Source organism: Oryctolagus cuniculus, chromosome 16 (assembly GCF_051225735.1).
Source record: "Oryctolagus cuniculus isolate XC-2025 breed Fujian yellow rabbit chromosome 16, ASM5122573v1, whole genome shotgun sequence".
Classification (NCBI taxonomy): Eukaryota; Metazoa; Chordata; class Mammalia; order Lagomorpha; family Leporidae; genus Oryctolagus; species Oryctolagus cuniculus.
This window is the reverse complement of record NC_142882.1, coordinates 15066554-15138642: the sequence shown is the minus strand read 5'-3', so window position 1 is coordinate 15138642 and position 72089 is coordinate 15066554. Positions and strand designations below refer to the sequence as shown.

The window sequence follows — 72089 nt, the reverse complement described above, 5'->3', positions numbered from 1 at the left end:
TTGTGTGAAAACAAAACATTCACACTCTTGGACAGGTAAAATTTGAGAGCCATTACTAAATCCCAAGAACTCATAATTTTGGTTAAGCTTTATAGAAACATGCAGAAAATATTAAAGAATAAAGAGTGAAATGGTGAAATGGAATTCAGAGCTTGAGGAAAATAAAGTGAACATTGTAAATATTCTGACAATTTGACGTTCTGAATGAAATGCTCTTTTTTAAAGCAACTATGTTTGAACAAAATTGCTTCTGTGAATGTTGGTATATTAAGTGGAAAATTACAGAAAGGGCTCATAAAAATGGCTTTGGTGAATAAATTAGAGATGCTTCCAAATGCTAAAATGACTGACAAGTCAGATGGTGTTCAATTATTTCAAAAGGTACTGAAAACAGTGATGCTTGCCTCTTGGGTTCCATCCTTAAGTAGAAGTGAAATCCCATGTTGGGACACATCAAGGCTTTCCTGAAGGGCTTGGGAAGGTGAGTGTGATCATGGGCACAGTTTGCTTCAGAGGAGTCCAATGGCCATTCCATGACCTTCTAGAGCCCTTGGAACCTCACTCACACCTCCTCCATGTGCCAGAGCCTCAGCTCATCACTGAATGGAAGCCTGAGTCTGACCATTGCTGCTTCAGGGCATGGCTGTGGTGTTGCTCTTAATTCCATACTCTCTCCCTTCTTTTTGATGCTGCCCCTCTCTTTAGGTGGCTGTGGAAGAACTACCAATATGTGCTGGCCTTCTTCTTTGCCATCCAGGAGATCAATAAGGACCCCCAGCTCCTCCCCAACCTGACCCTAGGTTTCCAACTCTACAATTCTGTAACCAGTGGTCACTTCACCCTGAGGAGCACTCTGCACTGGCTGACTGGAAAGCATCATCTCATCCCTAACTACACCTGCCAGACACAAGGCAAGACAGTTGCCATCATTGCTGGAACCACATCAGCATTTTTGGCTGAAATTGGAACGATGTTGGAGCTCTACAAAACCCCACAGGTAAATGGGTTGTGAAATCTGGTGAGAAATACTTCCATCTCCCACCAGATCTGTTACATCTGGGGCAAGGTCCTGTGGAAGCCAAGTGACATATTCCACTATTAGTTGAAAAAGATTTTGGGGAATTCCTTAGACTGAGAAAGGGAAGGAACAGTGGAAGCTGAGAGCCTCCACCAAGATACTCTTCTGGGGCCAATGTATCCATCCCCACCTCTTGGGAATATAGATTGTTGACTGTTCACAGGAAATACCCACAGCACAGAGATGTCCTAGGATGACTCCATGTTATACACAGATATATGAAGACCTGGGACAGTACTTTCCTTTGGATTCCACGGAACATAACAGCCCCAATGATCATTAAAGAGTGTTTGGGGCTGAGTTACAGTTGCATGAGATTTCACACCCTTCCAATCCTGACTTCTTCACATTCAGCAGATTCCTTCACAGCATTCCCAGTTCACTTTCCATGTGCAACAAAGAGATTTAAATCTTACTGTGTGTTTCATGAACTGAGAAACAATGAGACACACACAGTGTACACCCATTCACTAGTTTAGTCAACAAATAACCACTATGGTTCTGCTGCTGACTGTCCTTGAAAAACTGAGGGGCCTGGAACTCAATTCAAATCTCCCAATTAGGTGTCAGGAACCCAATTACATAATCCATTCAAGGGACCTCCAAGGGTCTGCATTCACATTCTTAGGATTCTTAAAGGAAACCCACTTCAAACAGGTGGCAATCTACACACATTACCAGCAAACTCACAGTAGAGTAGCATAGGAGGATTCTGGTCTGAAAAGCAAGTTTAAGAAAACTCAGAGATGGTAGGTGAGTGTTTTCTTCAAGGCAATTTAGGTTATGACAGAAAAATTAATGAAATTCAAGCTATCAAGAAATCAACACAGTAAAAGGTTGTTTGGCTCAGAGGAAACATTAACACCAGTTTCAATGGGGGCTATCTCCAGATGTAACATGGGGTGAAAAGTGGGAAAAACCAATGTCCTGGTCCAAAATCCATGCACTCTTCTTCCCTCAAATGAATATGAAGATTTACAGGTATCTTACACATTTTTGCATGCTGTGAATGAGGATATCCATTCTAATCCTGAAAGCAATAAGCATTGAAGCATGGATTTCTCTGAACCCAGATGATAGAACGTGGTCTTCTCTACCCACAAACCTCAGATCATCATGGTTTTCTTTCCATTCAGATCACAAACGGTCCTTTTGATCCCATGCTAAGTGAGAGAGACAAGTTTCCATCGCTCTATCAGATGGCCACTAGTGACAGCTCTCTGGCCTGTGGAATGCTCTCCTTGCTACTACATTTTGGCTGGATTTGGGTGGCGATCTTTGTATCTAATGACATGAAAGGAGAGCAGTTCCTACAGGATATTGAAGCTGAGATGGTAAAGAAAGGTGTCTGCTTGGCCTATTCAGTAAAGCTCCCTGACGCTAAGTCAAGGTATGAAGAAAGTGAAATCTCTTTCCTAGAGGGGATCCGAATTGCATCAGCAAATGTGCATATTCTATATGGTGATGTGAGGAGCCTCTATACCATGGAATTTCTAAGCAAATACTATTTAACCCTGGGGAAGGTGTGGATCATGGCTGCAAAGTGGGAGATTGTTGTGCATGAGACAGACCACATGCTGCACTCTTTTCATGGAGGCTTCTCATTTTCACACCACAAGGGAGTAATTCCTGGCCTCAACCACTTTGTCAAGACAGTGGACCCTTCCCACTACCCAGAAGATTTCTTCCTCAGTCAACTCTGGCTTCATGCTTTTCACTGCTTACCTCCTGGGTCACTTTGTGGAACAATTGGAGTCTGCCCACCAAATGCTTCCTTTGAGTTTTTCCCAGGACACATTGACATGCTGACCATATCTGACTCCAGCTATTTCATCTACAATGCTGTGTATGCAGTGGCCCATGCCCTCCATAAGATGCTTTCAGAGCAAATCGAAAAGGGATCTCCAGGAGATGCAGCTCAACCTAGGATTCTTCCATGGCAGGTAAACAACTCCCAGAACAGGACATGCACTGAACACCTGATAGCATTCTCAGGTATTTTTATTGCATTACCATATGACCGTGTTTTCATGTTGAGAATGGCATGATCAGGTATGATGAAAAGTGGGCTCTTTCATACTTCACTGTGTTTAGATACATCTGTAATAGTTATCTGAGTGTGGAGGATTTGTTATCTGCTATTGAACATTTTAAAAAACAATTTCTGCTATGGAACATGTTGAAAATATTTAAAAACAGTATAAATACTATGAAATGCACATAAGTCTACAGATAAATAGTTTTGGACATCTGATCACACTGATAACCAATGCCAAAAAATAGAACATAGCATTACTAATACCTAAATAGAGCTCTATATCCCCTACTCAATTTCTTTTTTTACATGTGATAGAGGAGCATATTGTCAATAACATGGTATGCTACAGGGAAACAATATTAAGATTACATAGACAGTGATCAGACAACCACACCATTTTATACTCTATATATTAACTAGCACAAATAAGAGAAAACAAGATGTTTTTGTAGGCCTGGCTTATGTAATTTACTGTAATGTCCTCCAGTTTTAAATGTCAAGATTTCATTTTTCTCATGGATAAGTAATATTCAAATATATATATATATATATATCACAAATATATATATGTATATATAGATAGATAGATAGATATCAGAATTCCATCACCCAGTCATCAGTTGATGAACATTTAGATGATTCCACATCTTAGGTATTGTGCATTGAGCTGCTATAGAATTGGGAGTGCAAGTGACTCTTTCATGTGCTTATTTTGTTTCCTTTGGATGCATTCACTAGAGTGAGAGAACTGGGCCATGTGGTAGAACTAGTATTGTTTTTTTGAGGAATTTCTCTACTATCTTCCATTATGGTTGTGCCAGCTTACAATCATTCCCATCAAATGTATTGGCGTATTTTTTTTTTTCAGATCCTCATCAGAATTTGTTATTTTTCAAATTTTGGATAATACTCATTCTTGGCGGAGTGGAGTGAAATCTCACTGTAGTTGTTATTGGCACTTCCCTAATGGTTAGCAGTCCTGATCATCTTTTCATATTTCTCTTGGCCATTTGTATTTCATCCTTTGAAAAATGCCTGTTATTATCCTTAGGTCATTTCTTAACTGGATTTTTGGTTATGTTGTTGTTAAGTTTCTTGAACTCCTTATACAATCTGGAGATTAATACTTTATTGGATCCATGTTTTGCAAATATTTTCCCCCATTCTGTAAGTAGTGTCTTCACTTGGATGAGTGTATCTTTTGCTGAGTTACTTAGCTTAATGTATTTTGTTGCCTTTATTGCCTTTATTTCTTGTATCTTATCCAAGAAATTGTTTCCTAGGTAAATGTCCTGCAGTGTTTCCCCAGTATTTGCCTCTTATAATTTGATGGTTTTGGATTTAGGCTTAGATCCTTGATAAAATATGAGTTGATATTTTTATAGGGTGTAAGGTAACAGTCTGAATTCAAATCTCTGCAAATAGAAATCCAAATTTCCCAACACTACTTGTTGAAGAGACTGTCTATTTCTAGGGAGTGAGTTTAGTTCCATGCAACATTTTCAACTCAGACTCTATAATGACAGATCATAGAAGAACAATGTTTCTCACTGTAGGATGAAATGCTATAAAGTATCTTTTTTTTGACAGGCAGAGTGGACAGTGAGAGAGAGAGACAGAGAGAAACGTCTTTCTTTGCCATTAGTTCACCCTCCAATGGCCGCCGCGGCCGGCGCGCCACGGCCAGCAGGCTGCGGCACCATGCTGATCCGATGGCAGGAGCCAGGTACTTATCCTGGTCTCCCATGGGGTGCAGGGCCCAAGTACTTGGGCCATCCTCCACTGCACTCCCTGGCCACAGCAGAGAGCTGGCCTGGAAGAAGGGCAACCGGGACAGAATCTGGCGCCCCGACCAGGACTAGAACCCGGTGTGTCGGCGCCGCAAGGTGGAGGATTAGCCAAGTGAGCTGCGGCGCCGGCCTATAAAGTATCTTAATACAGCTCATTACAAAGACTGGAAAGAAGATAATGATCAAAAACTACTCTTTTCTTTGGAATGATTGCAAAGCTAGGAAATATGGACTATGTTGTATCCCACAGCAGCTAAAAATCTTTCTGATTTTAAAATATCCCCTATCATCTCAAAAGGTAGCATTATATGCAATAAAAATGAGTCAAAGTGCAGAGAGAGAAATAAAAGTCATGACACCACGGCTCACTAGGCTAATCCTCTGCCTGCAGCACTGGTACTCCAGGTTCTAGTCCCGGTTGGGGCACCAGTTCTGTCCCAGTTGCTCATCTTCCAGTCCAGCTCTCTGCTGTGGCCTGGGATGGCAATGGAGGATGGCCCAATTGCTTTGGCCCAGCACCCACATGGGAGACCAGGAGGAAGCACCTGGCTCCTGGCTTCAGATCAGCACAGCACACCAGCCATAGCAGCCATTTGGGGGGTGAACCAATATAAAAGGTAGACCTTTCTCTGTCTCTCTCTCTCACTGTCTAACTCTGCCTGTAAAAAAAAAAAAAGTCATAGCACATTATTATTAAACTTTACTAAGGTGAAAATATTTTATAATAAATTACACATATACATCATACATAATTTTATAAGTTTAGAATTACCAAGGGCAGCCAGGGATGTACAAGCTGATTTGGGAAAATGTTTATTAAGAAAAATTATGCTTCAATTTTTAATTCATTTAATTAAATTCAACTGCACATTAGCAGGAAGCTGAATCAGTAGTAGAAAAGCTGGGATTTAAACTGGCACTCACAGGGGTTCTGGGCACAGTGGAAAGTGGCTTCACCTGCTGCACCACAAGACAGCACAAATTTGTTAAATGAAGAAATTTTTTCTAATATAAAAGAACAGATTTTATGTATTTCATTGATACAATTCTAAGAAGATAACCATCCTTTTTTTTCCTTTCTCAATCCCCACTACTTCCTTTCCTATTTTCCTTTTAATTTTTGCAATAACATCATTTCCATTTACTTTAAGTTGCAGGGTTAATACACTACTAATCATAAGTTCCACAAGTGAAAAGTAGAAAGACTACTACTCCACAGGAATTTACACAAGGGTGATAAACACAAACCAAATCCAGAGAAGACAGTTTCATTTTTATATATTGTGGGTTTTTCTTCCATTCTAAAAATGGTACCTGTCACCAAAAAAAATTATTTGATATTTTCTTTATGGAATGGCTATATTATGTTATGCATAATGGTATCCAGCTGAATCTATTTTTTTTAAAAAAGAGAGAATTTCATAATTTTGGGGGGGTAGGATTAAACTTTTAAAAGTGCACACAGTTGCACTCCCCTGTGGAACCATCACAATGATCAAGATATCTCACATACAAAGCCATGTTGTTCTCATGTGGAAGAACTAAGATGAGCTTTCCTAAATCTCTGACTAATCCTTCATGGTCAGCCACCTTGTGGGACACATTCTGTGATTTCTCTGTTTGGATTCAAATGCTCCCCATCATTTTAATTGGGGAGAGGCAGAATTCCCCACACTTGAACCCACAATATGGTGACCATTCAGACAAAACTCAGCCTTTACCAAATAGACTCTCTGAGGATAGAGAGGAGGGGAAAGCAGGATTTCTCATGTGCACCTCCCACCTCTCATCTGAATGTTCTCCCTCTTTCCAATTGTGCCTCCCTTCCAGCTTCATCCACTTCTGAGGAAAATCCAATTTACCAACAGTGCTGGGGAGGATGTTTCCTTCCATGAAATGAGACACCGTATGGCACACTATGATATCCACAACATTGTGAATTTTCCCGCTGGATTTCGTTTGCTGATTAAAATTGGGGAGTTTTCCTCTGAGAGTGCACACGGCCAAGAGTTGGTCCTCAATGAAGACATGATAGAATGGCCTGTTGCATTTAAGGAGGTGTGGATCCATGGGAATATTGGATACATATGGAGGTTCTGAATAGAATGTGAGAGGAGATTATGTGTGAGAATTTAAATAAGCATTCAACTCTCATTTCACATCTTGGCTTCCAAAGTTATGGTGTTCCTTACACATATAAGAACCAGTGTGTATTAGAAGTGCACATGTGTATTAGATATTGTTGTTTTTTACTTTTGGCATATTTATGCATCCTGAGGTTGAGTGACTAGAATGAGCAAGGTTAAGGAATGGAGACAGAGATCAATATACAGAAATAAATTACTAAATGCATGTATACACAGATTCTAAAATTTTATTTCAACTTTTTTTATTTATATAACTTGAAAAAATTTCATGTATTATATATATATATTTATAAGCATAGTGATATTTTAATCACTTGGTGAGAGTCATTATTATGTTTTGATGCAGTATGAACACAAGTAAATTATGAGTTGACTATTTGTAGAAACTATTCCCATTTTCCTTTGTCATTGTGCTTGTGAATCAGTTCAGTTTTTCTTCTGAATATCACCACACAGCTGTGATAAAAAATTTATCATCATTGTGCTGTTGATACACCCCAGGCAATTTTGTGGCTGATTTTTATGACTATTGTATGTTATGCCACAAATGCATTGGTAGAATCAGGAATTGATGCTCTCCCTGGGTCTAGACATTTAGAAGTAGATCAATGCGCAATCCATGGTTTGTAACATTTGCTCATCTTTTACTTGTAGGCTTGTCTTTTTTCTGAGTAGCTACTAATAGAAGTGTACTTAGTCATCATATTTTTTGGATATTTTTTTCTTGCATGTAAAATCTACTCAATAAAGGAAAGAGACATGTAAAATAGTCTCAGACATACACATTCTGAGAATGATTACCACATAAAAACTGAACTGAAAAGATTTCAGAGGAAGCAATTCAATCAAGAGACAAATGCCCAGAAGCATAGATCCAGTGATGAGCAAAATTAAACCCATCAGGTGCCCTCATAATATTTGGCAGTCAATTGACAAACCTGGAATGAGCATCTTAGAAACTCCAATGGGATGTATGAATAAAATCAACAAATACAGACTGGGGAGGACATAATGATGACCTTGGGATGAAAAGGCAGTTAGAGACATCCTATCACAGTGCTTAATGTCATGCAAAGCAATAACCATCACTTCTCTTTCCCCATCAGACTCCTCAGTCTTTGTGTAGCCAGAGGTGTGGTCCAGGATTCAGGAAAATACCACAGGAAGGAAAACATGTCTGCTGCTATACTTGCGTTGTTTGTCCAGAAAGAGACATTTCCAATCATACAGGTAGAAAACATATAACTTACCTGTGAGAACCCCAGGTTCTGAACTGTTTCTTGATAAAAAGTAAACCAAGAATATTTGCGATGAGATAATAGTCTTCACTCATTATTTCCATTCCCTTGTTGTATGCTCACTATTGCCATCTCATTAAGTGTAAGCTGTTGTCTAGTGGTGCTTATCCTCTCAAGCTCAATGCTGACAATAATTCTATCTGTCATCCTTCTTTCCCATCCAATGATGGACAAGACTCTCAAATTGAGATCTAAGGTCTAAACAAGAAATACAATATTTGTGTTTTTAAGGATATCTAGAAGGCTTGAAATCAAAACTTTTTAATAAACAACTGATAAGCAGGTAGCTACTTCACATGAATTGTGATGGGAATACTGTATTACTTTCTGTGCTGCCTCTTTGACATAGTGCATGGTGTGCAGTACACATAATGAATGCAACCACTTTTCCTTTATGTACAAACCAGTAGAAGAGGAAAAACAAGATTCAATATAGAGACACAGCATCCTAAAAATGATGCAACTTGCTAACTCAAAAAACATTTAAGGAATGTTAAGCATCAAATAAAATATCAAAGCCAAATGTTTTGAGAAATGTAAAAGTCTCATTGGTAAATAGTTCCACTGTTCAATGTAGAATAAATATGGTATTAATAATTTGAATTCTTCCAAAGGATGTTTTAATTCACATAATCTTTGCTCAAGAAATATTTTGATTTCAGTATCTTCAAACAAGCTATATATAGTTTCAAGTATAAAGAAGATAACAGAAAAATGACTTCAAGTTTCTGTGAAAACACTCAACATGCAGAAAGTTAGTGAAAGAAAGAAAACTAAAGTATCATGCATTAACCCATTGTACAATATACCCTTGCCTATGTATTCCTGGGGTATCTCTGAGACAGGTGCCAGAAGCACCTACATTCTATTAAAAGTAAACAGTATACATTGAAAAGAATTGAAAGAGAGAATTCCTCTAAATTTTTGCAAATGTTCATATTCCCTCTTTTTACAAAATATATTTATTTATTTGTTTCAATATTAGAGTTACAGATAGAGGGAGAGTGTAATAGAGAGGGAGAGAAGATACAGAGAAAATCTTCCATCAGGTAGATTCACTTTCCAGATAGCTGCAATAGCTGGTTATGGGCCAGGCCAAAGAAAGAAACCAGGAGTTTCTTCCAGGTCTTGCAGAGGCCCAAACATTTGAGCCTTGCTCTGCTGGTTTCCTAGGCACATTGGCATGGAGATGGTTTGGAAGTGAAGCAGCCAGGACATGAACAGGTGCCTGTATGAGATGCCATCATCGCAAACAGTGACTTTAACCACTACATCACAAGTCTTGTCCCAGAAGCTTGTATTTTTGCATGAGCACCAAGGATAAAAGCAAAGTAGGACTCTTACTGCAAGTGTAGCCCTACTAATAACATTTTTTATTTTTTAAAAAAAGATTTATCTATTTTATTTGAAAATCAGAGATTCAGAGAATGAGAAAGAGAGAGAGAGAGAGAGAGAGAGAGAGAGAGAGAGAGAATTTCAATCTAATTGTCAGGCCCCAGATGGAAACGTTGGCTCAGGTTGGGCCAGGCAGAAGCCAGGAGCCAAGAGCTTCCTTTGGGTCTCCCACATGGGTGTGGGGGTCCCAAGTACTTGGGCCATCTTCTGCTATTCTTCCTAGGCAATTAGCAGGGACCTGGATTGGAAACTGATCAACTGGGACACAAAACAATATCCATATGGGATGCTGGCATTGTAGGTGGTGGCTTTACCTACTATGCCACAACAATGACCCTATTTTTGTTTGTTTGACATTTGAAAGAGAGACATATTCACCAACTGGCCTATTCTTAATGACTTTTCTCATGCTGTAGCAGCAGAAGTGCATTATTTCAAGTGAGACAATGTGGTGTACAATTTGGTGTTCACGTGAGATAAAATGGTGAAAAAGTCATGCTTTCAGGTTAACAAGAGTACCTAGTTGTGTTTCGGTAACATGATGAAAATACTACTTACTTTCTTATAACCTCAGAAAGATAAACAGCTACAGTTCTCTTTTATTCAAGCACAGTATCACAACAGATATATGGAAATACTGACAAGATGAGTCCATGTAGGAATTAGAGTAGAGCAAAATGTACGGAGGTCTCAGGAATGACACATGATTTATATAAGTCATCTCCATTTGAGAATAAGTGAGAAAAACCTTAACACTGATGACCCCAGATAAATACTATAATCCATGTGAATAAAAGGATTCTTCTGAGAAAGTAACTGGGGGCTGTAGTGAAGAGGGCTTGCAAGAATCCATGCCCATATGAAATACAGGAAATTCATCATTTTATAGAAATTAAAACACTAAAATAAAATCTCTGAGCGATAAGATGAGTTCACAGAGCCCCATGTGCCTAGGTGCTTGTTTGAATGAATTTCTGCCAAATGGAAATGGGCATTCTCACTGGATTAGGAATGCAGGAATTTTCTCTAGTGTTTCTTGGTATCCATCACTACAGGCTGGACTCAATGTGACATTGCAAAGGTGACCATATTTCTTAACAGGGATAGAGGAGAAAATTATGAAATGGAAACAGAGTCTTCCTTTTTCCCACAGATGCAGAGCAGTGTATCCCGTGTGCAGATGATGAGTACCCAAACATGGAAAGAAACCACTGCCTCCCCAAGCTGGTGACATTCTTAGCCTTTGAGGAATCCCTGGGGATGGCTCTGGCCTGTGTGGCTCTGTGCTTCTCTGTCCTCACAGCTGCAGTCCTCTGGGTCTTTGTGAAGCACCGAGACACTCCCATCGTCAAGGCCAATAATAGGACCCTCAGCTACATCCTGCTCATCACCCTCCTCCTGTGCTTCCTCTGTTCCTTACTCTTCATTGGCCGTCCAAACACAGCCACCTGCCTCCTCCAGCAAATAGCATTTGGTCTTTTGTTCACAGTGGCTGTTTCTACTGTGCTGGCCAAGACCATCACTGTGATTTTGGCCTTCAAAGCACTGAAACCTGGAAGAACAATGAGGCGACTGCTGGTATCAGGAGCTTCTAACTCCCTCATTCCCATCTGCTTCCTGATCCAACTGGCTTTCTGTGGCATCTGGTTGGGAACCTATCCTCCCTTTATTGAGTTAGATGCACACTCTGAGCATGGCCACATCATCCTGGTTTGCAACAAGGGCTCAGTCACTGCCTTCTACTGTGTCCTGGGCTACCTGGGCTCCTTGGCCCTGGTGAGCTTCACTGTGGCTTTTCTAGCCAGGAATCTGCCTGACACGTTCAATGAAGCCAAGTTCCTGACGTTCAGCATGCTGGTGTTCTGCAGTGTCTGGGTGACCTTCCTGCCTGTCTACCACAGCACCAAGGGGAAGGTCATGGTGGCTGTGGAGGTCTTCTCCATCTTGGCATCCAGTGTAGGGCTCCTAGGCTGCATCTTTTTTCCCAAGTGCTACATTATACTCATAAAATCTGATAAAAATTCTTTGAAAGCTTTAAAGAACCAACACAGTTATGCAGGATCCTAAAGCATTTTTTCTTGAGTTTCTTCACATTTTCAAATTTTGTAAACAGAAACCAAAGGATAGTGGCATTCCAACACTGGAAAATAAGCAAAGCTAAAAACCATCATTGGTTAGACATTTGTCCTAGCAATTAAGATGGGTTTGTGTCACATGACAGTAGCTGAGATTCCCAGGAAAATAAACCTTTTGAGTGAGTGGTGACAACTCAGAGTTATTCAGTTCCTGTCAGGCAATTTTTTTCTTGGCTTCTGGCTCTGGCCTCATCCAGGCTCAGCCACTGTGGGCATTGAGAGGTGAAGCAGTGAAAGGTTGTTCTCTCAACAATCTCTCTCCTTCTCTCTGTTTCTCTTTCTGCCACTCAAAAAACACAATTCAGGATAGAAATATTTTCATATAACATAAAAGGAATCACTGTTTTAGTACTGAAACAGAACTGGCCATCAACTTATAAACAGCAATCACATTTTATATGATAGGGCTATCCCTAAAAATGTGCACACTAACTAACTTCCTTTTTGTTTATCAATTTAGATGCTATATATGTTCATATTTGACAACACATTTCAGTTATACATTCTTTATGTTGCTTCTCTGAAGGTCATGGGGAATTTGTCATTTTGTGCTTATAATTTAAGTGGAATTAATTTCCTAAATATAAAAGTCAACTAATCCTTGAACATTCTTTTCTTTGGATGCTGTATTGTTCATAAATCTCTTAGTAAATAATTACTGTCTGGCTAATTGGAAATGGTATATTTATCACTTATGTAGGTAGTTTTCAGGATTACATAGGAGTGATGCCATAATTGTCTGATCTGTTGCTTAGAGTTTTTATTCCAGGAGACAATGATGCTATTTTTGAAATTCACACACCCCACAAGATCCACTGAAGTAAATAGAGCAAATAGAAAAGGGATCTCTAAGAGATGCAGCTCAACCTAGGATTCTCCCATGGTAGGTAAACATCTCCCAGAACAGAACACGCATTGAACACCTGTTGGCATCCTCAGGTATTTTTATTGCAGTTCCAAGTGATCAGGCATGATGGAAAGTGGGCTCTCTTTCATACCTCACTGGGCATAGATATATCTGTAGTTGTTATCTGTGTGTGGAGGATTTATGATCTGCTATTGAGCATTTAAAAAAACATTTCTGCTATGGAACATGTTGAAAATATTTAAAAACTGTATACATACTAAGAAATGCACGAACGTCTACAGATAAATGAGTTTTCATCATTGCATCACACTCATAATCAACACCCAAATTCAGCACATAGCATTGCTAGTATCCCAAAGGAGCTCTGTATCCCAACTCAATTTTTTTAACATGTGAAAGAGGAGCATATTGTCATTAACATGATATGATTCAGTGAAACTATGTCACTATTAAATAGCCAGTGATCTGACAACCACACAATTTTATACTCTGTATATTAACTAGCAGAAGTAAGAGAAAACTCAATATTATTTTAGGTCTGGCTTATATAATTTACTGTAATGACCTCCAGTTTTAAATGCCATGTATACATTCTTTCTCATGGCTGAGTAATATTCCATTATATATATATATACATGTACATATATATTTTTATGTATGTATATGTGTATATATGTGTGTGTGTGTGTATATATGTCACATTTCCTTCATACAGTCATCAGTTGATGGACATCTAGATGATTCCACATCCTAGCTAATGTGCATTGAGCTGCTATAAACATGGGAGTATAGGTTATTCCTTCATGTGCTGATTTCATTTCCTTTGAATGCATTCCCAGGTGTGGACAGCTAGACCATATGATACAACTAGTATTGCATTTCTGAAGACTCATTCTGCTATCTTCCATTATGGTTGTATAAGCTTACAATCTTTCCCATCAACAATATATTTAGGGACTTCTTTTCCAGATCCTCACCAGACTTTGTAATTATCCACATTTTTCACATTCTAAGTGGGATGGAGTGAAATCTCACAGTAGTTTTTATTGGCACTTCCCTGATGATTAGCATCCAAGTGCTTGGGACCCTGTAGTCACATGGGAGACACAGTTGAAGCTGCTGCATCCTGGGTTGGCTTGGCCTAGTCCAAGTCCTTGCAGCCATTGTGGAGTGAATCAGCAGATGCAAGATCTGTCTCTTCTTTCCCTCTCTGTATCTCCCTCTCTCACAGTAACTCGGATTTTCATACTTTTTAAAAGTTTAACAAAATTGAATGAACTATCAGTTGATTTTGGTGTTATGAATCAGAAATTTAAGCATAATTTTTCTTAATAAACATTTTACAAAATCTGCTTGTACATCCCTGGCTGTACCTGGTAGTTCTAAACAAATAAAATCATTTATGCTGTGTATGTGCAGGTCTATTTGTATAGCATTTTCATCTCAGTAGAGTTTAACAGTAATATGCGTGAGTTTTATTTGTCTCTCTGCACTTTGACTCTTTTTTCTTGATAATACCGGTACCTTTTGAGATGATAGGGGAAATATTTTACAACCAAAAAAGATAATTATGAATGTCCTGATGGTAGTTAGGATCTGGACAGTATGTATTAGCCCTGACTTTCTGAGTCTCCTGACACCTTTGTGGGATGGCCAATTCTTTAAACAACTATCATCTTGTCTTCACTAATTTGAACCAAGGACTTCATAAATAACAATAATCTTTGGAAACATTCTTGGCCTATATACTTACTTTTCTAGTTATGAGGCTACCAAATCACAACTGGTGCGTCAACTATTATTGTACTTAAACACAGAAATTACATAATCAAGTAAACATGCTGATGTCCATTTACATATATGTATATGCAGATTAGATATATTTCTTCTGTGAGACATTAAATTTATTTGATTTACTCAAATAATTTGATCAGTATATTTTCCTGTACATAAATGGAGAAATTCCTAATTATGTTCTACAATGGGTATTAGATTTATGTAAGCTAGAGTTAAAATCAAGAAAAATCCATATATAATCCAATGGGTGTACCCTGTGCTTATGTGCATGCTTAGTGATCTTGTAAATAATAATAGGCTCACAACCCTTCCTTACTCTTTGTGGCAGGCTTTCTATATGACATCACTTCCTGTGTCAGAGTCATTTTATGATATAGCATTGACCCCACTTCTATTTTCCCCATCTGGGTCTCACAGAGAGCATGGGCTACAGTGTATAGCATTATAGAGGAGATAGCTCCTGTGGGATACACCATAGTCCATATTTCCTGGCTTTGCAATACTTTCAAAGTAAAGTGTGGTTTTGATCATTACCTTCTTCCTAGTCCTAGTAATGAGCTGCTGTATTAAGATATTTTATAGCATTTCATCCTACAGTGAGAAACAGTATTCTTCTATGATCTGTCATTATATAGTCTGAATTGAAAATGTTACATGGAGCTAAACTCACTCCCTAGAGAAGGAGTCTCTTCAATAAATGCACACATTTGGATTTCCACATGCAGAGATTTGAAATTGGACTGCTACCTTACAACCTATACAAATATCAACTCATCATTTATCAAGGATCTTAGCCAAAAACCTGAAACCATCAAATTACAAGAGGCCAACACTGGGGAAACACTGCAGGACATGTGCCTAGGCAATGATTTCTTGGATAAGACCCCAAAACTGGCCGGCACCATGGCTCACTAGGCTAAACCTTCGCTTGTGGCACTGGTACTCCAGGTTCTAGTCCCGGTTGGGGTGCTGGTTCTGTCCCAGTTGCTCATCTTCCAACCAGCTCTCTGCTGTGGCCCAGGAGGGCACTAGAGGATGGCCCAAGTGCTGGGCCCTGAACCCACATGGGAGACCAGGAGGAAGCACCTGGCTCCTGGCTTTGGATCCCCATAGTGGCCATTTTGGGGGGTGAACCAAATGAAGGAAGACCTTTCTCTCTGTCTCTCTCTCTCACTGTCTAACTCTGCCTGTCAAAAAAAAAAAAAAAGACCCCAAAAGTACAGGCAATAATGGCAACAATAGACACATGGGATTAAATCAAGCTAGGTAACTTTTGCTCAGCAAAAGATATATTCATCAAAGTGAAGATACAGCTAACAGAATGGGAGAAAATATTTGTAAAATATGCATTCAATAAACTATTAATACCAAGATCATATAAGGAATTCAAGAAACTTAACAACCACATAATCAGCATTCCAATTCAGAAATGAACTGGGGACAGTGCTGTGGTGCAGCAGATTAATGCCCTGGCCTGAAGCACCAGCATCCCATATGGGCACCGGTTTCAGACCCAGCTGCTCCACTTCAGATCCAGATCTCTGTTATGGCCTGGGAAAGCAATAGAAGATGACCCAAGTTCTTGGACCCCAGCACCCATGTGGGAAACTTGGAAGAAGCTCCTGGCTCCTGTATCCTTGCTTCAGAACTGCACAGCTCAGCCATTGTGGCCAACTGGGGAGTGAACCATCAGATCAAAGACCTCTCTCTCTCTCTCTCTCTCTCTCTCTCTCTCTGCATCTCCTCTCTCTGTGTAACTCTGACTTTCAAATAAATAAATAAATCTTAAAAAAAGAAATGAACTAAGGATATGAACAAGCATTTTTAAACGGATGAAAAATAAATGGCCAAGAGACACATGAAAAGATCTCCCCATCATTTTAATTGGGGAGAGGCAGAATTCCCCACACTTGAACCCACAATATGGTGACCATTCAGACAAAACTCAGCCTTTACCAAATAGACTCTCTGAGGATAGAGAGGAGGGAAAAGCAGGATTTCTCATGTGCACCTCCCACCTCTCATCTGAATGTTCTCCCTCTTTCCAATTGTGCCTCCCCTCCAGCTTCATCCACTTCTGAGGAAAATCCAATTAACCAACAGTGCTGGGGAGGATGTTTCCTTCCATGAAACAAGACATCGTATGTCACACTGTGATATCCACAACATTGTAAATTTTCCCGCTGGATTTCGTTTGCTGATTAAAATTGGGGAGTTTTCCTCTGAGAGTGCACACGGCCAAGAGTTGGTCCTCAATGAAGACATGATAGAATGGCCTGTTGCATTTAAGGAGGTGTGGATCCATGGGAATATTGGATACATATGGAGGTTCTGAATAGAATCTGAGAGGAGATTATGTGTGAGAATTTAAATAAGCATTCAACTCTCATTTCACATCTTGGCTTCCAAAGTTATGGTGTTCCTTACACATATAAGAACCAGTGTGTATTAGAAGTGCACGTGTGTATTAGATATTGTTGTTTTTTACTTTTGGCATATTTATGCATCCCGAGGTTGAGTGACTAGAATGAGCAAGGTTAAGGAATGGAGACAGAGATCAATATACAGAAATAAATTACTAAATGCATGTATACACAGATTCTAAAATTTTATTTCAACTTTTTTTATTTATATAACTTGAAAAAATTTCATGTATTTATATATATTTATAAGCATAGTGATATTTTAATCACTTGGTGAGAGTCATTATTATGTTTTGATGCAGTATGAACACAAGTAAATTATGAGTTGACTATTTGTAGAAACTATTCCCATTTTCCTTTGTCATTGTGCTGTGAATCAGTTCAGTTTTCATGTATTATGTGTATATATATATATATATATATATTATAAGCATAGTGATATTTTAATTACTTGGTGAGAGTCATGTTTTGATGCTGTATGCACACAAGTAAATTATGAGTGGACTTATCCATCACCTATTTGTAGAAAAAATTCCCATTCTCTATATTTTCATTGTGCTTTCCAACCAGTTCAGTTTTTCTTCTGAATTGTACCTCATAGCTGTGTTGAAATACCCTAGACAATTATATGGGTGATTTGTTTAACTGTTGTGCATGATTACTAACTTAAAACCTGAGTAGCACCCTTACTGCAAGTATGGCCCAAGTAATATCATTTCCTTTCTTTTTTAAAAAAGTATTTATTTTATTTGAAAGAGTTACAGAAAGAGAGAGAGAGAGAGAGAGAGAGAGAGAGAGAGAGAGAGAGTCCATCTACTTATTCATGCTCCAGACAGACACAATTGCCCAGGTTCAGCATGGCAGATGCCAGCAGCCAGGTTCACTTGGGTTCAGGGGACCCAAGCACTTGGGCCATCTTCTGCTGCTTTTTTCATTTCATTAGCAGGGAGCTGGATTGATATGGATCTACTAGAACACAAAACAATGTCCAAATGTGTTGCTGGTATTGCAGGTGGTGGCTTTACCTGCCATGCCACAGTACTGAAGATATTTTTGTTTTTTACATTGACATATGATTGAAAGAGAGACAAATTCACCAGCTAGCCTGTTCTTAATCTTTTAAATAGGTCTTCTCCATTTGAGTATAAGTAAGAAAAACCTTAAACCTGATGACCCCAGATAAATATTCTAACCCATGTGATTACAAGGCTTCTCCTGAGAAAGACCCTGGGGACAGTAGAGAAGAGGGTTTGGAAGACTCCATGCCCATATGAAATACAGGAAATTCATCACTTTCTAGAAATTAAAGCACTGAAAGAAATATCTCTGGGTGACAAGATGAGTCCACATAGCCCTATATGCTAAGGAGGTTGTTTGAATGAGTTTCTGCCAAATGGTGATAAACATCATACCTGGAACAGGACTGCTGAAACCTCCTCTATTGTTTCTTGGTATACATCAGAGCAGGCAGGACTCACCACAACATTGCAAAGGAATGTTTCCTTAACAAGGAAGAAAGAGCAAATTGTGAAATGGAAACACAGAGTCTTCCTTTTCCACACAGATGCAGAGCAGTGCATCCCATGTGCAGATCACGAGTACCCAAACCAGGAAAAAAGTCGCTGCCTCCCTAAACTGGTGACATTCTTAGCCTTTGAAGAATCCCTGGGGATGGCTCTGGCCTGCATGGCTCTGTGCTTTTCTATCCTTACAGCTGTGGTCCTCTGGATCTTTGTGAAGCACCAAGACACTCCCATCGTCAAGGCCAATAATAGGACCCTCAGCTACATCCTGCTCATCGCTCTCCTCCTGTGCTTCCTCTGTTCCTTACTCTTCATTGGCCATCCCAACACAGCCACCTGCATTCTATAGCAAATTACATTTGGCCTTAGGTTCACAGTGGCTGTTTCCACCATGCAAGCCAAAACCATCACTGTGATTCTGACCTTCAAAGCACTGAAACCTGGAAGAACCATCAATTTGTGGTATCAAGCACTTCTAACTTCATCATACCCATATACTCCTTGTTCCAACTGGCTCTTTGTGGCATCTGGTTGGGAATCTCTCCTCCCTTTATTAAGTTAGATGCACTCTCTTAGCATGGTCTTATTATCCTGGCATGCAAGAAATTTTCCTTCCCTGCCTTCTATTGTGTCCTGGGCTATTTGTTCTCCTTTGCCCTGGCCAGCTTAACTATGGCTTTCCTAGCCAGGAATCTGGCTGACACATTCAATGAAGCCAAGTTCAGCATGCTGGTGTTCTTTTTTTCTGACAAGCAGAGTGGACAGTGAGAGAGAGACAGAGAGAAAGGTCTTCCTTTTTCCTTTGGTTCCCCCCCTCCAATGGCATCTGTGGCTGGCACACTGCAGCCAGTGCACCACGCTCATCCGAAGCCAGAAGCCAGGTGCTTCTCCTGGTCTCCCATGTGGGTGCAGAGCCCAAGGACTTGGGCCATCCTCCACTGCTTCCTGGGCCACAGCAGAGAGCTGGACTGGAAGAGGAGCAACCGGGACAGAATCCGGCGCCCTGACCAGGACGAGAACCCAGGGTGCTGGCACCACAGGTGGAGGATTAGCCTATTGAGCCACAGTGCTGGCCTTTTTTTTTCATGCTGGTGTTCTGCAGTGTCTGGGTGACCTACCTGTCTGTCTACAAAGGGGAAAGCCATGGTGGCCATGGAGGTCTCCATCTTGGCCTCCAGTACAGGGCTCCTGAGCTGCATCTTTGCCCCCAAGTGTTATATTATTCTCATAAAACCTGATAAAAATACTTTGAAATGTTTAAAGAACCAACACAGTTCTAGCGGATCCTGAAAGTTTTTTCATAAGTTTCTTCACATTTTCCTACTTTAATCAAAAAACAAAGGGCAGCAGCATTTCAACCGTATCAAATAAGCAAAACTATAAACCATTGTTGGTTAGGAAGTTAGCCCAGCTATTAAGATGACCATGTCCCACATGACAGTAGTTGTGTCTGTAACTGGGCTATGACCCCTCACCCCACTCCAGATTCCCAGGAAAATAAACCCTTTGAGTCAGTGGTGACAACTCAGAGCTATTGGGCCCCTGTCAGTTTACATTTTTTCTGGCTCTTGGCTCTGGCCTCCATCCAGGCTCAGCCACTGCAGGCACTGAGAGGTGAATCAGTGAAATGTTGTTCTCCAACCATCTCTCTCTTTCTCTCTGTTTTTCTCTCTCTGCCTCTCAAAAAAATACAATGCATTCTAGAAGTATTTTAATATGAAATAAGAGTAATATTTAAAACTGAAACACAGGAGACCAAGTTTTAAATCAAGTTGTAAATAGCAATGTCATTTTATGATAGGGCTATGCCTGAACTTATAGACACTGTTTACTGCTTAGGAGATTTGTCATTCTATAAGACTGCTGTGTGAACTGCTTCCCATGTTCAAACATTCTCACCGTTTTAATTCTTTTTTTAAACTTTTATTTAGTAAATATAATTTTCCAAAGTACAGTTTATGGATTACAATGGCTTTCCCCCCCATAGCTTCCCTCCCACCTTCAACACTCCCATCTCCTGCTCCCTCTCCAATCCCATTCACATCAAGATTCATTTTCCATTATCTTTATGTACAGAAGATCAATTTAGTATATATTAAGTAAAGATTTCATCAGTTTGCACCCAGACAGAACATAAAGTGTAAAATACTGTTTCAGTACTAGTTATAGCATTAATTCACATTGCACAATACATTAAGGACAGAAATCCCACATGAGGAGTAAGTACATGGTGATTCTTGTTGACTTAACAATTTGACACACTTGTTTATGGCGTCAGAAATTTTCCTAGGCTCTAGTCATGAGTTTCCAAGGCTATGGAAGCCTCTTGTGTTGTCTGACTTCGATCTTATTCCAACAGGGTCATAGTCAAAGTGGAAGTTCTCTCCTCCCTTCAGAGAAAGGTACCTCCTTCTTCGATGGCCCGTCCTTTCCACTGGGATATCACTCACAGAGATCTTTCATTTAAGGATTTTTTTTGCCAGAGTGTCTTGGCTTTCCATGCCTAAAATACTCTCATGGGCTCTTCAGCCAGATCCCAATGCCTTAAGGGCTGATTCTGAGGCCAGAGTGCTGTTTAGGACATCTGCCATTCTATGCGTCTGCTGTGTATCCCCCTTCCCATGTTGGATCATTCTCTCCCTTTTTTATTCTATCAGTTAGTATTCACAGACACTAGTCTTGTTTGTGTGATCCTTTTGACTCTTAGACCTATCATTATGATCAATTGTGAACTGAAATTGATCACTTGGACTAGTGAGATGGCATTGGTATATGCAACCTTGATGGGATTGTATTGGAATCACCGGCACGTTTCTAACTCCACCATTTGGGGCAAGTCAGCTTGAGCATGTCCCAAATTGTACATCTCTTTCCTCTCTTATTCCCACTCTTATATTTAACAGGGATCACTTTTCAGTTAAATTTCAACACCTAAAAATAAATTTGTGCTATGTGTTCCATGTTAGATATTTAAGAGATGTTTCCAAATACATGCATTTTTAAAATTTATAGAAGGCAGTGAACCTTCTGGTAAATGTTTCCTAATGGTTGAAATTGCTTGCCAAGTTTTCCTTTGATATGGGTACTGTCAGTAAGCAATCTGAGACTTCCTTCCACATTTCTCTATTCTAAGCCTGGCTTTTTCCCTCATTTTTCTATTCTCTTCAAGGTGGAAACTGACTCTATGCTAAAAGATTATCCAAGATTCAAAATTTTTTATTTAGTTCTTGTAAAAGGGATGGCTAACATTTTCTGTAATAATAGTATAGCAAAGGGACAGCTTAAATTATGATTTCATAGCTAGATTTACTTTGCCATGGGCACAGTAAACAGACAAAACCTCCCCTTCAGACCAAACAAAGGGAGTGAAAGTTTTAAAGTGATGACATAGCTTTCCTCATGGGCATTCTCTACCTCAGAAAAACACTACTAGAACATGCCAGTGACTGTAGACTTCCAGTTTAGGCCACTGGAGACTAGGGATGGGACTTGAGCACTCCCTTGACTTGCATCCTCTGGTCTGTTTAAAAAAAAAAAAAACAAGGATCAGAAGAAAGCTAGGTATCAGACACAATGTAAAGATAGGTGGCAGGCCTATTAACAGCGGCTCTCTTCAGTGATCTGCCCTCAAAGAGACCCAACAGGCCAGTCCATTGCAGTGGCTTTCAATGTGGAAAGCTAGGGCTTCAGCAGAAAGTCAGCTTATGAAGAGCCTTGGCAGCTCTGCCAGCAAAGAGGTGGATCATCGGAAATGGAACTGTCCTGGAGTTGAAAGACACCCAGGTCAGAGCCACATATCTTTCTAGCTCTAAGCTGAAAATCCCTTCACTCAGCCCAGCTTCCAAAGTAACCACTGCTGCTGAGGGGTTGGCCAAGTACAGCCGGTAATAGTGCAGACAGAAATGTAAATTTCCTGTTAGAGTTGCCAACTGCCTTTGCCTGGCCAGCTCTCCTCCCATGCCAGGTAGGTAATAGAAATCAACATGGTGTTTTCCCCAAGGAGGTTCACGCCTCCCTTGGGATGTGCCCATTGGGCAGAGATAGATAGGCCTGGGCCACATAACTGACAAGGCATTAAAGCCCAACAGATTATTATCTGGCCCCTTCTGTCAGTTTATATTTTCCTCCCAATTGGGGGACTTATTTGTGGCTTTGAAAGCACCTTTCTTAGGTTCTCCAATAATGACTATGTCTTTTTTTCTAGACCCTATCTAGCTCATCTGGGGCCTTGTTCCTTTGTAATTATAGCCTCTACTCTAACATCAATGCCTCTACTCCCAACCTGTGTGTATTTATGGTGCTCTAGTCCAATTAATGTTGCATAATTGTTCAGAATTTCTCTACAGACAAACCCCTCTATCCGAAAAAAAAAATGATGAGTGGCTTTTCTCCTGGACTTGGCTGGGATCAGCTTTAAACCACATCTGTCAAACAGTCCTCACAAGGGTCTAGAGACCACTCTCATTTCCTCTTTTATATGAGATCCTCTCATTACTTGTTTAATGCCACTCTTAGGATCATTAGTTGCTTTTCTCACCCTGTCTTTTATATTACCGTGTCTGTTTAAGTGTTTACAGGAGGTGATAATGGAATTAACCAGGCCTTCAGCAACCAGGTGGTCAAACAAATGCTGCCACAAGGATATACTGGGCTCTCCACTGAGGAGAAGTGAAGTGGCTTGAGACATCACTCCATGCAGGCAGAGTGTACCTCATCACCCCATGTCAGTGGAAAGTAGCTCTAAACAGATAATCAGGGCCAGCGCTGCAGCAAAATGGGTTAATATCCTAGCCTTCAGTGCTGGCATCCCATATTGGCACCGATTCAAAACCCAGCTGCTCCACTTCTGATCCAGCTTCTGACATGGCCTGGAAAAGCAGTAAAAGATGGCCCAAGTCCTTGGGCCCCTGCACCCATATGGGAGACTTGGAAGAAGCTTCTGGATCCTGGATCCTGGCTTCAGATCAGCATAGCTCCAGCCATTGCAGCCATCTGGGGAGTGAACCAGCAGATGGAAGATTCTCTTTGCCTCTCCTTTTCTCTCTATGTAACTCCAACTTTTGATAGTTTATGAACTTAAATTAATCACTTTAACAAGTAAGATGGCATTGGTACATTCTACCTTGATGGGATTGAATTGAAATCCCCTGGGACGTTTCTAGCTCTACCATTAAGGGTAAGTCCGAATGAGCAGGTGCCAAATTGTACATCTCCTCCCTCTCTTATTCCCACTCTTACATTTAACAGGGATCATTTTTCATAAATCTAAATGCCTAAAAATAATTCTGTGTTAACTAAAGAGTTCAACCAATGGTATTCAGTAGAACAAAAAAAAATACTAAAAGGAATAAAATAGTAAGTTGTTCCTTGACAGCCAGGACAAGGGCTGAACAAGTCATTGTTCCTTTTAGTGTCCATTTTGCTTCAACAGGTTTCCTTTTAAGTGATCAGTTAGTTGTCACTGATCAGGGAGAACATATGATATTTGTCCCTTTCAGACTGGCTTATTTCACTCTGCATCCTATTGAATGGGGAAGAGTTGGAAGCATTTCCACTGAGATCTGGCACCAGATGGGAAGGCCCACTCTCACCACTGCTATTCAACATAGTATTGGAAGTTTTAGTCAGAGCCATCAGGCAAGACAAAGAAATTAAAGAGATACAAATTGGGAAGGAAGAAGTCAAATTATCCCTCTTTGCAGACAATATGATTATTTACTTAGGGGATCCAAAGAACTCTACTAAAAGACTATTGGAACTCATAGAAGAATTTGGCAAAGTAGCAGGGTATAAAATCAATGCACAAAAATCAACAGCCTTTGTATACACAGGCAATGTCATGGCTGAGAAAGAACTGCTAAGATCAATCCCATTCACAATAGCTACAAAAACCATCAAATACCTTGGAATAAACTTAACTAAGAATGTCAAAGATCTCTACAATGAGAATTACAAAATATTAAAGAAATAAATAGAAGAGGATACCAAAATATGGAAAAATCTTTCATGCTCATGGATTGAAAGAATCAATATCATCAAAATGTCCATTCTCCGAAAAGTAATTTATAGATTCAATGTGATACCAATAAAAATACCAAAGACATTCTTCACAGATCAGGAAAAAATGATGCTGAAATTCATATGGAGACACAGGAGACCTCGAATAGATAAAGAAATCTTGTACAATAAAAACAAATCCAGAGGCATCACAATACCAGATTTCAGGACATATTACAGGGCAGTTGTAATCAAAACAGCATGGTACTGGTATAGAAACAGATGGATAGACCAATGGAACAGAATAGAAACACCAGAAATCAATCCAAACATCTACAGTCAACTTATATTTGAAAAAAGATCTAAAGCCAATTCCTGGAGCAAGGACACCTATTCAACAAATGGTGCTGGGAAAACTGCATTTCCACATGCAGAAGCATGAAACAAGACCCCTACCTTATACCTTACATAAAAATCCACTCAACATGGATTAAAGACCTCAGTATACAACCAGATACCATCAAATTATTAGAGAACATTGGAGAAACCCTGCAAGATATAGGCACAGGCAAAGACTTCTTGGAAAAGACCTCAGAGTCACAGGCAGTCAAAGAATGAATTAACAGTTGGGATTACATCAAATTGAGAAGTTTCTGTACTGCAAAAGAAACAGGAAAGTGAAGTGCAACTGAAAGAATGGGAAAAAGTATTTGCAAATTATAGAACTGATAAAGGATTAAAAACCAGAATCTACAAAGAGATCAAGAAACTCCACAACTACAAACCAAACAACCCACTTAAGAGATGGGCCAAGGACCTAAATAGATATTTTTCAAAAGTGGAAATCCACGGGCCAGTGCCATGGATCACTTATTTAATCCTCTGCATGCGGTGCTGGAATCATATAAGGGAATCAGGCTCTAGTCCCTGTTGCTCCTCTTCCAGCCAATCTCTCTGCTGTAGTACGGGAAGTCAGTGGAGGATGACCCAAGTGGTTGGGCCCTTGCACCTGCATGGGAGGACAGGAAGAAGCACCTGGCTACTAGCTTTGGATCAGCATAGTTCCGGTCATAATAGGCATTTGACAGGTGAACCAATGAAAGGAAGATCCTTCTCCCCTTCTCTCTCTCTCACTATCTGTCAAATAATAATAATAAAAAAAGAAAATCCATATAGCCAACAGATAATAATAAGAAATATTATTTTAATTACATTATAATAATACTAATATAATTAATATAATTATAATGGTATTATAATAATTATTATAACATAATAATAATAATAATCCAAATAGCCAACAGATCTCTAGCCATCAGGGAAATGCAAATCAAAACCACAATGAGTTTTCACCTCACCCCAGATAGAATGGCTTACATACAGAAGTCAAATAACAACAGATGCTGGCAAAGATGTGGGGAAAAAGGCACACTAATCCATTGCTGGTGTGAATGTATACTGGTAAAGCCACTATGGAAGACAGTTTGGAGATTCCTCAGAAACCTGAACATAGCCTTACCACATACCCACCCATCCCACTCCTTGGAATTTACCCAAAGGAAATGAAATTGTCAAATAAAAGAGCTGTCTGCACCTCAATGTTTATTGCAGCTCAATTCACAATATCTAAGACATGGAATCAACCTAAATGCCCAGCAACAAAACACTAGATAAAGAAATTCTGGGATATGCACTCTATAGAATATTATGCAGCAGTAAAAAAAGATGAAATATGGTCATTTGCAACAAATTGAAGGATCTGGAAAACATGCTGAGTGAAATAAGCCAGTCTGAAAGGGACAAATATCATATGTTCTCCCTGATCAGTGACAACTAAATGAGCACTTAAAAGGAAACCTGTTGAAGCGAAATGGGCACTATGAAAAACAATGACATGATCAGCCCTTGTCCTAACTGTTGAGGAACAACTTACTATTTTATTCCTTTTAGTGTTTTGTTGTTGTTGTTGTTGTTCTACTTAATATCATTGGTTGAACACTTTAATTAACACACAATTTTTCTTAGGCATTTAAATATATGAAAAAGTGATCTCTGTTAAATCTAAGAGTGGGAGGAGATATACACTTTGGCACCTGCTCATTCAGACTTGCCCTAATGGTAGATCTAGAAATGTGCCAGGGATTCCAATTCAATCCATCAAGGTGGCATGTACCAATGCCATCTCATTAGTCAAAGTGTTCAGTTTAATGTTATAAGTGATCATAATGATAGTATTAAGTGTCAAAAGCAAACATAAACAATACTAGTGTATGATAATAATAACTGAAGAATTAAAAAGGAGATAATGGTCTGACATGGGTAGCAGGATACACAGCAGACTTATAGAATGGCAGCTGTTCTAAACAGCACTCTGTCCTCATAATCAACCCTTAAGACATTTGGCTCTGGCTAAAAAGCCCTTGAGAGTTTCTTAGGTATGGAAAGCCAAGACAGAGTGCCAAAAAAATAACCTAAATGTAAGATCTCTGTGTGTGAGATCCCATCAGAAAGAATGGGCCATTACGGAAGGAGGTACCTTTCTCTGAAGGGAGGAGAGAACTTTCACTTTGACTATGGCCTTCTCCTAATAAGATAGGAGTTTGTGAACTCAAGAGGCTTCAATAGCATCGGCAACTCATGACAAGAGCCTAGGGTGATTACTGATGCCATAAACAAGAGTGTCAATTGTTAAATCAACAACAGGGGTCACTGTGCACTTACTGCCCATGTAGGATCGTTGTTCTTTTTTTTTACATGTATTTAGTAAATACAAATTTCCAAAGTACATTTTATGGATTACAATGGCTTCCCCCCCCATAGCTTCCCTCCCTCCTGCAACCCTCCCATCTCCCACTCCCTCTCCAATTCCATTCACATCAAGATTCATTTTCAATTATCTTTATGTACAGAAGATCAATTTAGTATATATTAAGTAAAGATTTCATCAGTTTGCACCCAGACAGAACATAAAGTGTAAAATACTGTTTGAGTACTAGTTACAGCATTAATTCACATTGCACAATACATTAAGGACAGAGATCCTACAAGAGGGGTAAGTGCACAGTGACTCCTGTTGTTGACTTAACAAATTGACACTCTTGTTTATGGCGTCAGTAATCTCCCTAGGCTCTAATCATGAGTTGCCAAGGTATGGAAGTCTTTTGAGTTCACCGACTTCGATCTTATTTCAACAAGGTCATAGTCAAAGTGGAAGTTCTCTCCTCCCTTCAGAGAAAGGTACCTCCTTCTTCAATGGCCCGTCCTTTCCACTGGGATATCACTCACAGAGATCTTTCATTTAAGGATTTTTTTTTTTTGCCAGAGTGTCTTGGCTTTCCATGCCTAAAATACTCTCCTGGGCTCTTCAGCCAGATCCCAATGCCTTAAGGGCTGATTCTGAGGCCAGAGTGCTGTTTAGGACATCTGCCATTCTATGAGTCTGCTGTGTGTCCTGCTTCCCATTTTGGATCATTCTCTCCCTTTTTTATTCTATCAGTTAGTATTCGCAGACACTAGTCTTGTTTGTGTGATCCCTTTGACTCTTAGACCTATCATTATCATCAATTGTGAACTGGAATTGATCACTTGGGCTAGTGAGATGACATTGGCACAAGCCACATTGATGGGATTGTATTAGAATCCCCTGGCACGTTTCTAACTCCACCATTTGGGGCAAGTCAGCTTGAGCATGTCCCAAATTGTACATCTCCTCCCTCTCTTATTCCCACTCTTACATTTAACAGAGATCACTTTTCAGTTAAATTTCAACACCTAAGAATAACTGTGTGTTAATTACAGAGTTCAACCAATAGTATTAAGTAGAACAAAAAAATTTGAAAAGGGATAAAGTATTAAATACTACATCAACAGTCAGGATAAGGGCTGATCAAGTCACTGTTTCTCATAGTGTCCATTTCACTTCAACAAGTTTCCTTTTTGGTGGTTGGTTAGTTGTCACCGATCAAGGAGAACATATGATATTTGTACATTTGGGTCTTGCTTAATTCATTCAGCATGATGATTTCCAGATTCCTCCATTTTGTTGCAAATGACAGGATTTCATTTTTATTACTGCTGTATAGTATTCTATAGAGTACATGTCTCATAATATCTTTATCCAGTCTACTGTTGATGAGCTTTGGGGTTTATTCCAGGTCTTAGCTATTATGAGTTGATCTGCAATAAACATTAATGTGCAGACAGTCTTGTTTTTTCCAATTTAATTTCCTTTGGGTAAATTCCAAGGAGTGGGATGGCTGGGTCGAACGGTAGGGTTATATTCAGGTTTCTGAGGAATCTCCAGACTAACTTGCATAGTGGCTTGACCAGTTTGCATTCTCACCAACAGTGGGTTAGTGTCCTTTTTTCTCCACATCCTCGCCAGCATCTGTTGTTGGTAGATTTCTGAATGTGAGCCATTCTAACCAGGGTAAGGTGAAGCCTCATTGTGGTTTTGATTTGCCTTTCCCTGATTGCTAGTGATCTTGAACATTTTTTCTTGTGTTTGTTGCCATTTAGATTTCCTCTTTTGAAAAATGTCTATTGAGGTCCTTGTCCCATCTCTTAAGTAGGTTGTTTGTTTTGATCTCTTTGTAGATTCTGGTTATTAACCCTTTATCTGTTGCATAGTTTGCAAATATCTTTTCCCATTCTGTCGGTTGCCTCTTCACTCTCCTGACTGTTTCTTTTGCAGTACAGAAACTTCTCAATTTGATGTAATCCCAAATGTTAATTTTGGCTTTGACTGCCTGTGATTCCAGGGTCTTTTCCAAGAAGTCTTTTCCGGTACCTATATCTTGCAGGGTTTCTCTAATGTTCTCTAATAATTCGATGGTCTTAGGTCGTAGATTTAGATCTTTAATCCCACTCAAAATAGGCACAAAAACCACAAATACCTTGGAATAAACTTAACCAAGGATGTTAAAGATCTCTACAATGAGAATTACAAAATCTTAAGGAAAGAAATAGAGGAGGCTAACAAAACATTGAAAAGTATTTCTTGCTCATGGATTGAAAGAATCGATATCATCAAAATGTCCATTCTCCCAAAAGCAATTTATAGATTCAATGTGATACCAATAAAAATACCAAAGACATTCTTCACAGATCAGGAAAAAATGATGCTGAAATTCATATGGAGACACAGGAGACCTCGAATAGATAAAGAAATCTTGTACAATAAAAACAAATCCAGAGGCATCACAATACCAGATTTCAGACATACTACAGGGCAGTTGTAATCAAAACAGCATGGTACTGGTATAGAAACAGATGGATAGACCAATGGAACAGAATAGAAACACCAGAAATCAATCCAAACATCTACAATCAACTTATATTTGATCAAGGATCCAAAACCAATCCCTGGAGTAAGGACAGTCTATTCAATAAATGGTGCTGGGAAAACTGGATTTCCACGTGCAGAAGCATGAAGCAAGTTCCCCAACCTACACCTTACACAAAAATCCACTCAACAATCGTTATTTATTAAGATTTTTTGGACAACGTGGCATCCCCACAAGGAACACTGCTTGACCATGCTCCTCCTGTTTCTGGGAAAAAAAAAAACACAGTTAAATCACAATGCCAAGAAATATATGTTAAACAATCAATAGCCAGGGCAAACAGAACGTGAAGCATGTTAATTAGATGTCTTAGCAAATAAGAACACTTACATTGTCTGCACATTGATAAATAGAAATTAATTCAGTCTCCAGGATTTTAGGAATAGCAATTTAATATAAAATAACATTGCTGTTATAGCCTTGATGCACATCCAAGGTTTGATTTACACCATGATTTACTTTACTCAATTTAAAATTTTTCCCTAAACTCCATTACTAACTCTGAGAGGGAGAGAAAAAGAAGGTTAGTGATAGAGACAAAGAGAAATCCTATTCAATGCCTCACACCTCCTCAACCCCAGTGCTTTTTCCTGGATCGAGGCTACAACCAACAACAGGGAGTCAGACCCAAGAATTTTACATGGATGGCCAGGACAAAGTTACATGAAGATTCACCACTTCCTCCAGGGCCCTAGGAATCAGTAGCCCAGGTCAGGAGCAAAAACCAGAGCCAGAAACTGATGCCATTCTCTCAGATCACTAGGCTAAACACACAACCCACCAGTTGTATTTAAAGGAAAAATCAATTTCATTTCCTTCATATATCTTAAATGCCACTTCAGTCTGGATTATCGGTCCTAAACTCTGAATATGTGACAGCAAAGCAAGTGGAAATCTTCAGAATCCCTTAGAACTTGCTCTTTTCTTTAAGTCTTTCAAAGAATTCTTTTCAGGCCTTATGAGAATAATGTAGCACTTGGGGAGGAAGATGCAGCCCAGGAGCCCTGCACTGGAGGCAAAGATGGAGAAGACCTCCACAGCCACCATGACCTTCCCCTTGGTGCTGTGGTAGACAGGCAGGAAGGTCACCCAGACACTGCAGAACACCAGCATGCTGAAGGTCAGGAACTTGGCTTCATTGAATGTGTCAGGCAGGTTCCTGGCTAGGAAAGCCAAGGTGAAGCTCGCCAGGGCCAAGGAGCCCAGGTAGCCCAGGACACAGTAGAAGGCAGTCACTGAGCCCTTGTTGCACACCAGGATGATGTGGCCATGCTCAGAGTGTGCATCTAACTCAGTGAAGGGAGGAGAGATTCCCAGCCAGATGCCACAGACAGCCAGTTGGATCAGGAAGCAGATGGGAATGAGGGAGTTAGAAGCTCCTGATACCAGCAGTTGCCTGATAGTTCTTCCAGGTTTTGTAAACTTGAAGGCCAGAATCACAGTGATGGTCTTGGCCAGCACAGTGGAAACAGCCACTGTGAACACAAGTCCAAATGCTATTTGTTGCAGGAGGCAGGTGGCTGTGTTGGGACGGCCAAGGAAGAGTAAGGAGCAGAGGAAGCACAGGAGGAGGGCAATGAGCAGGATGTAGCTGAGGGTCCTCTTATTGGCCTTGATGATGGGAGTGTCTCGGTGCTTCACAAAGACCCAAAGGACCACAGCTGTGAGTACTGAGAAGCACAGAGCCATGCAGGCCAGAGCCATCCCCAGGGATTCCTCAAAGGCTAAGAAGGTCACCAGCTTGGGGAGGCAGTGGTTTCTCTCCATGTTTGGTTACTCGTGATCTGCACATGGGGTGCACTGCTCTGCATCTGAGGAAAAAGAGAGACTCAGGATTGATACTTAATTGCTGCCTTTTTCTGTCCAGGAAAGGCGTCACTTTTGCACTGCCACTTTGAGAACCAACTGCCTCTATCATATACCAAGATGCACTAGGGTAACTCTGCATTCCCAATCCAGGGAGAATGCTCTCTTCCTAGAATCAGTAGGTGCTCCTAGCTTTTGTCTCAGAGACAATCTGGACACACACAAGCACCTATGTGATGAGCTACGAATTCCCATATGATGGTAATTTATTTTTGTTTCTTGTTTCATATACTTAGTGGGTGTTGCACATCACTCTGATAAATTATTTGTTATAATCTTTATACCTGATAAATCTATTCTTTCTCTGAAGTGTGAAAAATTAAGTGCTTTCTACTGCTGCATTAATGGTCATTGAATTATTATTTTTGAGCAATAAAAACTATTTTTGGGCCGGTGATGTGGCTCAGCAAGTTAATGCCCTGGCCAGCACCCCATACAGGTGCCGGTTCCAGTCCCAGCTGCCCCTTGATCCAGCTCTCTGCTATGGTCTGGGGTAGCAGTAGAAGATGACCCAAGTCCTTGGGCCCCACACCTGCCATGGGAGACCTGGTAGAAACTCCTGGCCCCTGGCTTCAGGTCAGTGCAGCTCTGGCCATTGCAGCCATCTGGGGAGTGAACCAGCAGATGTAAGACTTCTTTCTCTGTCTCTACTTGACCCTGTAACTCTGTCTTTCAAATAAATAAAATAAATCTTTTAAAAAGTATTATCTGCTCAGTATTTTGAATAATGGAAGCATTTTCTAATTAGTGTATGTCTACTTTACATAATTTGATATATTTGGCTTTCATAGGTAATTCCTTAAATATTTATCTTGTGCAAAGACCCTTTTTAATGATGCCAATCTGCATCCTTTATGATTATATATTGTCTTCATATTTCACACTGCATAATGCTAAATATGGTTCAAGAGTAATAAAACATTTCTGTATCAACTTGCACCGTCCCTGTACATTGCATTTATGCATGAAAATACATGGATTTGCTCATCTAAGGAAGCATAACTAAGCTTGATGGTGATGCTTTTACATGTATTGTCTAGATTTAAGCACAGCCCATTGGAAGAGCTCAGATTAGGACTGCCTCTCTCAGAATTGGAGGGTAAAATAAGATGTCTTGTCAAATCAATAGCACAATTAAGCCCAAAAGGATGAGCGCCACCAAAAACCGGTCTACACATAATGTGGTAGACATAGCAATCATAAAATGGATGTATGGAGATAACAAGTGAATGTTTGTATTCATAGCAATGGTTCACTACAATCTCATTACAAATATTGTTGGTTTTTTCATTTTTTATTTTGTTTTTGTTTTTTTTTTAACTTTTAATTAATAAATATAAATTTCCAAAGTACAACTTTTGGATTACAGTGGCTTTTTCCCCCTATAACTACTCCCTCTCACCTGCAACCCTCCCATCCCCCACCTCCCACTCTCTCTCCCATCACATTCCCAATCACAATTCACTTTGGGTTATTTATTCTTATTTTAAATTTTTATCAATGTAAAGAGAACAGATTTCATATATTTTATAGAAACGACTCTAAGATGGTAACCATACTTCCCTCCTCCCTTCCCTCCCAGAATACTCCTCCTTTCTTCCTTCCTTTCTTGTTTTAATTTTTACAATAATACAAATTCAGTTGCTTTATAACCACAGACTTAATGCACCATTAGCCATAATATTCAAGAAGTAAAATGTAGAAACAGCACACTGTTCCACAGGGGTATAAAAAAGAGCTAAAAACATAATGAAATCCTAAGATGTCAGTTTCATTCTTAAGCAATGCTTTTTTGTAGTCTATATTAACTACTAAATATCAGAGAAAACATATGATGATATTTATCTTTTGGGGACTGGATTATTTCACTGAGCATAATGGCTTCCAGTTGCATCACTGTTGTTGCAAATGGCAGGATTTCATTCCTTTTTTTTTTTTTTTTTTTTTGACAGGCAGAGTGGACAGTGAGAGAGAGAGACAGAGAGAAAGGTCTTCCTTTGCCATTGGTTCACCCTCCAATGGCCACTGCAGCCAGCGCACTGCGGCCGGCGCACCGCGCTGATCCGATGGCAGGAGCCAGGAGCCAGGTGCTTTTCCTGGTCTCCCATGGGGTGCAGGGCCCAAGCACCTGGGCCATCCTCCACTGCACTCCCTGGCCACAGCAGAGAGCTGGCCTGGAAGAGGGGCAACCGGGACAGAATCCGGTGCCCCAACCGGGACTAGAACCCAGTGTGCTGGCGCTGCTAGGTGGAGGATTAGCCTAGTGAGCCGCGGCACCGGCCTGATTTCATTCCTTTTTTTGGCTGAGTAGTATAATTATGACAGTGGAAATATCAGTAGAAATGGATACGGTTTCTACCTGTCTGATTGGAAATGTCTCTGTCTGTGCAAAAAGTGCAAGTATAGCAGCAGACAGGTCTTCCTTCCTGTGGCACTTTCCTGAATCCTGGGCCACAGCTCTGGCTACACACAGATTGAGGAGTCTGAAAGGAAAAAGTAGAAACATTCATCTTGATTATTGGCCACATTGATAGAATTTCAATGCTTAACCCCTCACAACAGAAAATGTGACCTTCAGTTGAAGGTCACCACTGTGTCTCCTCTTATGCCTGCCAAGTCATCATTACCTAGGCAGCTAATGTGGAGCTTCTGTGGTCATATTGTACTTTATCAACATGTAGCAAATATTACAAATGCAGTTAATCACTTTTATTTCACACATCACCCGCTAACATCCTCTGCCATTTATATCTTATTGAACTACTATATCCAAAATATGTTTAATGTGGGTTTCTATGTGGCAATGATTCTGAAAACTAGAATGTCTGAGAAAAAATTGACCATGAACTCATACTTAGTTGATTAGAATATTTTATATCACAGATAAAAGAAACAAAAGACATGATACGGAGGCACACCACTGAGAGTAACTATGAAAAATTCAGGTCAACATAGAAATGTTTAGAATGTGTTACGAAACAATAATTGTGTTTAGTACATTTCTGATATTTTCCATTCAGGCAGGCCATTAATTTTAGAGATAAACACATCACTTGGGTGCAATGCATTGTTGTTATATTTGGTCATGCAGAAAATATCATATTTTGGAAACATGACAAATTATTGTCAATATCTCAAGATGTTATGTAGAATAAATTGTGGAAGACTGAGTAGCATGTGAAATGAAAAAAGGAAATGCTATCTACAAAGAGGCGAATGATAAGTCAACCCATAATCCACTGTGTTCATCATGCATCACAACATAAAGACCCTCACCATATGTGATTAAGGTCTTCAGAATATATAGATATATTTAGGATTTATGTGTCTATACACTAATCTCTCTATTTCTTTTCATTTATAGCCTTCATTCTATTCACTAAACATCTACAAAATGTATGTGCTCGAATTAAAAAAATAAATCAGGGGCTGGTGCTGTGGCACATTAGGTTAATCCTCCACCTTTGGTACCGGCATCCCCTATGGTCACTAGTTCTAGTCCTGGCTGTTCTTCTTCCAATACAGCTCTCTGATGTGGCCTGGGAAAGCAGTAGAAGATGGCCCAAGTCCTTGGACCCCTTTACCCATATGGGAGACTGGATGGAAGCACCTGGCTCCTGGCTTCAGATCAGCACAGCACGGCCATTGCAGCCATTTGGGGAGTGAACCACTGGATGGAAGACATTTCTCTCTGTCTCTCCCTCTCACTGTCTATAACTCTACCTCTCAAATAAATAAAATTTTTAAAAAATTCAAAATAAATCAGTAGATTATTCCAAGTTGCACATTCATTCAACATGCATTACCTAAGACTATATAAGGATTACCTCTCTCTATATATAAGAATACAATAATATATATTACCTATATACAGGATAACCTACATATATTTATATATATATATATATATAGGATTACCTATATATATATATAATATGTAAGGATTATGTATATATTATAAGGATTATAATATATATATAATAAGGATTATATATATATGTATATATAAGAACATGTAAGGATTAGCTACATATATAAGTATTACCATGTATTTGGAAACCATGATGTGAACTGAGACTCTGATGCTTACATAAAGGCTTCATAATTAATCTACTCCCAAGATTCTACTCAGACCTCTATGTAGGCCTGTGGTATTGAAAGGGATTCATACCTCTTTAAACGCAATAGGCCATTCTATCATGTCTTCATTGATAACCAAGGCTGGATCACGTGAACTCTTAGAGAAAAACTTTCCAATGTTGACCATCAACCCAAGACCCACAGGAAAATTCACAATATTCTGGATATCATATTGTACCACATCGTGCCTTGTTTCATGGAAAGATATGTCACTTCCAGCACTGTTCCTAAACTGGATTTTCTTCAGGAGTGGGTGAAGCTAGAGGACAAACATAATTGTAAGATGTACAGCATTCAAGTTTAGGTGCTAGAGATGGGATTAAAATGGTGGAGAAGGGAGGGTGATGGCTGCTGTAGTCTAGGAGAACATAGTTTAAGAAAAAGTAGAAGGACTGCAGGCTCAGGGAAGTGTTAGGAAGAAAACAGCAGAGGAAATTCTACACAAATTGGAGGGACCTATGTGGAGGGTAAGGACATGCACAACTCAGGACCCCAGCAGCTGAGAGCCTCTGCACCAGTGTTGGAGAGTGAGGTGAGACCAATCCGCTGGAGACCAAGCCACTGGTGAAAAGCTGCAGGAAGAGCTTAGAGGGAATCCAGCTTGGAGTCCCATGGGGGATAGTGTACCTGACAAACTACAGGAAAATAAACAAAGTAGGGGGCATGTTTTCTCTCTCTCCAATTACCCTGCAACTGTGTCCTGTAACAAGCTGATAGAGAACAGGCATAACCTTGGACATACATAACAGCTGCACCAGCAAACAGCCAAGCAGAGACTCCTGAGTCTGGTGAGGACAGGGGGCTGAGTGCTTGTGACTGTGGGAGGCTTGTGTGCAGGATTGTGTTGTGTTCTTACCTGAGCTTCTTCTAGAGTTCAACAAAGTAATCTTAAAAGTCACATTATTAATGCTTTTAAAATTTGACATAAGCCTATTTTTTTTAGATACACATTTTTCTAAAACTGAAGATTTCCAGCAGTCCCTGTTGATCCAAAACAAGACAAACATATAAGAGGACTCAGCCTGTGGCTGAGACTTTGGGCACTCACTGCTGGAGGTGCCATATGATCAGGGCTCCCTGGTGAGCTGGCCAGGGACATTGCTGGAGAATCTGAGCTTACACTGTGGACTGCACAGATCCTCTGTGTGGTCCTTATGGCAGAGCAAACAAATAATATACACACTGGAGCTAGCACCCCGTAACTGGTCTCCTTTGAGTAGAGGAGCTCAGCTGAGTCTACACCAACAGACATAAACAAACCTATCTGATCAAAAAAAAAAAAAAAAAGAGAAAGAGATAGAGATTTACTATGCCAAACCTGGGTGTGTCACCTCAGATACAAACCTCACCCTGGAGCACTGTAAAGAGCTTCCTGGACATATCTACCACAAAGCTCTAGGGATGCCCTGAAAGCAGACATTCCATTAATCCACACATAGTCCAAAGATGAAAGCCACCACAGTGATAAATCACAGAAACCAACTAGTATCTCCACAAATGATGATCAACAAATGCACCAGTTCAAGAAACAGAATAAGGAAGACACTATGATGGCCACAAAAGTACACAACACTTCAATACTAGATTGTGAAGACAATGAGATTGAAGAAATCCAAGAAATGGAATTCAAGTTACAGGTTATTGAGTGGTGTACATGCACTAAGCAGTCACTTCTCAGGCTCATAATCCTCAGGGATTCTTCTTAGGAGAGACTTAGTTGGGTTTGGGTGGTCACCATGTCATGGGTTCATGTGAGGGGAACTATTCAATCATTGCCTGAAGAAATGATGGGAAGTGATTTAATACAAACAGTAAATTATATTAGCTGGCTTAGGCATGCACTCTGCTGTATCCATGACCAGGAAGGAGGTTTAGTTGGGGCTTTAGGGAAGGTAAGCTTTGCACTTAAACATGGGTCTGTCATGGATGGGTGTGCTAAAGGATAATTTTAATGATGGTAACCAGTTGTGTTCTTACCTGAGCTTCTTCTAGGGTTCAACAAAGTAAACTTAAAAGTCAGAATATTAATGCTTTTAAAATTTGACATAAGTCTAGTTTTTTAAAGATATACATTTTTCTAAAATTGAAGATTTCTAGCAGTCCTTGTAGATCCAAAATAAGACAAACACATGAGTTATATGTGTTAAATTATCTATACTTAGAATTTTATATCTCACTAATGCTTAAAATTGATACCATGTGGGTTTCTCTCCACTCAGCTCTCCTATAGAAACTTAGTTGAGAATTTGATTAACTTTTTAAACCTTATCTGGCAGTATATGACAAAAACCATGGAGTTCTACTTCAGTAAAAAAAAAGTGAAAATATATTAGGGCTTCATGCCTGTCCTGTTCTGGAGGAGGTTTACCTGCCAAGGGAGAAGCTTAGGTTGAGCTGCATCTCCTGGAGATCCCATTTCTACTTTCTCTAGAAACATCTTATGGAGGGCATGGGCCACTGCATACACAGCATTGTAGATGAAATAGCTAGAGTCAGATAGAGTCATTATGTCGATGTCTCCTGGGGAAAACTCTAAGGAAGTGTTTGGTGGGCAGTCTCCTATTTCTCCACATAGCGACCCAGAAGGTAGGCAGGTGAAAATGTGAAACCAGAGTTTAGTGAAGTAAAAATCTTCTGGGTAGTGGGAAGGGTCCACTGTCTTGAGAAAATGTTTGAGGCCTGGGATTTCCCCCTTGTGTGGTGAAAATGAGAAGCCTCCATGGAAAGAGTGCAGTACACGCTATGTCTCATGCACAATGATGTTCCACTTTGCTACCATGATCCACACCTTGCCCACGGTTAAAAAGTATCCTCCTTCAAAGTCCACATTGATGAGGCTCCTTACTTCACCATAGAGTATGTGCACATTTGCAGAAGAAAGGCTGATCCCAGTCATGAAAGTGATATCAGTGGAGGCATACAGTCTCTTAGTGGCAGGGAGCTTTTGTGTGAAGGCCACACAGAGACCTTTCTTTACCATCTCTGCCTCAAAGTACCGAAGGAACTGCTCTCCTTTCATATCATCAGATACAAAGAGCGCCACCCAAGTCCAGCCAAAATGCAGCAACAAGGAGATCATTCCATGGACCACAGTGCTGTCACTGGTGGCCATCTGATAGAGTGAGGGAAACTGGTCTTTATCACTTAGCAGAGGATCAAAAGGGCCATAGGTGATCTGAAAGCCAAAGTAGTCATGACTGTGAATTATCTTTGTTGGGGTAAGGCTGAGATATTCTCTCCAAGGGAGGCCTTTGAGGAGAATGTTACTGGGTAAAAAGAAAGATTGCTCTAGAGATAGCTGAATTCTGTTATTCTGCACACAGAGAACACCATGCTTCTCATGCCCTTAGCCTTTGGAAGAAAGGTGATAGCATGAAAATGTGTCATATCCCTATTTTCTCTTCATGTCCTGCAGTGCAAACTGGGAAGGCATCAATTCTGAATGCAATACCACCAAGATAATATCCTGCTCTCTCTCACCCAAATGTGGGATAGAACCCATGTGGCATGTAAACCATGACAAAGTTTGTATGGATCTCCTGATACACTGGATTTCATTTCTTTTCACAACATCACATAACTTGTCATGAAAATCACAATTACTCACTCTGATTTTTGGTGAAATATTTTTTCCAGCTTAGAATCCTCTTATGTGACTGAAGTCTTTTTTTTTTTTTTTTGGCAGTAATGTGCCTGTATTGCTGATGGTGTGTACTGGGTCTTACATAAATCACTGATTTGCTAATGCAGATCCTGGGAGGCAGCTGTAATGTCTTGATTAATTGAAATAGTTAACCCTCATGGAAGACCTGAACAGAATTCCTATACCCGGGGCCTACAATTGCCAGACTCCCAGCACATTAGTGAGTGTACCAATGAATGGAAGACCTCTGTTATGTCTCTTTCTGCCTCTCAAACCAAAATGTTAGGAAAAACCATCTGTGATGTCAGGAATTGTAAATAGAACACTCAGTGAGATTCTTCTGAAGGAATCTTTCAGTGCAGGTGAGTGAGGGAGGTTTGGATGATGGAGTCCAGGAACACCCATTTCACTGGAACTGAGCCTCGAACACTCTTAGCAAACTTAGGGAAGGCATGGTCCTCTGTGATGTCCCAAAGGAAAAGCAAATGTCCAGGTTTTTAAATACCCACATCTACATTATCACCTGTGGATGCCACCTTGGACAGTACACTTCTTGGTGACGTGAAAATTTCCTTTGAAATACTGAGCTGTGAATACAATGAAGTCAATAAATCCAATGGTAGGGATGGATATATTGGCCCTAGGTAGGAATCTGAGTGGAGACCCTCAGCATAAACTGCCCCTTCCCTTTCTTCCTACCTCCTTCCTTCTGTTAATAATTCCACAGGCCAGGGTTTTCCCACTTAAAATCATGGTGGGATACATATTCTTGGCTTCTTTTTTTTGGTTTTAGTATTGGATTTCTTTTTTTTAACTTTTATTTAATGAATATAAATTTCCAAAGTACAGCTTATGGATTACAATGGCTTCCCCCCCCATAACGTCCCTCCCACCCGCAACCCTCCCCTTTCCCACTCCCTCTCCCCTTTCATTCACATCAAGGTTCATCTTCGATTCTCTTTATATACAGAAAATCAGCTTAGCATATATTAAGTAAAGATTTCAACAGTTTGCTCCCACACAGAAACATAAAGTGAAAAATACTGTTTGAGTACTAGTTATAGCATTAAATCTCAATGTACAGCACACTAAGGACAAAGATCCTACATGAGGAGTAAGTGCACAGTGACTCCTGTTGTTGACTTAACAAATTGACACTCTTGTTTATGGCCTCAGTAATCACCCTAGGCTCTTGTCATGAGCTGCCAAGGCTATGGAAGCCCCCTGATTTCACTGACTGATCATATTTAGACAAGGCCATGGTCAAAGTGGAAGTTCTCTCCTCCCTTCAGAGAAAGGTACCTCCTTCTTTGATGACCCATTCTTTCCACTGGGATCTCATTCGTGGAGATCTTTCATTTACGTTCCCCCCCTCCCCCAGAGTGTCTTGGCTTTCCATGCCTAAAATACTCTCATGGGCATTTCAGCCAGATACGGATGCTTTAAGGGCTGATTCTGAGGCCAGAGTGCTGTTTAGGACATCTGCCATTCTATGGGTCTGCTGTGTATCTCACTTCCCATGTTGGATCATTCTCTCCCTTTTTTATTCTATCAGCTAGTATTTTCAGACACTAGTCTTGTTAATGTGATCCCTTTGGTTCTTAGTCCTATCATTATGATCAATTGTGAACAGAAATTGATCACTGGGACTAGTGAGATGGCATTGGTACATGCCACCTCTATGGGATTGAATTGGAATCCCCTGGTATGTTTCTAACTCTACCGTTTGAGGTAAGTCAGCTTGAGCATGTCCCAAATTGCACATCTCTTCCCTCTCTTATTCTTGGTTTCTACATTGCCTTTTCAACACAGATGAGAGAATGGTGTTAGGAAAAACTTAAACATTCTTCTCTGAAATTCAGAACACACATACCTGTGGGGTTTTGTAGAGCTCCAAAAGGGTTCCAATTTCAGCAGAAAATGTTGCTGTGGTTCCTGCAATGATGGCGACTGATTTGTCTTGTTTTTTGCAGTTGTAGTTAGGGACAAATATACCCTGTCCTGAGAGCCAGTGCAGAGTGCTCCACAAGGTGAACTGATCACTGGGAAAACCATTGTAGAATTGGTAACCCAGGGACATGTTTGGTAATAAGCAGGGATTCTTATTGATCTCCTGGATGGCAAAGTGAAAGGCCAGGACATGTTGGTAGTTCTTCCACAACCACCTATGAAGAGGGTCAGATTCACGGAAAGGAGTGAGTTCTTCAGTGCAGATGTGGGAAAGAAGCAAACTGCCTATGCAAACACTTCTCTTCATGAACTTTTTAGACAAGCCTTGATGTACCTCAATATGGAATCTGAATCTTACTCAGAGACAGAAATCAAGATGCAATTTTTGTTTTCTGTTAGTTCTGAAAGAGTTTAAATGCAACTGATTTGCCAATTGTTTAAATATTATCCCCTCTAAACGCATTCACCTGAATTAATTTTTCATGTTCCATTTCTGCAATTTTCTGCTCTGATGTATCAAATCTTGTAAAAGAAGCGTCATTAAATTATATTTACTTTGAAGCCGGCACCGCGGCTCACTAGGCTAATCCTCCCCCTTGCGGCACCAGCACACCGGGTTCTAGTCCCGGTCGGGGCACCGAATTCTATCCCGGTTGCCCCTCTTCCAGGCCAGCTCTCAGCTGTGGCCAGGGAGTGCAGTGGAGGATGGCCCAAGTACTTGGGCCCTGCACCCCATGGGAGACCAGGATAAGTACCTGGCTCCTGCCATCAGATCAGCGCAGTGCACCGGCCGCAGCACACAGGCTGCGGTGGCCTTTGGAGGGTGAACCAATGGCAAAGGAAGACCTTTCTCTCTGTCTCTCACACTCACTGTCCACTCTGCCTGTCAAAAAAAAATTTTAAAAAATAAAAATAAAAAATAAAAAAAAATATATTTACTTTGGAGGCCGGCACTGTGGTGTAGTGAGTGGAGCCGCTGCCTATAGTGCTGACATTCCATATGGGTGCCAGTTCAAGTCCCAGCTGCTCCTCTTCCAACCCAGCTCTCTGCTATGGCCTGCAAAGGCAGTGGAGGATGACCCAAGTCCTTGGGCCCTGGCACCCTTGTGGGAGACCCAGAGGAATCTCCTGTCTCCTGAATTCAGCTGAGCACAGCTCTGGCCTTTGCAGCCAGTTGAGGAGTGAACCAGCAGCTGGAAGACCTCTCTCACTCTCTCTCTGCCTCTCCTTTTCTCTCTGTGTAACTCTGGTTTTCAAATAAATAAATTAATATTTTAAAATTATATTTATTTTGAAAATAAGCATTTGATTTGGGATTTCTTCTTTTTCCTGTTTTATTATTAATATGAAGAGAACTGATTTTGTGTATTTCAAAGAAACAATTCTAAGAATATGACACTTCCCTTCCTGCCTCTTCCTTTATTTCTTTCTTTTGTACTTTTAAACAACAAACTTTCAACTCACTTTATAATCACTAAATATAGTGATTATTTATATTTATAATTCAACAAGTAAAAATAATAGATTTAGGGCTTCTAAGTAATAAGAACTCAAATTATATCACTTTGTTGTCCTTTCTCCTCTTCATTGAACTTTCTTAACATTTCACATTGAACATTCTTTTCCTTTTTTTGTGAAAAAATATGAATTCCTGAAAATTGCTCTGAACTTTCTCTAATTTATACATTTCATCCATAATTTCATTCATATGAAAAATCTCACTTCTTAATAACGTATATGCGACTGGAGGTTTGCATTGATTCTTATGTTTCAATGTGGGGATTAATACTAATATATAATTTCACTTTTTTAACTTTTATTTAATGAATATAAATTTCCAAAGTACGATTTATGGATTACAATGGCTTTCCCCACATACCGTCCCTCCCACCCACAACCCTCCCCTTTCCCACTCCCTCTCCCCGTTCATTCACATCAAGATTCATTTTTGATTATCTTAATATACAGAAGATCAGCTTAGTATACATTAAGTAAGGATTTCAACAGTTTGCTCCCACACAGAAACATAAAGTGAAAAATAATAGATGATTTTTTTAAATGATGATGAAATCAAATCAGACCTATTGTCATGTTTAATCCCAGTGAGAGTCAAGTTGGGAGTTGATAATTTCTTCTTCTTCTTTTTTTTTTTTTTTGCAGAGGATCAGTTTAGTATGCATTATGTAAAGATTTCAACAGTTTGCACCCCCATAGAAGCACAAAGTGAAATATATTGTTTGAGTACTCGTTATAGCATTAAATCTCAATGCACAGCACATTAAGGACAGAGATCCTACATGAGGAGTAAGTGCACAGTGACTCCTGTTGCTGACTTTACCAATTGACACTCCTGTCTATGGCATCAGTAATCTCCCTATGCGCCAGTCATGAGTTTCCAAGGCTATGGAAGCCCTCTGAGTTCTCCGATTCTTATCTTGTTTAGAAAAGGCCATAGTCAAAGTGGAGGTTCTCTCCTCCCTTCAGAGAAAGGTACTTCCTTCTTTGAAGACCTGTTCTTTCCACTGGGATCTCACTCACAGAGATCTTTTGCCAGAGTGTCTTGGCTTTCCATGCCTGAAATACTCTCATGGGCTTTTCAGCCAGATCTGAATGCCTTTAGGGCTGATTCTGAGGCCAGAGTGCTATTTGGGACATCTGCCATTCTATGAGTCTGCTGAGTATCTCACTTCCCATGTTGGATCACTCTCCCCTTTATTTATTCTATCGGTTAGTGTTAGCAGGTACTAGACTTATTTATGTGCTCCCTTTGACTCTTAGTCCTTTCATTATGATCAATTGTGAACTGAAATTGATCACTTGGACTAGTGAGATGGCATTGGTACACGCCACCTTGATGGGATTGAATTGGAATCCCCTGGTATGTTTCTAACTCTACCATTTGGGGCAAGTCAGCTTGAGCATGTCCCAAATTATACATCTCTTCCCTCTCTTATTCCCACTCTTATGTTTAACAGGGATCACATTTCAGTTATTTTTCAACACTTAAGAATAACTGTGTATTAATTACAGAATTAAACCAGTCATATTAAGTAGAGCAGACAAAAAAAACTACTAAGAGGGATAATGTATTAAGTTGTTCATTAACAGTCAGGGCAATGCTGATTAAGTCACCATTTCCCATAGTGTCCATTTCACTTCAACAGGTTTCCTTTTTGGTGTTCAGTCAGTTGTCACCGATCAGGGAGAACATATGGTATTTGTCCCTTTGGGACTGGCTTATTTCACTCAGCATGATGTGTTCCAGATTCCTCCATTTTGTTGCAAATGGCTGGATTTCATTGTTTCTTACTGCGGTATAGTATTCTGCAGAGCACATATCCCATAATTTCTTTATCCAGTCTACCGTTGATGGGCATTTAGGTTGGTTCCAGGTCTTAGCTATTGTGAATTGAGCTGCAATAAACATTAGGGTGCAGACCTCTTTTTTGTTTGCCAATTTAAATTCCTTTGGGTAAATTCCAAGGAGTGGGATGGCTGGGTCGAACGGTAGGGTTATCTTCAGGTTTTTGAGGAATCCCCTGTCTGACTTACATAGTGGCTTCTCCAGTTTGCATTTCCACCAACAGTGGGTTAGTTTCCCTTTTTCCCCACATCCTCGCCAGCATCTATTGTTGGTAGATTTCTGTATGTGAGCCATTATAACTGGGGTGAGGTGAAACCTCATTGTGGTTTTGATTTGCATTCCCTGATTGCTAATGACCTTGAACATTTTTTCATGTGCCTGTTGGCCATTTGGATGTCCTCTTTTGAAAAATGTCTATTGAGGTCCTTGGCCCATCTCTTAAGTGGGTTGTTGGTTTTGTTTTTGTGGAGTTTCTTGATCTCTTTGTAGATTCTGGTTATTAACCCTTTATCTGTTGCATAGTTTGCAAATATTTTTTCCCATTCTGTCAGTTGTCTCTTCACTCTCCTGACTGTTTCTTTTGCAGTACAGAAACTTCTCAATTTGATGCAATCCCAATAGTTGATTTTGGCTTTGACTGCCTGTGCCTCCCGGGTCTTTTCCAGAAATTCTTTGCCTGTGCCAATATCTTGAAGGGTTTCTCCAATGTTCTCTAGTAACTTGATGGTGTCAGGTCATAGATTAAAGTCTTTAATCCACGTTGAGTGGATTTTTGTGTAAGGTGTAAGGTAGGGGTCTTGCTTCATGCTTCTGCACGTGGAAATCCAGTTTTCCCAGCACCATTTATTGAATAGACTGTCCTTGCTCCAGGAATTAGTTTTAGATCCTTGATCAAATATAAGTTGGCTGTAGATGTTTGGGTTGATTCCTGGTGTTTCAATTCTGTTCCATTGTTCTATCCATCTGTTTCTGTACCAGTACCATGCTGTTTTGATTACTACTGCCCTGTAGTATGTCCTGAAATCTGGTATTGTGATGCCTCCGGCTTTGTTTTTGTTGTACAAGATTGCTTTAGCTATTCGAGGTCTCTTGTGCCTCCATATAAATTTCAGCACCATTTTTTCCAGATCTCAGAAGAAGGTCTTTGGTAGTTTGATTGGTATTGCATTGAATTTATAAATTGCTTTTGGGAGAATGGACATTTTGATGATATTGATTCTTCCAATCCATGAGCATGGAAGATTTTTCCATTTCTTGGTATCCTCTTCTATTTCTTTCTTTAAGGTTTTGTAATTTTCATCGTAGAGATCTTTAACATCCGTGTTAAGTTTATTCCAAGGTATTTGATTGTTTTTGTAGCTATTGTGAATGGGATTGATCTTAGAAGTTCTTCCTCAGCCATGGCATTGTCTGTGTATACAAAGGCTGTTGATTTTTGTGCATTGATTTTATACCCTGCTACTTTGCCAAAATCTTCTATGAGTTCCAATAATCTCTTAGTAGAGTTCTTTGGGAACCCTAAATAAAGGATCATGTCATCTGCAAAGAGGGATATTTTGAGTTCTTCCTTCCCAATTTGTATCCCTTTAATTTCTTTTTCTTGCCTAATAGCTCTTGCTAGAACCTCCAGAACTATATTGAATAGCAGTGGTGAGAGTGGACATCCCTGTCTGGTACCAGATCTCAGTGGCAATGCTTCCAACTTTTCCCCATTCAATAGGATGTTGGCTGTGGGTTTTTCACAGATTGCTTTGATTGTATTGAGGAATGCTCCTTCCATACCCAGTTTGCTTAGAGTTTTCATCATCAACGGGTGTTGTATTTTATTAAATGCTTTCTCGGCATCTACTGAGATAATCATATGGTTTTTCTTCTTCTGCAGTCTGTTAATGTGGTGTGTCACATTGATTGTCTTACACACATTAAACCATCCCTGCATACCAGAGATAAATCCCACTTGGTCTGGGTGAAATAAGCCAATCCCAAAGGGACAAATACCACTTGTTCTCCTTGATAGGTGACAACTAACTGAGCACCAAAAATGAAACCTGTTAAAGTGAAATGAACACTATGAGAAATGGTGACTTGATCAGTCCTCACAATGACTGTTGATGAGCAGCTTAATATGTTATCCCTCTTAGTATTTTTTTTGTTTGTTCTACTTAATATTTTTGGTTGAATACTGTAATCAATACACAATTATTCTTAAGTGCTGAAACTTAACTGAAAAGTGATCGCTGTTAAATATAAGAGTGGGAATGAGAGAGGGAAGAGATGTGCAATTTGGGACATGCTCAAGCTGACTTACCTCAAACAATAGAGTTACAAACATACCAGGGGATTCGAATTCAATCCCATCAATGTGGCATGTACATATGCCATCTCACTAGTCCCAGTGATCAATTTCTGTTCACAATTTATTGTAATGATAGGACTCAGAACCAAAGGGATCACATAAACAAGAATAGTGTCTGCAAATACTAGCTGATAGAAAAAAAGGGAGAGAACGATCCAACATGGGAAGTGAGATACACAGCAGACCCATAGAATGGCAAATGTCCTAACAGCACTCTGGCCTCAGAATCAGCCCTTAAGGCATGCAGAACCGGCTGAAATGCCCATGAGAGTATTTTAGGCATGGAAAGCCAAGACACTCTGGGGGGGGGAACGTAAATGAAAGATCTCCACGAATGAGATCCCAGTGGAAAGAATGGGTCATCAAAGAAGGAGGTACCTTTCTCTGAAGGGAGGAGAGAACTTCCACTTTGACCATGGCCTTGTCTAAATATGATCAGAGTCAGTGAACTCAGAGGGCTTCCATAGCCTTGGCAGGTCATGACAAGAGCCTAGGGTGATTACTGAGGCCATAAACAAGAGTGTCAATTTGTTAAGTCAACAACAGGAGTCACTGTGCACTTACTCCTCATGTAGGATCTTTGCCTTAGTGTGCTGTACATTGAGATTTAATGCTATAACTAGTACTCAAACAGTATTTTTCACTTTATGTTTCTGTGTGGGAGCAAACTGTTGAAATCTTTACTCAATGTATGCTAAACTGATCTTCTGTATATAAAGAGAATCAAAAATGAATCTTGATATGATTGGAAGGGGAAAGGGAGTAGGAAAGGGGAGGGTTGCGGGTGGGAGGGACGTTATGGGGGGGAAGCCATTGTAATCCATCAGCTGTACTTTGGAAATTTATATTCATTAAATAAAAGTTAAAAAAAATTAAAAAATTAAAAAGTAAAAAAAAGAGAATAGGAGAATGAAAATGAAATAAAGAATTTCAGAATTGAAAAGAAAAACGTTAGATATCCATATTAGCAGATGTCACGAGAAAAAAAAAAAAAACTACTCCACCAATAATCTATTAGAATTGATAAACCAATTCAGCACATTCACAAGGCACAAAATCAACAAACAAAAACCAACATTTCAATATATCAATAATTATCTCATTAAATGGAATTCGAGAAATAAATCTCTTCTGTGTATAAAGTTAATTGAAAATGGATCTTAGTGGAGAATGTAACTGGGAATGGGGAAGTGAAGAGGAGGAGGGGTGGGAGTATGGGTGGGAGGGGGTGTATGGTGGGCAGAATCACTACATTCCTAAAGTTGAAATTTATAAAATGCATAAAGTTTGTAATCCATAAATAAATAGTTTCTTTGAAAAAATATTTCAACCGTTAGATAACAACTTAGGAAAACATTTACCAGAAGGTCTAATGCCTTCTATAAACTCTAAGAATACATGTGACAACTAACAGAGCACCAAAAAGGAAACCTGTTAAAGTGAAATGAACACTCTGAGAAACGGTGACTTGATCAGTCCTCACCCTGACTGTGGATGAGCAACTTGATATGTTATCCCTCTTAGTATTTTTGTTTGTTCTACTTAATACTTTTGGTTGAATACTGTAATCAATACACAATTATTCTTAAGTGCTGAAACTTAACTGAAAAGTGATCACTGTTAAATGTAAGACTGGAAATAAGAGAGGGAAGAGATGTGCAATTCAGGACATGCTCAAGCTGACTTACCTCAAACGGTACAGTTACAAACATACCAGGGGATTCGAATTCAATCCCATCGAGGTGGCATGTGCATATGCCATCTCACTAGTCCCAGTGATCAATTTCTGTTCACAATTGACCATAATGATAGGACTAAGAACCAAAGGGATCATATAAACAAGAATAGTGTCTGCAAATACTAGCTGATAGAGTAAAAAAGGGAGGGAATGATCCAACATGGGAAGTGAGATACACAGCAGACCCATAGAATGGCAGATGTCCTAAACAGCACTCTGGCCTCAGAATCAGCCCTTAAAGCATCCGTATCTGGCTGAAAAGCCCATGAGAGTATTTTAGGCATGGAAAGCCAAGACACTCTGGCAAAAAAAAAACAAAAACAAACAAACAAAAACAAAACAAAACAAAACAAAAAAATAAACCCTAAATGAAAGATCTCCGCAAGTGAGATCCCAGTGGAAAGAATGGGTCATCAAAGAAGGAGGTACCTTTCTCTGAAGGGAGGAGAGAACTTCCACTTTGACCATGGCCTTGTCTAAATATGATCAGTCAGTGAAATCAGGGGGCTTCCATAGCCTTGGCAGCTCATGACAAGAGCCTAGGGTGATTACTGAGGCCATAAACAAGAGTGTCAATTTGTTAAGTCAACAACAGGAGTCACTGTGCACTTACTCCTCATGTAGGATCTTTGTCCTTAATGTGCTGTACACTGAGATTTAATACTACAACTAGTACTCAAACAGTACTTTTCACTTTATGTTTCTGTGTGGGAGCAAACTGTTGAAATCTTTACTTAATGTATGCTAAACTGATCTTCTGTGTATAAAGAGAATTGAAAATGAATCTTGATATGATTGGAAGGGGAAAGGGAGTGGGAAAGGGGAGGGTTGTGGGTGGGAGGGATGTTATGGGGGGGAAGCCATTGTAATCCATCAGCTGTACTTTGGAAATTTATATTCATTAAATAAAAGTTAAAAAAAAAAACAGGAAAAAAATAAATAAAATAATGGTTTTCACTTAGGAGAAAAAAAAAATAAAACACTGCTTGGGATTCCTGCAACCCATAGCAGAGTGCCAGTGTTTGAGCTATGGTCTGCTTCTGATTCCAGCTACCTGCTAATGCACACGCTGGGACACAGCAGTGACAGCTCAAATACTTGGGTCTCTGCCATCCTGGATTGACTTCTGAACTTCTTCTGTGGCCTGGCCCAGCCCGGCTATTGCTGGCATTTGAGAAGTAAACCAGTATATGGAAGATATCACTTTCTCTCCTGTCTCTGTTTCTCTGCCTTTCAAAGAAAATGAAAATAAATAAAAATAATAAATAATAATTTTAAAAAGAAAGAAATCGTATTCACAGTAGCTTCAAAAATTAAATATTTAGGAATAAATTAACCTGAAAAGGTAAAGTTATCTAGAATGAAAATAATAGTGAAATTTATTAAACATTTATGAGAGGCATCATTACAGACACACACACAAAAAAACGGAAGGATGTCTCTTGTTCATGGATTAGAACAATTAGCTGTGTTAAAATGGTATCTAAAGATTCATTGCAATCCCTATTAAAATTCTAGTGACTGAAAAAAGTAAAAGAGGAACAAGAAAGAAAGGAAGAAAAAAAAAGAAACAAAGAGAAAAAATTCTAGTGACATTATTTATAGATTTAGAAAAACAGGGGCTGGCACTGAGGCGCTGGCATCCCACATGGGCGCCGGTTCTAGTCCTGAATGCTTCTCTCCCAATCCAGCTCTCTGTTGTGGTCTAAGAAAGCAGTGCAAGATGGCTCAGGTCCTTGGGCTCCTGCACCCATGTGGGAGACCTGGAGGAAGCTCCTGGCTCCCGGCTTTGGATCGGCGCAGCTCCTGCCATTGCGGCCATCTGGGAAGTGAACCATCGGATGGAAGACCTCTCTCTCTCTCTCTCTGCCTCTCCTCTTTCTGTATAACTCTGACTTTCAAATAAAGGAAAAAAAAAGAAAATAAAAACAGTCTTAAAGTTCATATGAAAGCACAAAAGACTGAGAATAGAACAGGAATTTTAAGAAGAAAAACTCAAATTGGAGGCATTACTATCTCTTAAAGGAATTATTTTCTTCTGATTCCACTTACAAATCTTGATGCAACCATTTCACATAATAACGAATGCAATATAGTATAGTGTCAGTTTATGACATATACATGTTTTAGAATATTCATTTGGTGCAACTAAAGTGAATAACAGTGCATGTTTATCAAACATTTTAGAAACAAAGGACAACTTTTAAGAACCAATGATAAAGTAAGATTAAATCTGGAAACTAATTTCTGCAGGCAAAAGAATATTTATGGTTGCTCCACTTGGGAATTTTTTTCTGATTGTTTAAATTATAGAAAATGCCAATGGTACAAATAATACCCAGAACATTGAGGAACAAATAATACTTCTTGCCTGCTATGAGCCACCAGAAAGATCTTCATTTCAAAAGCAGACTTAGATATTATGATATTATGATGATAACAGTATACTATGCACTGCTATAAGCTCTTCCATGGATAAAATGTGAAAATAATATGCAGCCAAAAACCCAGTCAAAAAGATCACAAAGACATGAATCAGTTTACAGAAAATGTCCAGAATAGACAGCTCCACAGAGACCAAGGATGGATTAGTGTTATCCAGTGCAGGAGGGAAGGTCAGAGGGATGGGGATGCATTGAAAACAGGTATTTAGATGTTGAAGGGGAGATGAACGTCTCCTAGTTAACAAGCAAGTATTTAGCATTAAGCACTGAAAGTTTTATGAAACGGCATACCTCGTGTCCTATTAATTAGCCCAATTATCTAAGTAAGAAAAAATATGCAAGCTTTATTAACTAAAAATGATCATTATATATTACTCAAAATCACACACAATTAATGATTTCCTAAATATGCACATTGAGTAAACAGGTGTGCATTATTAACATAAAATAAAACTTGGTTGGCATGGAAACAGTAACACTATCCATCAGTTATAGGGAAATACATTCATGATATATTGTTAGGTATGGAAGCATAATTGAGGAGAAACTGAGTCTGTCTGCCTATAACAGGGCTTACCTTCGTTGAGGCCTAGAACATTCTAGGACACAACAAGCACATGATGGTTGTCACTCTTCAGCACACAGGGAGGGTGGCCAGACATGTTTTGGGCTGGAGGACATAAGGCAGAGTACAGAGTTTGGCCTCTAAACTTGTGGCATAAACAGAACTCTCCTCTGGGACTCATGAACAAGGCAGGTCCTTACTTTCCCTACACAGAGCCCCACCACTGGCAGAATGCAAACAGAAATCAGCTGCCACCTAAGCAGAGAATCCACAAGCATGAAACATTTTCCATCACATGTGCCATTTCACATTTGGACTAGCAATGAAGAAAATACAAAGAGGTAAGGAAACTCAAAGTGAAACACTGAAAAAGAATGGAAGTATTTAACAGTACATGTTAGAAGTAATTACAAGGTGTGATTCTGACCCAAAGATCAGCACCCCCACTTTCTCACTAGCACAACACTACCTGCGGAGGTAGTAGTTGCTATACACGAGAAAGAACTGACAAGGACAGACTCACATCATTTAAACAAATTGCACACTGCAAAACTCTCCTATCACATGAGCATGTGGATCTCTGGGGCAATTGAGAAGCAAACTCCTCTGCTGGCACCAACAAGGTGTGTAGACACAGGCCTTTTATTAAACCCCTCCTTAAGCACCAATGCAGTGACTGAGTTACCAGACACACCACTAATGCAAAGCTCAGAATTCACACAGTTTCTGCATTGTTTCTGGAGAAGAAAATATCAGATTTTGAGAAGAAGCCATTAACTATGTATGGGAAATTATTTCCCTTGCTTCTGATGTTCAGGATCAGGGTTCAAATGCCTCCAGTGTAGTAGGATTTAATTATTGATCTGTGAGGGTACCGGGTCTGCCTCATGGCTTCAAGTCACAAGCAAAATGAGTATTGTCCTTGTCGGCAGTGGCTACCTAGACTAAGGCCCTCCCAACATTGACCTCAGGACATAGTCTTAGGACTCCTGTGTGCTTTCTTCACAGGTGCTAGCAATAGGGGACCTGAGGTCCCAACCATCTCACTGACTCCAAGAACAGAACCCCAGGGCTTAATTACAGAGACCTGGCCAATGGAGTAGGCACAAAAATTGTGATGCCTCTCCTATGTCTCTGAAGGAGTCAGAAAGCAAATGGAAATGAAAGGTAGTGAAATGTTAAAGAAAGGAGAGGACCTTAGCTTTCATGGAACTGTGTTTCTGCCATTCTTAGAAGAATTATCAGAACTCGCAAGAGGTGTTGAACACACGCAGACATGAACATATACTCAAATGCAGGCATAACAACACTTAACAGCTAGAGAATATCTAAAATATAGTGGATAAGATTGAAATTGACATTTTGAAATTTGATGGCTATTTACAGCCCTTGGATTACTGTTGAGGAACAGTGTTTTTTCCCTCATCTTATTTGCTTACTGTAGGGTTAATCTTATAAGGGAAAAGTAAATTGAAAATAGATTTGTAAAATTAGGAGTAGGAATAGGAAAGGAAGAAGGGTGAGGGCAGAGGAGGGAGGGAAGGATTATTATTCCTGATTCTGTATATATGAAAGCAATGAAATATGTGTACCTTAAATAAAACTTAAAAAACACATATACACACACCTTGAACTTACCAAGATGCCACCATGTTATACTCAGGCTTGAGTAAAAAGGATAACCGGATCATGTCTCTTTCTGGGTCCATGTAGTACAGGGGAAAAAACACTCCCAGCACTAGGTCTCCATCTCTGAAGACACTTGGCTTCAGATACTCATGGCAGTTCTCAACAATTCTGTCCTGTGAATTAGATAAAGCCTGCAGGAGTAGGTAGAGAAAAATCAGAGGCAATGACATGTCACTGTCTCCCCAAACTATAGTGAGAGCCTTAAGTCTCAGCTGAGAGGAGGAGACACAGAGCTGGATCAGGTCTGAGGGCTCATCAATCAGCAGTGACAGTGGAGCTCTGTGTAGAGCACAGCTGACTCCAGGTATTGACGTGTGCCCTCTGCCTGTAGGAACCTGTGTGCCAGTCTGGTGAGCTAGACCAGAGCACAGCTAAAAGCAGAATGCAGAGTTCAAAGCAAGACACAGTGCTGAGACCTGGCTCTGCGTGTCCTGTAATCAGAGCTGCTCTGGGTTCCCTGTATTTTCAATGCTTCCCATTTGTCTCATCCAGAAACTCAGGGGATCCACCTGCCGGAGGCTCTGCACCTGTTGTCCTCCATTATGGGGGAAAACCCTTTGGAAAAACATGTTTTGCACTTGTCTACCTCCTTTGCCTTTAGGGTTACATCATAGTCCAACAAGGCTTTGGCAATCATAGCATCTTGGTACAGAAGCTCTGTTAAATAGTATGCACAGTGGCCAAGGGTTTTGTGAATAGACAGCTTTGAGGAATTTGGCAGGGTTAGAAAAAGTTGGTGTTGGAATAACCAAAACACCCAGCTGCATCTTCCCACATGATGCTGTAGACATTAAGTGAAGGGCTGACATCAGTCACAGATGACTTCGGACACCACAGGAATGTTCATCATTATCGTGCCTAATGTCACTCCCAGGGCCACGGTATCCTGCTGCCAAAAAAATGGGCTTCCTTATTAATAAGTGAATAAGCCCTGCGCTCGTGGCTCACTAGGCTAATCCTCCACCTTGTGGCGCTGGCACACAGGGTTGTAGTCCCAGTCAGGATGCCGGATTCTGTCCCTGTTGCCCCTCTTACAGGCCAGCTCTCTGCTGTGGCCAGGGAGTGCAGTGGAGGATGGCCCAAATGCTTGGGCCCTGCACCCCATGGGAGACCAGGATAAGTACCTGGCTCCTGCCATCGGATCAGCGTGGTGCACCGGCCACAGCACGCCGGCTGCGGTGGCCATTGGAGGGTGAACCAACGGCAAAGGAAGACCTTTCTCTCTGTCTCTCTCTCTCACTGTCCACTCTGCCTGTCAAAAAAAAAATTAAAAAAATTAATAAGTTAATAAGCCATATTCTAGAGAGAGGAAGTACTCTGTCCTCCACACCTACTCCTCCCCCACAGCTGAGCTCCCCACCCATCATCCTGATGCCCTCCACATAGAGAATGCTTGAGTCACTAAGCTCTCAGCATCAGTGATTTCAATATGACAATAGAAAGAAACTGTGTTGGTTCTCAATCACTTATTTTCTGTTGTCATATCGATTTTCTCCCACTTTTCAGAGACAATAGAATGTCCTACATGTGTATTTTCATTTTGAAATTCATAACTTTAAATTATGTAGATGTATGTCTACTAGAGAATGATTTGATACCTGTACACAATGTTGAGTGGTATAATACAACTGTTTTGTGTTTCAGCTTTACTTCATTGCCTTATTTTTTCTTGTGTTGACCACACTTAAAAGTCTACTATGTCAACACTTTCTTAAGTATACAACATGTTGTTCACTGAGTTATCTCATGATTTGTGACAGTTCACTTGAACTCCTTGGTCTTGCCTAATTTTGACTGCTGTGATTAACAGGTTCTGAGTTTCCCACTTCCTAGTGTTTTAATCACAAAGCTCTATTTATTTTTTTCAAAAAATATTTATTTATATTAAAGTCAGAGTTACACAGAGAGAAAGAAAGGCAGACAGAGAGAGAGGTCTTCCATCAGCTGGTTCACTCCCCATATGTCCACAATGGTTAGAGCTGTTCCGATCAGAAGCCAGGAGCCAGAAGCCAGGAGATTCTTCTAGATCTCCCAGGTGGGTGCAGGGGCCCAAGGACTTGGGACATCTTCTACTGCTTTCTCAGGCCATAGCAGAGAGCTTGATTGGAAGTGGCGAGCCAGGACTCTAACCGGCATCCATATGGGATGCTGGCACTACAGGCGGCAGCTTTACCAGCTATGCCACAGCGACAGCCCCAAAAGCTATCTTTCTGAAGTTGACTTTGGACACCAGACCTAGGGGTGAGGAGGGGATATATTTATTTTTTGTGTGTGTTTGATGTATTTCATGCATCCAAATATCCTGAAGACTCATCCATGTTGTCAAGTAATAAGATTTTCCTTATTGTTAGGATTGGATAATATTGCATTGTATGTACAGACCACATTGTCTTTATACATTTATCTGTTGATGGACACTTAGGTTGATTCCACACTTGGAACTTTTGCATACTGTTGCAATGAACATGGGAGTGCAGATGTCTCTTTCACATGCAAATTCTAAATCCTTTAGATATATAATTACAGGTAGCACTGGGACTGCTGGGTAATATGAAGGTTCTATTTCTCATCATACAATTTTCATTATATTTATACTAATTTACCTTTCTACCTTCATCCTTGGTAACATTTATTTCTTCTGTGTTTTTTAACTTTTTATTTTATTTATTTGAAAGTCAAATTTATACTGGGGAGGAGGAACAAACAGAAAGAAACAGAGAGGAGAGAGGAGGGGGGAGAGAGAGAGAGAGAGAGAGAGATTAAGAGAGAGAGATCTTCCATCCACTGGTTCACTCCTCCTAATGGCCACAACAGCTAGGGCTGGACCAAGCCAAAGCCAAGAGCCAGGAGCTTCTTTCAATTCTCCCATGTGTGTTCAGGGGCTCAAGCACTTGGAACATCTTCTGTGGTTTCCCAGGTCATTAGCAGGCAGGTGTATTAGCAGTGGAGCAGTCAGATCTGAAACTATCACCTATATAGAATACCAGTGTCACAGGCAGTAGCTTTACCTGCTATGCTACATTGCCAGCCCCCTTTTTATGTTTTTTTCTAATAACTCTTCTAACATGTGTGTGGTGATATCTCTTTATAGCATCAGTTTGCAACTCTCTGATGATTAGTGATGATGAGCATTTATTCATATACCTGTTCACTGTGAAACTTCTTTTCAGAAATATTTATTCAAGTCTTTTGGAAGCATTTAGTTCTGTTTTTTTTTTTCTACTTTAAGTCCATGGGTGCAGCAGCCATTCCATCTCTCTTGATTACAGCAAGAAATCAGTGGTCTTGGAAGCGGGAACAGAGCTGCAGCTTCGCCTGGGAGCTGAGGGCCTGGTGCTGGCCCCACAGACAGCCCTGCAGCTCACACTGGGCCATGTGGTGGTCGTGGTGGTCCCTGAGAACGTCCTGACAGCAGCAGAGGGGCTCTGGTTCCCTGCCCAGGGCCACTGGCTCCTGCTCACAGGTGCTGACCCCACCTGGGAGATCAGCATGGAAGACAGATCTGCCGTTCCCCAGGGAGCAGTCGCTGTGTGTATCCCACAGGCACACAGGAAGGATGTTGCTCCCCACAGCCCCCAGCCACCATTGGCATGCCCAGGCAATGCAGCGCCAGGAGCTGCTCCTCTCATTGCCCCAGCCCCCTCTTCCTCACCCCTCGCTACAGAGCTGCTGCCACTCTGGGCTACTCCCATATGCCCAAGCTCACCCAGAGAGGCATCCTCTGCCAGCTGAGTTCCAGTTGAGTCTCCATGGCCTGGAACCCCTGGCCTGCTCTGTCCTCAGACCTCTGCCTCCCTCTCCCAGCACAGGGCCCAGAGCTTGTATCAAGGCCGGCCCCAGGCCAGGCTGCAAGGCGCACAGACATCTCTTCCAACACTGATGCACCAGGAGCCCTCAGGATCCACACAAACTGCAGAGATGCTTACATCAAGGCCATGGACACCTGCCCCTTCTGGATTCACCCATCCCTGACATCACCCCCGAGTATGCGCGGGGGACACTGCAGATGTGTGGTGCTCTCAGATCTGCCACAGGTGCTGGAGAGATAAATAGTGGTAGTGATGAATTTGGGGTGTCAGTGATTTCCAGTGTCCTCACTGTCAATGGGATGAGAATTTTGGGTGACACCATTGTAAATACCTAAAATCCAATTGTAAATAATAGAACACTGTGAAAAAAATCAAAATAGCAGCACTGTGAGTCCTTACACATCTTGCAATTATTGAAGGTGAATTTGGACAGTTTGGGATTGTCGGGTTTATCTGGGGCCTCTAACTCTTGTGAAACCTGTGTACATACCTGGTGTGTATGATGAACTAAAGTTTCTTATGGAGTCCTTCTGTATGTGTGAAACACACCCTGGATTTAGACTTTGAATGGTGAGATGGCATTGGTATATGCCACCTTGATGGGATTGAATTGGAATCCCCTGGCGTGTTTCTAACTCTATCATTCAACCAATGGTATTAAGTAGAACAAAAAAAAATATTAAAAGGAATGAAATAGCAAATTTTTGCTTGACAGTCAGGACAAGGGCTGATCAAGTCATTGTTTCTCATAGTGTCCATTTCACTTCAACAGGTTTCCTTTTAGGAGCTCAGTTAGTTGTCACCAATCAGGGAGAACATATGATATTTGTCCCTTTGGGACTGGCTTATTTCATTCAGCATGATGTTTTCCAGATCCCGCCATTTTGTTGCAAATGACTGGATTTCATTTTTTTTATTGCTGAATAGTATTCTATAGAGTACATATACTATAATATCTTTATTCAGTCTCATGTTGATGGGCATTTTGATTGACTCCATGTCTTAGCTATTGTGAATTGGCTACTCCTCTTCTTATCCAACTCTCTGCTATGGCCTGGGAAAGCAGTGGAGGATGGCCCAAGTCCTTGGGCCACAGACCCATGTGGGAGACCTGGAAGAAACTTGTGGCCCCTGGCTTCAGATGAGCCCAGCACCTGCCATTGTAGCCATTTGGGAAGTGGACCAATGGAGGGAATTCCTCTCTCTCTCTGCTTCTCTGTTACTCTGCCTCTAAATAAAATAAATAAATCTTAAAAAAAGAAAAGAAAATCAGCCACTTTGAATGTCTGTATCCAATATAGAAGGCTTGGGGTCTAGTCCTAGCTCTTCTCCCATTTCCAGCTTCTTGCTGATGTGACCTTGGGAGATGAAAGTTGTAGCTGAATGTTTAGGTCCATGCCACAGCTGTCTGTAGGGCACTGGGTTCTGAGCTGGTCCAGACCCTGGTCTGCCTATTGTAGCCATCTCTCTCCCTGTCTCCCCAATTCTCCCTCTCACCATTTCTCTTTCAAATAAATTTTCAAAAAATAATGAGTAGCGGGGCCAGCGCTGTGGCACAGCATGTTAACGTCCTGGCTTAAAGTGCCAGCATCCTATATTGGCTCCAGTTCGAGTCCTGGCTGCTCCACTTCAAATCCAGTTCTCTTGTATGACCTGGGAAAGTGGTAGAAGATGATCCAAGTCCTTGGGTCCCTAAACCCACATAGGAGACCAGAAGGAAGCTCTTGGCACCTGGTTTTGGATCAGCACAGTTCTGACCATTGCAGCCATCTAGGGAGTGAACCTAGGGAAGATTCTCTCTCTCTCTCTCTCTCTCTCTCTCTGCCTCTCCTCTATGTGTAACTCTGACTTTCAAATAAATAAAAATCTTTTGAAAAATGAGTTAGTAATACATCTTCAGAAAATAAAAATAAAGTATAAACCCTCCACATCTACATTTTTGCAATTAAAATTTCATCATGGTTATAAAAACATAATATCCACAAAGTTAATCCTTCCTTCCTGAATGAATTTGTTAAGTCTCAAGAAAAGGAAACATCATATTATTCAACCCCTATAAGATGGGTGGGTGGGGGTTTGAGGAAGTTACAGATATTATGTCTTTAAAAGATTTATTTATTTACTTGTTAATTGAAATTCAGATTTACAGGGAGAGACAGAGAGAGCAAGCAAAATTTTCCATCTGCTGGTTCACTCCTCCAATGGCCTCAATGGCCAGGCCTGGGCCAGGCTGATGTCGGAAGCCTGAATCTCCATCCTGATCTCCCACAGAGAAGGCACAGGCTCAGGTAATTGGGCCATTACCCGCTGCTTTCCCAGGGTCATTAGCAGAAAGCTAGATGGAAAGTAGAGTAACTGGGACTTGAACCAGCTACTGGGACTTGAGCCAGCCATAGAAAGTGGCAGTCAGTGTCACAGTGGCAGCTTAGTGCACAGGGCCACATTGCTGACCTTGTCTTTTCATTCTAAATAAAAGGAATCCTACTCTTTTTCTTTTAAGATTTATGTATCTGAGAGGTAGAATTGCAGAGAGAGAGAGAGAGAGATTTAAAGGACTTTTATCTGCTGGTTCATTCCCCAAATGGCCACAACAGCCAGAGCTGAACCAATCCGAAGCCAGATGATTCTTCCAGGCCTCCCAATCAGGTGCAGGAGCCCAAGCACTAGGACCATCTTCCACTGCTTTTCCAGGACATCAGCAGAAACCTGAATTGGAAGTGGAGCAGCCAGGACACAAACTGGCATCAATGTGGGATGCTGGCACCACAGGTGGAGGATTAGCCCACTATGCCACAGTGCTGGCCCCAGGAATACTTCTCTTGACCCAGTGTCTGTGTATGTGATGCCACATTTCCATCATCAATTTCTCTGATATGTGGCTGTTCTCAGTATCTCTTAGTATACGAGCCTGATGCTTAGGAGGAAGAAGGAACCAACAATGCCTGCACACTTATGGAAAAGTGCACCCCCATCATATTTGGTCATGGCCCATGCTGGTTTCCAGTTTCACATGACTATACATTTTTGGACCCAGACTTCATTTTTATGCAGCTTCATTCTCAGTACATCTAGGTTCTGCTTTGTTCCCACATTTTGTGGAAAGCAGGAGTCACGTTTAAATCACATGCAGTAGTTTCTCTTGATGATTTTCTTATTTGCAGGACTGGATGTCCTAGCTGGTGATTCTTGTGAGTGAATTGATAATACAGAAAGAGGGACACTTTTTTCTTGGTTTCCTTAAAAATATTTTTTTTTATTTCTTTGAAAGTTAGAGTTAAAGAGAGAAGAAAAGGAGGAGGATGGAGGGAGGGAGAGAGAGAGACAGAGAGACACAGAGAGAGAGACAGAGAGACACAGAGAGAGACAGAGAGACACAGAGAGAGAGAGATACAGAGAGAGATACAGAGAGACAGAGAGAGAGGTCTTCAAATCATTGGTTTACTCCCGAAATGGCCACTACAGCTGGGGCTGGGCCAGGCTGAAGCCAGGAGCTAAGAGCTTCACCTGGGTTTCCCACATGGGTGAGGGGCCCAAGCATTGAGGCTGTCTTCTGCTGCCTTCCCAGGTGCATTAGCAGGGAACTGGGGAAGAAGGTGAGCAGCCGATTCTTGTATCAGTGCTCATATGCGATGCCGGCATCTCAGGCAGAGGCTTAAACTGCTACGCCCTAACACCAGCTCTAGAAGGAATATGCTGACCACTTGACCCACTAATCTCACTGCTTCCTGGTGAGTTGGAAGAGATTTGCTTTTATCCAGAAAATATTTCATAGTAGTGATATTCACGTTTTGCTATACTATATCATTCATTCCCTGAAATAATTGTTTATGAATGTTTACACTGTTAAATTTGATTTTTGAAAAGAATATTACAAAGAATGTTACTCATAATTTGTATGAACTCCTCAGAGAAGTAGAGATAAATTCATCACCTTATGTGAGTTTCTGATTAGAACTCCACCTAATTGTCCAAACAGACCACCTCGGGATGTCCTTAAAGGAAAGAGTGTTTGGGGTGAAAAAGATTTACTTTATTTATTTGAGAGAGAGCAAGATCCCAATTGCTGTTTCATCCCCAAATGCATGCAATCATGGGGTAGGGATAGGCCAGACCAAGTATTGGGAATTCAATCCCAGTAACCTCGTAGGTGGCCAGGACCCACCTACTTGAGCCATCACCTGTTGCTTCCCAAGGTACAAGGACATGGAGTAGAGCCTGAACTTGAACTCAGTTACTCCAATATTGGAGTGTGCATATCAAGCATGCTCCACAACTCCCAGCCCAGAAAAGACTGGAAAAGACTCATGGCATTGAGAAATACTGAGGGATATGAAGATCACCTTAAGTGAACTTATGTAGGAGTTGTGGACATGCTTTTGAGATTATGTTTCTGAGTGTGTATGCAAGAGTGTGGTAGGGAGGGTGTGAGCTTTTCTCTCTCTCTCTCTCTCTCTCTCTCTCTCTCTCTCTCTTTTTCAAGATTTATGTCTTGGGGCTGGCACTGTGGGGTTGTGGGTTAAGCCTCCACCTGCAAGGTCGGCATCCCATATGGGGGCCGGTTCGAGTCCAGCTGCTCCTCTTAGGATCCAGCTCTTTGCTATGGTCTGGAAAAGTGGCTGAAGTTGGCCCAAGTAATTCAGCCCCTGCACCCATGTAGGAGACCTGAAAGAAGCTGCTGGCTCTTGGTATCAGATCAACCCAGCTCCATCTGTTGTGGCCATTTGGAAAGTGAGCCAGTGGGTTGAAAATTCTCTCTGTCTGCCACACTCTCTGTATGCAACCCCTCAAATAAATACATAAATCTAATATTTGTATATTTATTTGACATCAGAATTACAGAGAGAAATAGAGAGATGGAGAAAAAGAGATCTCTCATCTGCTGTTTCCCTCCCCAAATGGCTGAAATGGATAGGGGTGGCCCAGGCTGAAGCCAAGAGACAGGAAATCCATCTAGGTCTCCTTCATGGGTGCAGTGGCCCAAGGATTTGGGCCATCCTTTGCTGTTTTCCGAGGCACATTAGCAGGGACCTGGATTAGAAATGGAACAGCCGGGACTCAAACCAGTGCTTATATTGAATGCCTGTGCTACAGCCATGGACTTAACCTCTTGCACCACAACTCTGGTTCTGAGCTTCTGATTCTTGGAAGTGGACATCACTGTCTTGAGAACGACCCTCCCTGTCTGTTCACTGTGGCCTTGAACAAAGGTGGCATCTTCCAGCCTATAATGTGCCTTTTGAAATGTGTGCTTGTGAAAGAAAATAAATACAACAAACACAGAACTCATTTTTGTATTTTGTTCAACCAAAAGAAGCCAAGTAGCATCATTACAAACATAGGATATCAAATTGTAAAGATTTGACTAAACTTCTTCTTCTGAATTCAAATCTAGGATGTATATCATGAACCCAATGCATATCCATATAAAATTTGAATACCTAAGTTTATTTATAGAAATCACAAGAGATACAAACACCATCTTCCACAGCACAGCTCTAGGGACTCTGGCAAAATCCCCTTCCTCCAAGTACACCAAATACAGAGCTCCACTTCTCTCCCAAGCATCTCCAGCTGGTGACAGACTGGAAAGAGCACATGGCATTTCTGCACAGCACCAAACACCCGCAGTGTCCCCCTCACAGAGAAGGGGTTGAGATCAGGAATGGGGGAATCCCAGAAGGGGCAGGTGTCCATGGTCTTGCTGTCAGCTTGTCTGCAGTTTGTGTGGGGCCTGAGGGCCCCCAGTGCATCAGTGCTGGAAGAGACATCTGTGCACCTTGCAGCCTGGCCTAGGGTGGGCCTTGATGCAAGTTCTGGGCCCTGAGCTGGGAGAGGGAGACAGAGGCAGAGGTCTGAGGGCAGAGCAGGCCAGGGGTTCCAGGTCATGGAGACTCAACTGGAACTCAGTTGCAGAGGATGCCTCTCCAGTTGAGGCTTGGACATGTGGGAGTAGCCCAGAGTTGCGGCAGCTCTTTAGCGAGGTGTGAGGAAGAGGGGGCTGGGACAGTGAGAGGAGCAGCTCCTGGCATTGCATTGGCTAGGCATGCTGATGGTGGCTGGGGGCCTTGGAGAATACCAGCCACCCTGTCTGTCTGTGGCACACACATCAGCTGCTCCCAAGTAAGCCATAGACCCATCTTCAAGGTTGATCTTCCAGGTGGGGTCAGCACTTTGAGCGGGATGCAGGGGCCTGGGCAGGGAACCAGAGCCTTCTACTGCCTCAGGATGTGCTCAGGGACCACTACCACCACCACATGGCCCAACGTGAGCTGCAGGGCTCTCTGTAAGGCCCAGCACCAGGCTCTCAGCTCCCAGGTGGAATTGCAGCTCTGTTCCACTTCAAAGACTACCAAGATCATCTGGGTGCTGGCACTCTTCAGCCCTAGATGGGGCAGAAGCCAGGAGTTAGGGCTTGTCAGAAAGCAGCTGACAGGGTACAGGTGGCTGTGTCCCTACCTGAAACTCAGCCCCCAAATCCAGCTCTCCGTGGACACCCAAAAATGTCACTTTCCTGAAACCCTCAAAAAGATCACCAAGGGACGTTCCCTGGGCCCTGGAGCACAATCAATCATGTGGACCCCAGGACATACACTCAGGGCTGCATGGAGTACTGCTTCATCATGGCATGGACAATGGCTGCCCTTCCTGGGCAGCTTCTGCACCTAGGGGAACACGGAGTTCATCGAGGGGAGGCGGCTGTCCCACGGGAGTCCCAGTGGAGGGGCATAGTTGCTCCCTCCACGGAGGTGGCTGCAGGCCTGGGCATCCTAGAGAAAGTCCCTCCCCCATTCCAGTCAGGCTTGGAAGGGGGAGCCTTTCCTAGTGGGGGCAGTCAGGTGAGAGCATAGAAAATGCCTTACCTGGCCTGGGACCCTGCTGCAGTCTCTGCCGTTTGGGGAGGTTGCCTTGTGTCCCGTGTGGCCTGCAGGAGAATGGGACTCGGTCAGCTGAGACCAGCGAGACCTGTTACACAAAGCCCCTAACTCATTGCAGCCCTGCAGCCCTGAGCCCATCCCAGTCCCCCAGATTCAACGCCCAACACTGGGGCTGCCTGAATCCCTCTTCTCCCCTGAGGGTGGGGACTTCTGATCTGCCAAGGCCCATGTGGATATTACAACATCAATTGGGGGCCATACCAACCACTCAGCTTAAAAAGGAGTCTGCTCTGCTGTTCTGCATTCTGGGTCCCACCTGCAGATCCTTTAGCACAGGCTGAACAAAAGAGCATCACTGGACCCAGGGGGCTGATGTTCCCACCCCTGAAACTGTGCTCACCTCAGCACACACCGACATGGGACAGGAACCTATGAGGCATCTCTCTCTCTCTCTATCTCTCACTCTCTCTCTCTCCCTCTCTCTCTCTCACACACACACACTCAATCTGTCATCTAGACACTCTCCTCCAACATACCTGCTGTCTCCAACAGGGCCGCTGGTCCCTTCTGGGCAGGAGTCACTGGGGCTCCTTGGGCGCCAGCAGCCACTCATGGTACAGATTCTCTGGTCTGTCTGTGCCAACCCCAGGAGATGTCTGCTTCCTGCAGATCTCCCATTGGCTCCTGCTCTTTCTCTTCACCTGAGGCAGAGGGATCAGCCCCCCAGCTGGTACCCCAGGCAACTTGAGTGCTAGGGAGATGTTCCTGCGTCCTCACACGGGCAGAGTGAGCTTGGACAGAGGGAGCTCCTGGGAACGCCTCCAGGTGTGGGAGGCAGGGTTAGAGCCAGGGAGGAATGGTAGGCTTGGCTTCCTCCTCGTATTCTCAGCCTGATGAGCTTATGGGGGGAAGGGTTTGCTAGGCAGAACTCAATCAACCAGAATAATGATCGGCTGGCAGTCTATCAATGAAAGTCAATCCAATAGAACCTCCCCTGATTAAAATCCCATCCAGTAAGAACTGCCTATGGTATGCAATTCTGTTAAACAATTCTCTTGCTCCTTATGTGATTGTTTTTCCAATAACCCTTCTGCAATTCTACAGGATTTGATTTTTATAGAGTAGTTTATTTATTTTAAAGTCAGAGTTTACAGAGGGAGATGGAGAGGCAGAGAGAGAGAAAAAAAAATTCTTCATCCACTTGTTCACACCCCAGTTGTTTACATAGCCTTAGCTGTGCAGATCCGAAGCCAGTAGCCAAGAACTTCGACTGGGTCTCCCACATGGGTACAAGGGCCCAAGGACTTGGGCCATCCTCTATTGCCTTCGCAGGCCATAGCAAAGTGCTGGGTCAAAAGTGGAGCAGCCAGGACTAAAACCAGTGACCCTATGGGATTCTGATACTGCAGGCAGTGGTTTTACCTGCTATGCCACAGCCCCAGCCACAGGATTTGATTTTTGAAATCATCCTTTTTTCCTATTTACTACTGGTTTCCTTCCTTCCTTATTTATTTAGAAAGGCAAAGTGGCAGTGGGATAGGGAGACCCAAAGAGCCATCTTGCATCCGCTGGTGCTTTCTACTCCTTTTCCATACTCATCAGGGAGCAGGATTGGAAGCACAGGAGCCAGGACTCCAACCTGTGCCTCTAAGGTATGTGGCTGATTCCAGGCTGGCTTATTCCCCTGGGCCACAACAGCAGCACAATTTCTCCTGTAGTCTATTAAAACCAATGGCATATGCAAATTTCTGTGTATGGAAACTTTCTAGATTTTTACATATAAATATGTTTTCCATATATATATTTTCCTTGGTCTGTGGCTTATCCACTGATGGGATTGTGACTGGGGGAATTAATTGCATTTTTCCCGGTAGCTGTGGATTTCCCACTGTTTTGCTTATCTATTGTCTTCCTCTATAAGGACCAGCCAGAAGGCAAAGATCCAGCATTTTCCAAGAATCCACAGGTTGTATGCATCCTACTCTGAGGGCAGCCAGGCAAAACTTGTGACCATGGGAGAACCTGCGTCATTCTCATCTCCAAGCCAGCCCTCCCTGGTGAGTTGAGAATTATTGTGACCACCCAGTGTCCACTGGTGTACTTCTTTCTTTACTTAAATTTCTCTCAGTAACTGACAGGATTTTTCTAAAGATTTAGTTATTTATTTGGAAGGCTGGGTTACAGGCAGAGATTGGGAGAGAAAGAGAGGGGGAGAAGCCCTCCACGTGCTGGTTCACTCCAACCATGGCCACAACTTCAAACATGGGGCTTCACTCCCTGGTTTTGAGTGACAGTCAATGTCATCTACCCTTAATTATGTGAACTTTCTTGGGATCATAGACCAGATTGTTCTGAAATATTTCTTAATTTATTTCAAAGGAAGAGTTACATAGAACAATAGTAAGAGCTAGTGAAAGATGATCTTCCATCCTCCCCCTCTCTCCTTCTCTCTCTGGCACTCTGCTATCAAATAAAAACAAACCCTAAAACACACAGCTTTTTGTTCTCATCCCCTCAAACCGCCTGTGGTTCCAATGCACTTGGCCTCATACCTTTTGGATGACAATGGTGCACAGTGCGAGGCAGCTTCCACCAGGAGAAGGGGAGGTGGAGGCACCTGGGACCCCTTCCATGGTTGGAAGTCTGTGTCTTCCACTCTGCTCAAGTTTGATTTTGTTTTCCAAGGGGAGACTGAGAAGAATGATTATTCCTGAGACCTTGCAAAGGAAGCAAGTAGCGCGTGTGTTGAAGGCCAAGCCGAGACCCAGAGCAGGCTCTGCACAGCCAGTCAGACTGACCAGCTGCATCTTCAAGAGTCTGATCACTCGAGTCACTGCCCACCCGGGCAATGTGGTTCAACACTTGCTGACAGAGGGGTACCTGGAGAAGCCCCAGCAGGTCTGTGCACTCAGGCGACTGCAGGGGCTCTGCGCCAGCAGCAACGAGGGAGAGCCTTTACCCACTTTGGAATTTGCAAACTCCTGGAAGATGACAGCACCAGCAATCCCAAGCAGATCCCCAGGTCCGGTTGGTGCTGGGGGTCTGCAGTCCAGGCCCAAGCCTACCCATGAGCCAGCCTCCAAGGTGGTAGTGGTGATTCCACCAGCAGATCTGGGTGTCTCCTGGCCTCTCTCCAGCTGGCAGGTAACTCCTGAGGACATCAAAAGGCAGACAAGGAAAGTGAAGGAGCTGAGGAGGAGACTGGCTGAGGCCCTGCAGGCAGACAAGATCATCAGAGAGGAAGAGAAGGTGGGGAGGGGAGACTGAACATGGGGAAGCTGGAGAGAAGGGGCAGCCACATGGTGGTACAGGCTCTGTGGGGGTGGTGGAGCCCCCAAGAAAGAGCTTTCCATGTTGGTCTTTGTGTGTAATGCCAGTTTGGCCCTCTTTATGGATCCAGTAATCCCCAACTGTACTTTATTAAACTCTGATAGAAAGGACGTGTGGACTGTGCCTCTTTTTGTGGGGGACATGATAAGTTTCCCTTGAGAAAGTGTTTCAGTTTCTCTTTACAGTTTTTTTTTTCATTTTTACATCACCATCTTCATCGGTAATCTATTGAGGGATTATTGCCTTACTCATTTTTCTTCTTCCATTACTTAACATTAAAGGAAATGATGGCCCCTGCTCCAAAGACATTCTCTTCCTCTGATGTCCATGTGAATGATTTTCACTTTTAAAATTTTTTATTCATTTTTTGAGAGGTGGAGTTACAGAGAGTGAGAGGGAGAGACAGAGAGAAAGGTCTTGTATCCACTGGTTCTTTCCCCAAATGGTCGCAGTGGCTGGAGCTATGCCAATCTGAATCAGGAGCCAGGAGCTTCTTCTGGGTCTCCCACATTGGTGTAGGGGCCCAAGTGCTTGAGCCATCTTTTACTACTTTCCCAGGCTTCTCAGATAGCTGGATTGGAAGAGGAGCAACTGGGACACCAACCAGTGCCCATATTGGATGCTGGCGCACTACAGGTAGAGAATTAACCTACTGTGCCACAGGGTCAGCCTCTGAAGTATTTTCAGGTAAACAAATCAGTGGCATTTGGTACATTTGAAAATTTGGACAAGTTTCACCTCTGTTATTTTGATTGATACCATTGTTTACAATTCTTCTATATCAAGCTACTGAAGAACAAAATCTTTTTAAGGAATATGTAGTTGGCTAATTCCAACATCAGGGTCATGAGCTTCAAAATGTCACAGTTTTGAACATTCTGTTCAAAAATTTCATCACAGGACCAGCTTGGTGGCCAAGCAAGTAAAGCTGCTACCTCAGACACTGGTTTCCCATATGGGAGTCAGTTCGAGTCCCAACTGCTTCATTTCTAACCCAGCTCCCTGCTGATAAACCTGGGAAGAAAAGTGATAGCTGACTCAAGTGCTTGGGCCACTGCCACCCACATAGGGGACCCAGAAGAAACTCCTGACTCCTTGAATCAGTCTGGCCCAGCTGCTTATTGTAGAGACCATTAGGGGAGTGAACCCATGGATGCAAGATCTCTCTCTCTCTCAATTTCTCTCTCTATATATATATGTCTTGAGCTCTGACTTTCAAATCAATAAATAAATCTTTTTTAAAAAGTTCTCATGTTTGATCACACCTTGTTCCCTGAAATGTCAGAAGACAGAAACATTCACACACAAGAGACCAAATTTTTAAGCATGAGGGGAAAATGGCTTTTTCAAGCTTTCCTGATGTATAGTAATACAAATTTAGTACGTTTCATGTATGTATGTTGACAACTTTGGACATCGCATACATCATAGTATCATCATCACCATCAAAGAAGTAGACATTCATGGGCACCAAATCCCCTTAGGTTGGGTGGTAAAAAAAAATCTTAAGTATGAAAATAATCATATGGATAGGATTAAGTGTTAAAGTGCTCATAGAAATAGGATTAAGTGTCTAGTAATGATAATAATAATCATAATAATAGATTTAAAAGGAGAGACTGTTCCAACATGGGAAGCAGTCCACACAGCAGACTCATAGAATGATAATCACTTTAAGTAGCACTCTTAATTCAGAAACAACCCTCAAGGCATTCTGTTCTGGCTACAATGCCCACATGTAAATTTCAGGCATGGAAAGTGAAGACACTACTGCAAAAATGTGTCCTACATGAAGGACATCGGTGGGTGAAACCCCAGTGGAAAGAAGGTGTCTTCAAGAAAGGAGGTACTATTCTCTGAAGGAAGGAGAGAACTTCTACTTTGTTTATTGTCTTGTCTAAATCCTGATGATGTTTGTGGATTCAAAAGTCTTCCGTAAGGGCCGACTCTGTGGTGTAGTACGTAAAGCCACTGCCAGCAGTGTTGGCCTCCCATATGGGTGCAATTTCAAGTCCCTGCTTCTCCATTTCCTATACAGCTCTCTGCATGACCTGGGAAAGCAGTGGGAGTTGGCCCAAGTCTTTGAGCCCCTGCACTTGCATTTGAGACCTGGAAGAAGATCCTGACTCCTGGCTTTGGATGGGCACATCTCTGGCCATTGCAGCCATCTGGGGTGTGAACCAGTGGATGGAAGACCTATTTCTCTCTGCCCCTCCTCTTTGTAACTCTGCCTTTCAAATAAAATAAATAAAAAAACATTTTAAAAAAGTTCCATAGCTTAGGCAGCTCTTGTCAGGAGCCTCAGTTAATGACTGGCGTCATACACAAGAGTGTTAATTGTTGAATTAACCACAAGAGTCACTGTGCACTAACTTCTCATGCAGGGCATCTGTCCTCAATGAGTTGTCCTCAATGAGATTTAACTGCGAAACCTGTTCTCAAAGTTTTATTTCATTTTAGTGAATTAAGTAGAAGATTTGAACATCCCTTGTCTCGACTGTTGAGGAACAGTTTTTTTTTTTTTTCATGCAAATTGTTGAACTCTTTACTTACTACAGAGTTGGTCTTCTGTGTTAAAGTTAATTGGAAGTGAATATTAGTGGAGAATGGGACTGGGAGTGGGAAAAGGAGGAGGGAGTCTGGGCGTGTGGGTGGGAGAGCAGGTATGGTGAGAAGAATCACTATATTCCTAAAGTTGTACTTATGAAATTCATGAAGTTTGTATTCCTGAAATAAATGGCTTCTTTAAAAACAATAAAGTAGGAATTTGCATCCACATGCCTTTCTGAAGTATGAGAATTCACATCAAAAAATACCCAAGGACATTCCAGAAACCCGCTCAAAAATATTACAGAATCCTGATGATTGAATCAACAGCTCCCCCATCATTTCCATGGGTGAGGAAAATTTCTCCCACTTGAGTCCAGGAGGCCATGACCACTCAAGCAAAACTGAGCCTCTCCCAACAGAGAACTTGAGATTTGGAAATAAAAATGGGATTGCTTAGGACACTTGGTCTGGGATAGAAGCAAAAGATGGCCCATTTATTATATGTAGAATATATTTAGTAACTCAAGGGATATATAGGTTAAATTAGTCGAAGAGATTAAAGTCTAGGAAAAAGACAAATAGCTATATATAAAAAAAAATAGCCAAGAGTTTATTTCACATCTAATTATTTTTTTCTTGTAGTTACATTACTTGAGATAGTCTATGCTCTTATTTACAGTCCATCATTTGGAGTAATTTACAATGAATTTGTCTAAGGGTCCCAAAGATGTATACCTAATATACCCTATATTAGGCATCATAAGCTCAGAAGATAAGGATTAGCTCAAACTATGAATAGTTGTAATATCATGCGGAGATTTGGAAGTTTTGTTTTTGGTCATGCAGTAATCCTTATGATATCAAAAGAAAATGACATCTTCCTATATTAGAGATGTAACATAACATAAGTAGTATGTATACATAGGTTTAAATTTATAGAATGTACACATTTTTTTAAGTTTGGGCCTACAAGATAACACAAGGTGTATTTAAACAGAAATTGTGCATTCTGAAAAATCTATGGATCGATTTGTATTTGCTGAACCAAAATTGAGCTTGAATTATTGAATGTAAATAGAATTTTAAAATAAACCTACCACTCTATGTGTGACCTACCCAAAAATCATAGTGACTTGTCCATCCATGATTTGCTTATGTTACTGAAAAAATAGGTTTAGCTTCCATAAAGATGCAACGAAATCTTTAGGATGTTTGCAAATAGCCCATACCCTAGCCAACTTTGAACTACATCATACACCTATCTTGATTGTGTTAAGTCAATTCCCAACTTGTTGGAAGGGTTCATGGACAAACATTTCTCACCATCTGAACCTATTACATGGTGGCCACCAAAAAACAAACAAACAATAACTAATTTCTACCAAAAAGAAACATTGAGGATAGGGAGGTCAAGGAAAAATAATAAGGACAGATGAGTACACATGCACTTCCTGCCTCTCATTTGAGTGCTCTCACTCTCTTTCCAAATATCCCTGTCCTACAGCTTCAGCATCTTCTAAGGAAAAGCCCATTTACAAACAGTGCTGGGCTCTGGCCTCAGAATCAGCCCTAAAGGCATTCGGATTCGGCTGAAAAGCCCATGAGAGTATTTCAGGCATGGAAAGCCCAAACACTCTGGCAAAAAAAAGGACCTAAATGAAAGATCTCTGTGAGTGAGATCCCAGTGGAATGAACAGGTCTCCAAAGAAGGAGGTACCTTTCTCTGAAGAGAGGAGAGAACTTCCACTTTGACTATGACCTTGTCTAAATAAGATAAGAGTCGATGAACTCAAAAGGCTTCCATAGCCTTGGAAACTCATGACTGGAGCATTAGAGACATCACTGATGCCATAAACAGGAGTGTCAATTTGTAAAGTCAACAACAGGAGTCACTGTGCACTTACTCCTCATGTAGGATCTCTGTCCTTAATGTGCT

At 41.2% G+C, this 72089-nt stretch overlaps 1 protein-coding gene, 2 long non-coding RNA genes and 1 pseudogene across 4 annotated transcripts; 2 read left to right on the top strand and 2 right to left on the bottom strand.

Annotated features, from left to right (window-relative positions):
• The first annotated feature begins 2370 nt into the window (after positions 1 to 2370).
• Positions 2371 to 11813, top strand: LOC100341077 (vomeronasal type-2 receptor 116-like). Its single transcript, XM_070067756.2, has 4 exons — positions 2371 to 3021; positions 6737 to 6964; positions 8160 to 8283; positions 10900 to 11813. The coding sequence occupies exons 1-4, from the start codon at positions 2371 to 2373 to the stop codon at positions 11811 to 11813; spliced, it is 1917 nt and encodes a 638-aa protein (XP_069923857.2).
• Positions 11814 to 30731: 18918 nt separating this feature from the next.
• Positions 30732 to 54226, bottom strand: LOC127486272 (vomeronasal type-2 receptor 116-like; annotated as a pseudogene).
• A 6633-nt stretch (positions 54227 to 60859) lies between these two features.
• On the top strand, positions 60860 to 67701 carry LOC149121526 (uncharacterized). Of its 2 annotated transcripts, XR_016222956.1 has the most exons (4): positions 60860 to 61126; positions 65790 to 65925; positions 66195 to 66330; positions 66959 to 67701. It is a non-coding gene; the product is annotated as an uncharacterized LOC149121526 (long non-coding RNA). The 2 variants fall into 2 exon arrangements; XR_016222955.1 differs by lacking the exon at positions 65790 to 65925.
• On the bottom strand, positions 63099 to 65184 carry LOC149121527 (uncharacterized). Its single transcript, XR_016222954.1, has 3 exons — positions 64810 to 65184; positions 64259 to 64320; positions 63099 to 63780 (listed from the first exon to the last, which is right to left on the bottom strand). It is a non-coding gene; the product is annotated as an uncharacterized LOC149121527 (long non-coding RNA).
• Positions 67702 to 72089: the final 4388 nt, after the last annotated feature.

Bases quoted from the DNA above. Each gene is read 5' to 3' on its own strand.
- LOC100341077 (XM_070067756.2), top strand. From the start codon at position 2,371: ATGAAAGGAGAGCAGTTCCTACAGGATATTGAAGCTGAGATGGTAAAG. The intron at 6,965-8,159 runs GTGTGGATCCAT...TTTCCCCATCAG, and splicing joins GGCCTGTTGCATTTAAGGAG to ACTCCTCAGTCTTTGTGTAG. The intron at 8,284-10,899 runs GTAGAAAACATA...TTTTTCCCACAG, and splicing joins AGACATTTCCAATCATACAG to ATGCAGAGCAGTGTATCCCG.